This window comes from Myotis nattereri (assembly GCF_964212035.1).
Source record: "Myotis nattereri genome assembly, chromosome: 12".
Lineage (NCBI taxonomy): Eukaryota > Metazoa > Chordata > Mammalia > Chiroptera > Vespertilionidae > Myotis > Myotis nattereri.
The window spans coordinates 20,840,583-20,912,671 of NC_138087.1; positions in this window are offsets into that span (position 1 = coordinate 20,840,583).

The following is a 72,089-nucleotide window of genomic DNA, read 5'->3' on the forward strand; positions in this document are numbered from 1 at the left end:
TTATGGCGGCTCTCAGTCCTGTCCCCAGGGGCTCTGCCTCTCTGAGTCCCAGCACTCGCTGCAAACCTCAGAGAGAAAGCTGCACTCGCTCTGACCGAAGCCAGACAGTCCCGCTTCTCCCGTTTGAGTCTGGGTCCCTAAAGACTCGCCTGTATCTGGAGCTCAGAGTCTGCGACTCCCTCCCGATTGAAAACGCCAACCACGCCCTCCGCCGCCAGGCCGCTCCGCGCACTCCGCACCTCAGAATTTGACTTCAGCACTGCGCCTCCTCTGAGTGTCCATATGCGTTTCTCTTTCCTCCTAGTTGTAGGACTTCCACTCAGCCAGCGTTCCTGTGGTTCTGGGTGATGTCCATTCCGTTTTTTAGTTTCACTTTTGAAGTAGTTGTTCAAGGCAGCAAACTCCTGCGTTAACCTATGCCGCCATCTTGGTTCTCCCCGGAAGTCTCTAAATGTTTTATACAGATTCCCATTACTCTGTGTGATAGCATGTTGCTAATGAAAGCAAAGCAGTGGGCCACGATTTCTCTTAAAGTGACTTGTAGCCTACCTTCTATTGTCATCTCCTCTCCCCAAATTCTTTCTTGGACCTTCATTCCCTTCCACTTCCCTCTACCACTGTCTATGTACCTTACCCACTAAGCACCCTTCCTCTCCTCTCTACCACTATTTTCCCATTTCCTTTGCCTCCTTCAGACAGATCTTTCCCAGGGAGCCTATTCGGACTATGTTTATCCCTATCTTAGCACTACAGCTTCACTCTCACACACTCAAGGATCTGCATTCAGCACTTGGGGGGAGTGTGTGTATGTGTGTGTGTGTGTGTGTGTGTGTGTGTGTAAGAGCTTGGGTTCCAGGGTCATCCACCTATGCTCAAGACCCAGCTCTGCCCTTCCTATACTGTGAGGTAGGGTAAGCCTCAGTGCCCCCATCTGTAAAGTGAGGATTATAACAGGAATATTGTGAGGACAAAATGAGGCAATGCAAAGAGAGCACTCAATACAATGCTGGTAGCGAGTAAACACACAATAAATCCTGGTTATCATTATTGTCATATTTATTATTTCAAACACAGAGGCAATTCTCTTCAGTGCAAAGGCAAACTTTTTGGTATCATTTTGTATCGCCCTGTAAGCTTGGTGACTGCACTGTTTGAACTAAAAGCGGAACAAATGATGCAGGAAATCACATGCTCTTATGTGGCAAAGAAACACAAGCTTTGAAATACAAATAACAGGTGATTCAGGGTGGGAAAATCACTATGCTTGGTTCTTTAATAGATTGAGTCCTCAGATAAAAGCATGCTAGGTCTACACAATGAAGTAAAGGACTGATCGGGGGTGGGGGGTACGTTTATCAGCAAGTAAAGGTAAGTTTTTTCCTTCCTGCATTGGATGCATAAATATAGACAACTAAACAGTGTACTTGATTATCCTCTTTAAAAAAAAACATTTTCACTTCGCACAACTTATTCTGACAATATCAGGGAAAAAAACAACAAAAACAAACAAGCAAACAAAAGCCTCCCTAATACCAGTGTGGGAGGGGCCAGCCGAAGGGAGAGGTGGGGGACTAGACTTACTGCCATGTGAAAACCTGGAGGGAGCTGCTGATAGAGCTGGAACCCCTGATGACAAAGAAAATGGGCCGGGAGGAGTGTGTTGTCTAACAGCTTCAGTAATTGTATCTGAGGACAGACTTGGAATTGCTTTCAAGTCAGTTAACTGAATTGTCTTTGGAAGATTTCAGCTTAACTCTTAGAACCTCATTTGTTTAGTGGTAACTTTGTCAATATTTTAAATGTGTGTTTATAGTGTGGAAGGGCCAGGACCTTTAGAAACCCAATCATTAAGGTAACACCAGAGAGGAAGAGAGAGAGAGAGAAAGGGAGAGGGAGAGAGAGAGAAAGAGAGAGAGAAGAGAGAGAGAGAGAGAGAGAGAGAGAGAGAGAGAGAGAGAGAGAGAGGTGTGGCTAAGAATTGGCAAAACAAAAAATAGCTCCAGCAGGGCCTGGTTGTGACAGAACAGCCTCCTTGCCTACTAAAAGGAAATTGCCAAAATAGACACACCCCCTAGACCAGTGGTTCTCAACCTTCCTAATGCCGTGACCCTTTAATACAGTTCCTCATGTTGTGGTGACCCCCAACCATAAAATTATTTTCGTTGTTACTTCATAACTGTAATTTTGCTACTGTTATGAATCATCATGTAAATATCTGATATTCAGGATGTATTTTCATTGTTACAAATTGAACATAATTAAAGCATAGTGATTAATCACAACAACAATATGTAATTATATATGTGTTTTCCTATGGTTTTAGGCGACCCCTGTGAAAGGGTCATTCAACCCCCAAATGGGGTCGCGACCCACAGGTTGAGAACCGCTGCCCTAGACAAGTGTAAGTACAGCAAGGCATTCCAAAGTCAAATACAAATGAGTGTTTATTATCTTTCATCTTTTGTAATCCAGACCTCTGTTCCCAAGCATTTGTGTGGATAATTGGAAAATGACAGTATAGCACATTTATTTCCTTAAGTCTCCATTTCTCGCAGGGCAGATGAGCTATGACACACCTAAGGCGGACAGTCCATGTAGCAAAGGACATTGTGCTTCTCGGTCATCCAGTGGTCATCCACCCTCTTACCGTCCTTCCCAGCCTTGAATGTGCACACGCTCTCATGCCAACAGAGAGGCTCCAAACGGTCTTTTGTTTTCATGCTCCTGATCTTCCCAGTCTTCACACTCTTCCCCAGATATTGCTTTATTTCTCAGGCAAAATATTTATATCTCTACTGTACCTTATTTTGTAGCTGATTTGTTGTTCTCTCTCCAATTGTGCTTTTTTGAAAATGCCACTGCTGGAAACCCATTACGACTTTGTACTGGAAGAAAAGAAAAATTACTCATCCTGGGCAAGGTAAGAACTAGGGCCTAAAGGGTAAAAGCATATAATCCATTATCTACTTACCACCATATGCACAAACACGATAATTTATGTCACTATTACACAGAGCATAAAATTAGGGCAGAAATCTGTAAAGCCAGTTGAGGTGGCAGTTTTTCATTATTTTCTCTAGTGCAAGCTTGAAAATTTCCATCATAATAAAAGAACTTTAAAAATGTACATGAGAACAGAGAGACCATTTCAGGAGAGCAGATGAAGTGATCTGCATGCTATCTTCTGATTTCAGGTTACAGTCAGCAGCATGCCTATACCTGGCAGAGTACCAGTGTTCCTCTCCCCAGCCTTGGGAAGCTGGTGGGAGGAGAAGGGGTGTTTAGTTTTAGTGCGAGTTACTTCAGTGAGAGAGTGCCCAGTTTTCTTGTTGAGGTGGGCCAGGCATGAAAGGCCAGATAGTCTATTTTTCAAACTAGATGGCAGCAAAGTAATGGAGAGTATGAAGGCTTTTGTGTTGGACAGACTAGATTTGAACTAATTTCTCTGACCTTTTATCCCTTGTAAAATGGAGGTAATATCAGCTGCACAGAGTTATTATATGTGAAGTGCCTACTGATATATCTGGCAAATAATAGATTCTCTATGCATGTTTATTTCCTTCCTTCCTGTCATAGTTTCTGTTGCTAATCATATAAGTTGTTTAAGAAACTCCAAAGACATCTAGATATAACTTTGAAAACATTTTCATTTCTCCAAAACAACAATAAGAGCTTGGCATATTCAGTCACTGGACATTATTAATAGGAGAGCTATTAATAGAGGAGGAACCCATGTCTTTAGATAGATGAGACACCCCATTGTGTGGTGTGTCAGGTAAGACAGTGAAATCTCTGCCAGGGACATGAATTCTCATCTCCACTCTCTCATGAAGTAGCTGTTGCCTTTGAAAAGGACACCTAAGCATTTTTAAGTTCTCCTCTTTCTAAAACTAGAGAATGACGGGCATAGAGACAGCTTAACATATATAAAACTAATAATTTGATATATCACTATATTAAATAGAGAAAAATCAGTCTGGTTTTTCTCAGATATGAAAACTTTCCCTATTGAATTCTGACACAGTAAAATCACTATACAAATATGAGGTTTTGACTCTGAATCAAATGGCTTTGGCCAGAGGCCATAGCAAATAGTCATGGTGTGTGATTATTATTATTCCTACTAGGATGGATGCAGGATTGTGAATTAATTTGCAAGAAGCAGCTGCAAATTAGCTCACGTCCATCCCAGAGAATAAGCAGCATGGGGGACCAGATGTCTGGCGGCAGGCCCCAGCGTGGCCCTGCACCAAACAGTGGCCTCGGCAAGTTACTTCGTATTTCCGAACCTCATCGACTCATCTCTAAGATAAGGCATAGCTACCTTTAAAAGTTGTTAAAAAATTAAATGAGAAAATGCTGGTAAAATGTTCCTAGCAGTGAGTAAGTGCTTATTTTATTCATGAATTTCTACTTTTTGATATAGTATACCAGCTTTTTGTCAATAATGTTGATTCTTCTCAGGGCTGAAATTAAAAAGTTTACTGTTCATGTTTATGATTCATTTCTCATCCTGTGTGTGAGAGGTTGCACATTTGTATGGTTTTATAAAAACAGCAAAATCTTGTTTTTCCTTTTCTTATTGAATTTATTGCGGTGACATTAGTTAATAAAACCATACAGATTTCAAGTGTACAGCTCAATAAAACATCACCTGCTTACTGCACCGTGCACTTACCACCCAAAGTCAAGTCTCTTTCTGTCCCCATTTACCCACAATTTGCCCACTTCCACCTCCCTCCACCTCTCCCGCTTCCCCTCTGGTTATCACCACACTGTTGTCTATGTCTATGTGTCATATTTTTTTCCTTAATTCCTTCAGTTTTTTACCCATGGTCCCAAACCTCCTCCCCTTTGACAGCTGTTAGTCTGTTCTATATTTCTATGCTTCAACCAGCAAAATATTAACAAAACAGCAAGAAGAGAGCATTCACTATGGCTGGGCAGTCATGGAGACAAGAGGGACTCACAAAAGCCTGAAAGGATTTACAGATTGGCTGGCTCTCAGTAGGAAACTGTCTTTCCATCAAAAGCCACAGATGTCTCTAAAGCCCTTTCCACCGCAGCCCTCATCACAGGCAATTTGTGAAGGCACCTGGTCAAGACAATTTGCAATTCATCCTTGAATAACAGAGGAATCACACCTCCAGCATACCCGGAGAACTCAAAGCTAAGACATGAAATGGGCTGCATAATACGTGTAACTACAGCTACAAAGTCTGCATTTGAGACGCTGCATTTTGAACAATTGCCAAAGAAGACAGAATTCTGTTAATTGGAAAAATCAGCGTTGATTCGAGAAAGTGACCCATAAAACCTGGACAGTATAGGATACACTAGTAACCCAGCAGGCTGACACTGACACAGATCAGCAGGTGAGTCAAAGCCCAGACGACGGGAAGAAACAAATGCACGAACACAACAACCCAGACGCAGCATTCCCCGGATCACATCTATCATAACCCTAATGGACTGAATAGACCACAAGCTGCTGTTCCTTTCTAAACCTCTCTGTGGTGTGTGAAAGCTTTGCTATATATAAATTACATATATTTTTACAATTGTTTAGGTTGAGTTTTTCTCAAAGATGACCCATAGTTTTGTAAAGAAAAATCAGGTGAACTGGTTTGTCAGCATACAACATTTACAGAGAAACATGCTCATAACAGTCATAATCCTATTTGAGTGTACTGTTGTATAAATATTACAAAGATTGATTTTCACTATTATAATTTTGAGGCCTCTCACCACAAGATGGGGTTCAGAACACTTACGTAAGTTGGCTATCCTTTTAAAAAATATATATATATACCTTTATTGATTTCAGAAAGGAAGGGAAAGGGAGAAAGAAAGAAACATCAATGATGAGAGAGAATCATTGATTGGCTGCCTCCTGCACACCCCCTCCTGGGGATCGGCCCTGCAACAGGGCATGTGCCCTTGACCAGAATTGAATGCAGGACCCTTCTGTCCACAGGCCAATGCTCTATCCACTGAGCCACACCAGCTAGGGCTAAGTTGGCTATCTTTATTTAGGGGTTCAACATAATCACTGGTGCTCCCAGAGCAGAACAGATTCTAGGGCTTTACTGATTTAAAAAAAGATTATCTTACTGTTTCCGGGGCAAATTGAAAAAGCAAATTATCTCTCTTTACTCATAAGTCTTTCATAATATTTAACTCCTTATTTTCCTCCTTCCCTTATATCCTCACAGTTTCTTTCTCCAACAGTTATTAATCTTTTTATCACCTCCATCAATGAGGAAATAATTTCTTTAACTGATGAGACAGTTGCCCCAATTTACTGTCTTTTCAAAGACAGACTTTCCCCACAAAGGAATCACTGCCAGAAAGTTCCACCACCTCCTCCACCCCCACCTTCTCATCCTTGGAGTAAGAAAACCCAGACACATGCATACAAGTCCTTAGGTTGATCTCTTACCCCCCTCCCTCCTGCCCCCCAACCCTCCCCGGCCTTCCTGCTGCAGTTTGACAATCTGTTTGAGGCAGCTCTGCCTCTGTATCTATTATTGTTCAAAAGTTTATAATGGTCTCTATTATCCATGAATGAGTGAGATCATGTGGTATTTTTCCTTCATTGACTGGCTTAATAACCAATGGACATAAGACACTGGGGGATAGGGGAGGCTAGGGGACTGTCAAGGGCGGGGCGGAAAAAAGGACACATATGTAATACCCTTTGTAATACTTTAAGCAATAAAAAAAAAAAAATGATCTAGCAAACTGAAAAAAAAAAAAAAAAAAAGAAAAGAAAACCCAGACGCGTATCTGGACCTGAAATGGCTCTTGCCTGAGAAAGCACGAACCTTTGAGACAAGAGAGGAAATGCTTTAGACAATAGCAGAAGCTACACAGTCCACAAATGCTCAACTCTCCACCACACCCATTGGTGGAATTTGTTACCAGTAAACACACATTGCTCTAAGCACCGTTTTTTTATTAGAGATGAAAGAGAAAAATCATCTGTTCTTAAAGTCAACTCCAAATATGATACATATGAAAAATGGATATTTTTGCTGAACTAGAAACTAGACAGGGAAACCATTGGCTACCTAAAAGAGTGTTCTTTTCCATGTACCCTGAGCTCAATCTTTCTCTCCTGAAACCCCAAGATGGGCAGTAATTTCAAAATTGTAAAATAATGAGGGCAGGAAACATGATGGAAAAATAATGAAACACTGTTTGAAATCTTATCAAAATTCCCTGGAAATTGTATCTACAAATGAAATCTTAGGGCTTATAGCTAGCCTTACTAAGCAACAAGAAATGTTCAACATCGAACGTAGGTAAAATAATAACAAAAAGAATAATGAAGAATAAGGAAAAATAACAGTGAAAGTACCACTCTGAAGCGGTCCCACTGTTGTTAAAACCATTATGGGGTCAAAGTTGGTTTTTAGGGGCCTCCCACCCCCTTCTTCACTCTTGCCTTCCCTTTCCCCTTCCCATGTGGGCCTATAGAGAACACTAAATTCCTTCAAAGTTCCCCTCTAAACATTTTCTCTTCTTCCCTCCTTAGAGCTCTCGTAGACTCAGTATCTCACTGTTCGACCAGCTGTGAGAAAGGGAAGCCATTTAATGAAACTCACTCATCCTTAAGAATTACTATGTGGCTGAAACCGGTTTGGCTCAGTGGATAGAGCGTCGGCCTGCGGACTGAAAGGTCCCGGGTTTGATTCCGGTCAAGGGCATGTACCTGGGTTGCGGGCAAATCCCCAGTAGGAGATGTGCGGGAGGCAGCTGATCGATGTTTCTCTCTCATCGATGTTTCTAACTCTCTATCTCTCTCCCTTCCTCTCTGTGAAAAATTAGTAAAATATATTTAAAAAAAAAAAAGAATTACTATGTGACAGTATGCCAAGCATACTTACCTTACTTTTAAAGAAAACATTTAGTGCCCTGGCTGGTGTAGCTCAGCTAGTTGCAGCGCCATCCAGTCCACCAGAGGTGGCAGGTTCAATTGCTGGTCAGGGCACATACCCGGGCTGTGAGTAGGATGAATACAGGAGGCAACAGATCGGTATTTCTAGCTCACATCAATGTTTTTCTCTCTCTTTTATCTTCTCTCTCTCTCTCCCCCCCATAAAAAAAATTTTTTAAAGAAAGAAAACCCTCAGCTCCCAAAGGATAGTAATTGATCAAGTGTCCAAAAATAAAGGTTTCTTTATTTCTTTTGTTTTTAGGTAGAAGAGGTCAGATAATGTAAAAAGTTTGGTGCAGAATGTCTTTCAACTAGGCTCAATATTTCACTTTAAAATAAAAAGCTATGACATTCTGACTTCTGTTTACACTAATCCCCAGCAGTCATTCCTTCCATCCCCATCCAAGTATAGCCAAAAAGCAAGAATCAAGAGTTTAGTTCACCACCTTTGAAAGAAGACCAAATATTGTTCTCAACCACACCTGAGTCAATACATTTCTCCATTGTATATTTTATCTTTTAAAACTATTTTTATTATTTTGGTTTTTTTATTATTTTGAAAAGAATACTTGCTCATGATAAAACACACAAGAAAATATTCAATATTTTCTCACCTATAATAGACCTCTTATTTTAGTCTCTTAATGTAACTGCCATCACATTTTCTTATGTACCCTTCCAGATATTTATCATATTTCTTAAATTGAGAAATAGAAATAGTTTTTATTTGGCTTTTTTATTTAACAATGTTTTGCAAAACTGCCTATATAAACCATTCTATATATGTATATTTTTCAAATGTATGTTATTCTTTTCTTTAGATATACCATAATTTATTGATGAACATTTGGTGGTTTTTTTAGTATTTGCTTATTACAAACAATACTGTAATGAACTAATTTTCACATGTTTGTGTATATTTATGAACATACTTATAGATCAAATAGCTCAATTTGTAATAAAATAGTAAGTGCATTTTTATGTCTTCCAATAGTATATAAATATTACTTAGTTTGTATACCTTCACACAATACTTACTGTAGATCTCCCTTACCTCTGGGTATAGCTGAGTTTGAGCTAATTTTCATGGGTGCTCAGTGTGAGGAGTGACAGTAGGGTGTGACGATAATTAGAAATGAAGCGGTAACATGAAAAGTATCCTAAACAAGTTGGGATATGTAGTGGGTTTGGTTATTATTATTTTAGAGATGTTTTAAGAATTAGACATTTACATATATCCTTCAAAATAACATCTTGAAAGGCTGTTCTCTCACGCTAAGGATACTGCCAATATTCCAGCTATCTTTGTAGTTCTGCTTTGGGTATGGTCTTCAGAATCAGCACCCCCTTATTTTTTACCTCTTTGGTGGTAACAACTGTCTCTTAATAATGGGTTTTATTTTTCTGATAGCCAGAGCATTCACAACCAGTCCTCTTGGAAATAAAATTGATTGTCAAGCAAGATAAAACATTTTTGGTTAAAAATAAAGGGTACCTTGGTGATGGGTGGTAACTAGACTTTTGATGGTGATCACTTTATAGTATATGTCGAATTATAATATTGTACACCTAGACCACATGTCATATACCAGTTTTACCACAATGATATAGTGTGCCACCCTAACTGGTTTGGCTCAGTGGATAAAGCGTCGGCCTGTAGACTGAAAGGTCCCAGGTTCGATTCCGGTCAAGGGCATGTACCTTGGTTGTGGGCACATCTCCAGTAGGAGGTGTGCAGGAGGCAGCTGATCGATGTTTCTCTCTCTTTGATGTTTCTAACTCTCTATCCCTCTCCATTCCTCTCTGTAAAAAATCAATAAAATATATTTTTTTAAAAAGAAATAGTGTACCTTAAAATAATGTGTATGTATATATATGTGTGAGAGATAAACTGGACCAGAAGGATGTTTCCAGTGAGGAATTCAAATATGGTTCTCACCAGAACATGTGAACATTTTCCCAAGGTCACAGCTCAGAAGGACAACTTGCATTTGAATGCAGACACTGTGGTATGTTTGTTTTTAAAGACTGATTATTTTATAGCTACCATTCATAAAGCCTGTGGTCATAAAACACCTCCCTCTGTCTTGGAGGCAGACCACACTTGTGTAAATAATGGTGTCAGGTTCTAACTCGGCTAAGACCACTCTGGCCCTAACAGTGGCTGGACTCCACTCTCTACCCAAGTAGCAAGGACCACTTCTATTCCCACATCACAGAGATGACCTCTAGCTTACGTAGCAAAATAGATGAGGAAATTTTGTTTCAAAAGAATAAATATCATTAAAGGATGAGAAGGTCCTAAAAATAAAAACAGCTTAAAAGATAGAAATAAGCATACTATTGGTTTGGGGACATTTTTACTCATTATAAAGGGCTTTACATTTAAAAAGAAAGGCAACAACTCTGTTTTAATTCCACATCCGCCACTTGCCGGGATGACCATGCCTGGCTGCTCTGCCTCCACAGCCTTGCTTTGTCACAATTCAGTTCCAGCTGACTTCACGGTCCTCTTTGTCACCTTCCAGTCACAGCCCCCACGCCAATTCCTATTTTAGAAGCTCCTAATCTCTTACCATTTAGTATTCTCTGCCTACTGCCTCCATGTTTTGTCTTCCCATTCCCTTCTTAATTCCCTGAATTTCAGGATTATGGGTTTCTGCGGGGGGGGGGGGGGGGGGGGGACTACACTTTAAGTCAGACAGGGATGGATTCAAATCTTGGCTTTTAGTTGTGACCTCAGAAAATGTCTTGAACCTTTCCAAGTTAAAAAATATACATATGACAGGTTGTTCTCAAATACATAATGTTCATTTTAAAAAGAAATCATTACATTAAAAGATGTATATAAATTTGGTGTATTTTTGTATGCACATGATACATATATAAGTTTTAGGAAATGAGAATATAAAATGTATTGGTCTGAAAGCGGCTTTACAACATTACCAGTAATCCAGCCTCTGCCTCCACATCTATCTACAGTGACCAAGAGCTGCATGATTGTGAAAGTGGTCCTTTCTGTCACTGTCGCTGATACTGGAAGGGTCTTCTCCATTTTGCTTTTAATCCTTTCTCCCCCCACCCCACCCCCCACTCGCACCATGTGCCCTACCTTGTCCCCTAGAGTAACACAGGCAAATCTAATCCCTTTGTCACATGGCAGCCCTAAAATATTAAAAGTAAGCCTTCATAGCTCTCTGGCTCTTTTCTTCTCCAAACTAAGATGCTTGGGGTTTTGGTTTTGGTTTTTTCCATTTCTTATCCAACATTGTATCTGGGTCCTTGGTCATTCTAAGCATAGCACCTGTCAGCTCTTGAGCCTCTCCCACCCCCGGACACTGCTCTCAGCTCCATATCTCACCTGAAACCCTCAGTGCAAACTCATCTCTCTTCCCCAGCTCCTGCTGGCCTTGACTGTTTTCATTTCTCTCCTCAGCTAGGCTGCAAAAGACATGTCTCCTATTTCTTTTGAACAAACCACCTCTCCACTCTTCACCTCTGCAGCATCACCCCTGTAGGAAAGTGTCTCAAAGCAACTTTAAATTAGTTTGGTTGACTTTAGCAGTTATTGCCTCTTTTCATGTAACCAATACATTTTATGTGCATTGTTTCAATCTTTAAAACAGTCTCATCCTAATATGTAAAAGTCCAGGGTTGTAAAGACCAATCACAACCGAATGCTGACCAACCCGGAAGTCCTTCAGTCCGGGCTGGGTTGCCGGGGCAACCCAGCACTGACTGCCCAGGGGGCTGAGACCCAGAGAGAGGCAGGGTCTGATTTGCAGCCTCAGTGGCAGCCTTTGATCGGTACTTGCCTCTCTCTTTCTCTTCTTATTTCTTTCTGAGCTTAGCCAGCAGCAGGGCTTTTCCTTCTCTCCCAGTCACTGCAGGGGCTGCTGTTCCACCCTGCCTCTCTGATCAGGCCCAGAGATAGGCCTGGAGATGCTGACTGGCATAGGAACCAACCAATCAGAACCAAATGTGGGTAGGTATGTGAAGAACCAATGGCTGCCTAGGAGGCAGAGCTTTTGACATTGATTGGCATAGAAACTGACCAATCAGAACCAAATGTGGTTGCTGTGGGGAACCAATGGCTGCCCAGGAGGCAGAGATTCTGACACTGACTGGCATTGAAACCGACCAATCAGAACCAAATGTGGGTGCTATGGGGAGCCAATGGCTGCCTAGGAGGCAGAGCTTCTGATGCTGACTGGCATAGACACCAACTAATCAGAACCAAATGTGGGTGCTGTGGGGAGCCAATGGCTGCCTAGGAAGCGGAGTTTTATATGTTGATTGGCATAGGAACCGACCAATCAAAACCAAATGTGGGTGCTGTGAAGAACTAATGGCTGCCCAGGAGGCAGAGCTTCTGACGCTGACTGGCATTGAAACCGACCAATCAAAACCAAATGTGGTTGCTGTGGGGAGCCAATGGCTGCCTAGGAGTCGGAACTTTTGACGCTGACATAGAAACCGACCAATCAGAACCAAATTGGCCAGCAGGGGAGGGCAGTTGGGGGTGATCAGGCTGGCAGGCAGGTGAGCAGTTAGGAGCCAGTTGTCCCTGATTACAAGAGAGATGTTCCATAGGGATTGGGCCTAAACTGGCAGTCAGACATTTCCCAAGGGGTCCCCAGTTGGAGAGGGTGTAGGCTGGGCTGAGGGAACCCCTCCTCCATGCACAAATTTCATGCACCCAGCCTCTTAATCTATACTAATAAAAGGGTAATATGCTAATTAGACCAGACATCTTCGGGACATCCATCTGGACGTCCTTCTGGACAAAGCCATGGTGGTGAGGGCAGAGGCAGAGGCAGTTAGAGGCAATCAGGTTGGCAGGGGAGGGCAGTCGGACATCCCCTGAGGGGTCCCGGATTGGAGAGGGTGCAGGCCGGGCTGAGGGGGACCACCACCCCCCCCCAATGCACGCGGGCCTCTAGTAACAAAATAAACTGATGAATAAAATAGATGCAGAGACACAGAAGCATGGAACAGACTGACGAATCTCAGAGGGAAGGGGGGATAGGGCACAGGCAGGAAGGAATTAACCAAAGAACTTAAATGCATATAGACATACCCCATGGACACAGACAATAGTTCTCTGATGGCCTGGGGGGGGGGGGCTGGGGAGGAGGGGGGTGTTAATGGGGGAAGTAAGGGGGACATCTGTAATACTTTCAACAATAAAGATACATTTTTTAAAAACATTCTCATAAGCTAACTAATAAATAAGTCAAAATGTATTATAAAGTGAAAACAGAAAGGGTCAAACATAAAAGAGAACAATATTCATCTTCTGAGCCCAGCTTTATTTCTCAAAGTATGTGTGTGTGTGTGTGTGTGTGTGTGTGTGTGTGTGTGTGGCATCATTGTCAAAAAGATTATGCTGGAGTCGGACTGCTGAGGTCCAAATCCCAGCCACTTGCCACCGAGTCCTCTCTGTGCTTCTGCTTCATCTGTAAGATGGGGATGACAGTGACCACCTCATGGTTGGTCTAAAGATTACATGGGTTTCTCCTAACACATGGAAAGTGCCTAGATCAGTAGTTGGCACTAGGCAAGCACTATATTTGCTGCTACGATGATAATGGAGATGATGATAATGGGTTTGGGAAAATCACTTTTTGTCTTTCTGGGTATCAGTTTCCAAACCTGTAAAGTGAGAAGGAAGGGATAGTGTTGATACTAGTGAGAGTAATACCATACAATCCTAGATCCCTTGACAATTTACAAACCACTTCCATATGCAGTACTTCATTGGGAAACATGCTTCAGTATTCCCATGCCCTCAGCTCACCTGATTTGCTGGAACAGCTGGTCAATGTGCTGCAAGGTGTAAATACTGACTCTGGCCTCTGGCCTCCATTGTAGCAGAAAGCATCAAAGGCCTCGCATCGCTGATGCCTCCTCCAGTGACTGACTTGCTATGTGTCACATACTTTAGAACTGTAAAAGTTGGACTCCCCCAAATGCACTGGGAGACTGGGAAGAAAGAGACAAGGAAATAGTAAAACAAAGGCATTCATATTTATTGAGCATTTACAATATAGATGAGTCTTCATAACAATTTCCATGGAAGGTTTTATTGCCATATTTCTTTGATAATTTCCACATAGAGGTTCAATACTAGGTCACAAAGATAGTAATTTTAAACCAGGATGAAAGTCTGACTGAGCCCAAAGCTTGAGCTGATGCTAAAGTTTCATGCTATCTCACTGAGATTTTCAATCGACTAAGATTAGATGTAGGTTAGCTCTTTAACTCCTCTGCTAAATTTCAAGCCCCGAAGAGCTCTGCTTGATGAATGGTACCAAGAACATAATGAAGGGAATTTATTTTATTATGAACAACTAGCCTATTGATGGCAATATCTTTCAATAATGACTGACTTAGTCTGGCAGTCCTAGCAAAGGCTTTAATGCAAAATGTCACTGTATTTAAAAGGCACTTTGAAACAGTTATCTTTGCAAGTCCACCTGATAAGCGATTGAGATGGCTGCTGAGTAATTATATTCCTTCCATGTTCACAGTACAGCAGAGAACAAATATCTGGGGGGGAAAAAGATCATCATTTCATATAACAAGTATTGTCAACAAATAAGTTCATGACACTTTTTTAATCCTTGTTCTTCCTCATTTATTTCCCACCAGCATACTTGTCAGCTCCCTGATTTGATGGGTGATAGCCCTCAGGGCACATGAGGGTGAAGTCAGCATAATATACATTGCTGCACAGTCTTGAGTCAATCAACTGGAAATACAAGGAAGTTCAAAGGAAGCAGCATGAGCATGAGGAAGCAATGAAACCATGGTTTTGAAATCTTGGAGACTTAAATTCGAAAACATAGGTTAAATAAACAAATCACAATTCCATGTCAATACACATCTACAACATCTTCATTGATATTTTCATAAACAGTGACTAGACACCAGGCAAGGTTCACTATATATTACTTCACTCAGGCCTCACAATAATACTACGCAATAGGCACAGTGATCATACCCATATTTAACAAGGAAACTGAGGCACAGCAAAGGAATATAATTTCCCTACTGTTGTAGAGAAACACATTGGTAACATGAGGGTTCATATCCCAGTAGCCTGACATTCTCACAAGTGTCCACCCTTTCTCAAAGCAAATTTCTGATTGCCTCTGGAAGATGATCATATATGCATCAGATATGATCCCTAAAAGATGCACTTGTTTAGTTTAATAGTTTTCATGAGATTTCCAAATCCATTTGTACAATCCTGCAGTAAGCAGTTGGTTGATAAAAATTAACACAAAGATCTGTACGCACTAAAAAGTCAAAGCCAATGCATTTGCATGAACTTCCTCAGTAGAGTCACTTCATTTACCTATCAGATCACAGACCACACTTGGGTCAGAATGACACTGTGAATCTTGGGTATGATTGGAACTAACTCATGGTGAATATACGTGAAGGGTTGAATTTTTTTTTCTTCTTACTATTATTTTCCCTCTACGTCACTAACAGTGACCTTTGTAGCTGTTAGAAAGGAAGGCTAAGGGGGAAATTGTCAGCCTACAGAACTACTTTTCACAGGTTTGTTTCAGAGTCTAGAGCAGTGGTTCTCAACCTTCCTAATGCTGCAACCCTTCAATTCAGTTCCTCATGTTGTGGTGACTCCCAATTTCATTGTTACAAATTGAACATAATTAAAGCATAGTGATTAATCACAAAAACAATATGTAATTATATATGTGTTTTCCAGTGGTCTTAGGCGACCCCTGTGAAAGGGTCGTTCGACCCCCAAAGGGGTCGCGACCCACAGGTTGAGAACCACTGGTCTAGAGTATACAAACCTTCTCCTTGTTACTCCACAAAGGTCCTTATCCTTCCAGAAAGGTTCTCTTCCCAAGGCCAAGGACTGATAAGGAATGAGGACCAAACAGCAGGAGACTTGTTATCTCAAGTGGCTTGTTGACATCCCTAAGATTTTTCAGACTGGGTAACACCCATTTAGCTCATTATGCCCCTCATAGATAGCTAGAATGTTCTTTAAGAGCTTTCTGTGGATCTGAAGTGGGATAGGGAACACACTATAATATACACAGAGTGGCCAGATTATTATGACCACCCATCAGTACAATGAAGTGAATTAGTTATGCAAATAATAATAATAATAAAACCTTGAGAGTATTTGCTTAGGAAGTTTTCAATATTCAGTATTTTTGGAAGTGTCAATGAAGTACTGATGGGGTGGTCACAATAATCTGGCCACTCAGTGTATGTCTCTCTAACCCTCTTTCAATCTCTCTCTCTCTCTCTCTCTCTCTCTCTCTCTCTCTCTCTCTCTCTCTTCATTCTCAAGTTTAATGAAACTCAACCTATGTCACAAAAGGAATACCCCGTTTCAGAAGCTAATTAGAGGGGGCCCGGAAATACAACTGAAAGGCAAAGGAGGGTAAACAACTAGTGACAGGGAGCTAGAAGATCCCACCCTGGGCAACGCTCCCTTCTGTTCCAAACCTCTGCCTCAGGCGTGATGAATGGAGGATGGCATCGCCCTGGGAGTCAGAAGGTCCCGATCCAAGTACCACTCACCTGCAGTCTTGGGCAAGCCCCTTTTCCTGCTGAGGCCCCAGCTGTCTCACTGTCACAGAGGCTTGGGAGGAACTGATGTGATCTTTTTAAGGCAGACATGATCTAGGTCACTATAGAGGCCCGTTTCAAATGCCAATTGTGAGTTCATTTTTCAGAGGTCTTGCCTCTCATCTGCTTCTCAATCTGACCAGGAGCTGCTCCTTGATCCTTGAACCATTTTCCAAGCCCAGAAGAGATCAAAATCTGATGTTGTTTTAAGTGTGACCCCAGTCATTCTTATTAATAAAATCCCTTCCTGTTTCTCTACAGTGAGAAAGGAGGACGGAAGCAAGGTGCAAGGGGAGTGGAGGGGGCCACACCAAGCAAGGACCTCAGCGGGGACTGGAAGAGCTCTCTCCAGCTGAGTCAGTCCCGTGTTTTTTCCTGTTCAGTGATTCACATGCTGAGGCAAATGGGTCCAAAATGCAAAAACTCTTTCCTGAGCTTCCAGATGAGTTGATGGTTTTTGTTGTTGTTTTCCAATTCCACTTCTCTTTTCTTGGGAACATGAGTGCAGTGTTTTCCATTCCAGGTGGAGGTTTCCTCCACCTCATTTAAATGCCCTGGGGAGGAGGGGTTATCATATCAAGGAAACCCTGGCTATTTTAAGTGTTATTCATATTCCTTAAACTTCCTTGTGTTTTCTACTCAAGTAGGTTGAGTATATTATAAATAAACAAAATTTCATAGTATATTATCCACAATAAAGTCTGAGCTCTTTAGAAATCAAGCTCTAGATAGGTGAATTTCCACATGTCTTAAAAGGCTTATTGCTGTAAACATAAAATACTTTTTTCAATGACTTTAAGTGGGAATCTCTTCTGGAATATATAAGATATATACCATGTTTCTTCATAATAAAATATAACATTTCATTGATTATTAGAAGTCATTATCCTTACATCCTTTTAACAATCCTCTCTTTTGTCCTCCTCTCTTGTTTAAGTGAGGTCAATTTTAGTTGAGGTCCTTCTTCCATGTTCTGCTTAATCTTCATGCATATCCATAGCCACAATATCCTCTTTAGTCAAGTTATTCAGAAAAAAGATGGTTTACTCTTTGGCTTCATCTGACTAGTGGTAAAATTCCCCATCTTAAGGTCTTCTAGTAATTTCTCACTGTAGTTAGAAGATTAGCCAAACTCCTCTCTATTACCTACAGAGCCCTATATGGTCTAGCTAGCCCCTGCCTTTTCTCCAACTACTCAACCTTCATCCACTGTGGTGCGCACACTAGCTTTGTCTGTGTTCCTCCAAAGAGCCAAGTTGTCTCAGGTCCTTTGCACTTACCATTGCTACTTCCTGAAAGATTCTTCCCTCATTTTCACCTGACTGCCTCTTTCTCCCTGGAAGTCAGAAGGTCCTGATCCAAGTACCACTCACCCGCAGTCCTGGGCAAGCCCCTTTTCCTGCTGAGGCCCCTTGTTTTGGTCTAAGGCCAAATGTCAAGTCCACAGAGAGGCCATCAATGTCTTCTACACCAAGCAGGCTATAACACATTTCTTGCTTTATTCCTATCCCAGAAATTAAAGCACTATTGGAATGCTTTAATTTGTATTCTTATTTATTCATTTGTATTGATATTCTGTCTTGCTCACAGCAATATCACATTTTGAGGAATAGCTCCCAGCACATAGAAGGCACTCAATAAATACTCTTAAAGAAATAAACCCTGGCTGGCTCATCTCCACACCTCCTGAAAGCTAATCTCTGTCTATAACGGAGAGTTCTGCTTTCAGTCTTACTACACATTGGGAAACCTAATCTAAATAATCAATTACATCCCAGCCTGTACGGCTCAGAGGTTGAGCATCGGACCATGAACCAGGAGGTCATGGTTCGATTCCCGGTCAGGGCACATGTCCCGGTTGTGAACTCGATCCCCAGTGGTGGGCATGCAGGAGACAGCCCATCGATGTGATTGATGTTTCTCTCTCATCAGTGTTTCCATCTCTCTATCCCTCTTCCTTCCTCTCTCTAAAATCAATAAAATATATTTTAAAATAATAATAATCAATTACATAATATCCTAAGATCACTGTCAAAACATTAAGAAGCTGGCAATGTCCAATGTCATTCGATCCAACTTTGGAAAGAGACAAAAGAGCTAAGAGAATGTTTGGGCACACTCTAATTTCTTGGATAGTTCAACAAGATATAACAAACAGCTTAAAATAGTTAATAATAATACAAGGAGATGTAAACATAAGTATAAAGTGGCCCCAAAAAACAATATATGTTTGAAGTCTCATAATTTATTTTTAAAATCCAGGTGAATTTTATGTTCTAACTCTCTTTCTTATGGAGAGAGAAAGAGAGTTAGAACATAAAATTCACCTGGATTTTAAAAATAAATTGAGACTTCAAACATATATTGTTTTTTAGAGAAAGAACATAAAATTCATCTGGATTTTAAAAATAAATTATGAGACTTCAAACATATATTGTTTTTTGGGGCCACTTTATACATACATATATATATATATATATATATATATATATATATATCCTATATAATAAAAAGCTAATATGCAAATGGTCATCATGCCCTCACACCATAACGGCTCAGACACTCAACACTGGGGATTGAGGAATGAAGACCAGCCAGGCACAAATGAGCTCGAGAGAGAGGAATGGGAACCAGCCAGGCTGCGGCTTCAGGAGAGGGACAAGCTGCTCGCCCCACAGTCCCGGGCACCTGCAGCTGTGACCCGGGCAAAGCCACCTGCCCACGGTCCCCTGTGGCTGTGGCTAGCCCAGGGAAAGCCAGCCCAGGTCCTGGGTGCCTATGGCCAGCCAGAGGAGGGAATCCTGGGTCCCAGGTGCAGGATGAGGCAGAGGAGATTAAGGGCAATCAGGCCAGCAGAGGAGCAGTTAGGGGTGATCAGGCCGGTAGGGGAGCAGTTAGGGGTGATCAGGCAGGCAGGCAGAGGTGGTCAGAGGTGATCAGGCAGGCAGGCAGAGGGGTTGGGGTAATCAGGCAGGCAGGCAGGTGAGCGGTTAGGAGCCAGCGGTCCTGAATTGTGAGAGGCAGTCAGACATCCCTCGAGGGGTCCCAGATTGGAGAGGGTGCAGGCGGGGCTGAGGGACGCCCCCTCCCATGCACAAATTTCATGAAAATATACATATTTGTTTAATATAAAAGAAATTTCCCCTCAAATTTTTGGGGGGAATGTACCCCCCAAGAAGTTGTGTCCTGTTTACCCTAGAAAACCACCAAGAATTCCCCCAAGTACATGTGCTCCAAGCTGATAAACACCTAGAAATGATTCTGGAGGAACCTTGAAGGGAACACAATCCCCACCCACCCCTTGCTGCCTCGTCCACTTGCCCTCATCTTCATCCCAGGGAGGAAGAGCTCTGGAACAAAGACACCTAAGTGAACCAGGAGTCCCAAGGAATGCGGAGTTTTGAGACGGAAAACAAGGTTAAAAGTTCTATTGTTCTGTATCATTCTCTTTTCAGACATCTCTCTCTTCTAAATCATTTCATTGCTTTCCTTCCAGGTGCTTGGTGAGGTAAGAAGTGCATTTGGAGTCCAAACCTTGGTTCATAGTAATGAAGTTTCCTTTGATATATTTCTTCAGTTAAAAATCTCTAATCACTATTGGTGGGCTCATTGAGGATTGGAGGTTCAAGATCCAGGCCATCATGCATAAATTATAATAATAATACTTCTAGAGAGAAGACCGAAGAAGCAGACAAGCTGGTAATGGTGAATTGAGTCGATTAGTAAACGTCTTTTAAAATAAAATGTGATGAATGGAAAATATTCAGTCAGAGATGCCACATGAATTTGAATAATCAGCCTTTTCGTGACCTAACATTCGAAGGCATGAAAGAGAAGGCCATTATCTCATGAATGTACCAAAAAAGCAGATTACTGAGATAGTAATTATGGTGGCTCCTGCGGGAAGCATCCTAGACTGATGGTCCCGGCTGCGGCCCTCTGAAATTCGTCATCACATTTGTTCTGAAGCCATGCTTTCTGTAGCTGCCGCAGCCATGACTAAGCACGGCAGGGCTGCTGAGACAGGCCCACTCCTGGAAGATGCAGGATTACGCTGACTGACGGGCAACTTTGGCTTAAGGACTTCCAATTAACCTTGCTAAAACTTTCTTCCTTGCTTTCCTTCTTCCCCTCCTTGACAGGAAACAGTTTTGCAGAGGGATCGGATGGCCCTCCCAGCCTCCTCCCGCTTTCTCTCCATTTTCTCCCACAAAGTTTTCCTCAACAAATCTCATGCACATCTAACTTCCTCTGCTTCTCGGAGGGCCTGAACTAACACAAGCAAGGAGCTATTTGAGGAATGGACAGGAGGAATTAGGCCGTTTACTGCAGTTAGGGTAGTCTGCAGTGGTTCTCAACCTTGGCTGCACATTAGAATCACCGGGGAATCTTTTTAAAATCCTGATTTCTGGGCCTCGTCCTCCGGAAATTCTGTTTCTTTGTTATAACAAAGAAATCCCAGGTGATTCTAATGTGCAGCCAAGGTTGAGAACCACTGGTTTAGAGTAAGACTAAGAAGATTAATGGGTGATCATAAAAAGACCAGATTTAAGAGGGAGCTTTCTGAGAATAAGTAGCAGGTAACACAAGAGGTTGTGATGGTGGGGATGGAGGTAACAGTAATCAGAGTTTGAAGTTAATTATTTGCAGACTTGATGCTAATTAAGCCTAAAGCTCAATTAGAGAATCTGAAGAGATTTCGTTGTTTTTGGCAACAGCATAGTTTAGTTGATATATGTGGGTGGAGCCCTGTTAAGAGGACTATATATTTTTACTTGAACTCTATACAGTCCTTTTAAGAGAACTCTATAAAATGTTTTATTGGCTTTGAGGTGTTTTGCTTGCAGTTTTTAGGTTTGTGATTTTAAGGTTTTGCATAATTAGAAGTAAATAATAAAGTTAATTATTTGTATCAGATATCAGCATTTTCAGCCTATAGTACTGTATGAAAAAACTTACATTTTTATATTCTTTCAAAGTCTCCATGTGTGAAGCTCTGTATCCCCAATGAAATGCAGTAATGTCTGTAAAACTGAATTGGAACTTGTTTGGCATGTGCTAGTTCACTGAAACCTAACATGGATCCTGTGAGGTAAGGAGGGCAGGTAGCCTTAAAGCTCACTTTTACCAAAGATCAAACTGAGGCTCAGGGGGGCTAAATAGCTAACACATAGTCAAATCCAACCCAGGTGCAAGGTTGCAGTAGGCAGAATTTCTAGGAATGACTCCTAAGAGTTCATAACCTAATCCCAGTGATGTGTGAATGTGATGAAATGTCATTTATTCCCATGATTCTGCTACGTTATATGGTGTAGTTGACCTTATTAAAAGATTATTCAGGTGAATCTAATCCAATTACATGGAGCCCTTAAAAGCTCCTTCTGCCAGTGATCAGAGAGAAGAAAAAAAGTCAGAGAGAAAGATGGCAGAAGGGAAAGTTAGAGAGTCGAAGCATGAGAAGGATTCGAGGTACTAACTCTGGCTTGAAGATGGAAGGGGCCACGTGGAAGGCGTGAGAAGGAAATGAATTCTAACAACCAGTGAGCTTAGAAAGAGACCTAAGCTCTGGGTGGGACCTGCAGCCCCAGCTCTTACCTAGATTTTGACCTTGTGAGATTCTAAGCAGAGAACCAAGCTGACCTACACTGTGCCCAGAAACTGTGGGATAATAAATGGGCATTATTTTAAGCCACTATGTTTGTATTGATTTTAAACAGTGACAAAAACAAACAACAACAACAAAACAAAACAAAAAAACTAATACATGGGTTTTCTAGTTCCATCACTATTTTCACCATATCACCCTACTCTTAACTAATGCCAATAAAAATAATCAACAGTGAACTGAAAAAGCACAGTACTAACCTTATAATTTTGCTCGCTTAATTTTGATTAGAAGTCTAGCTTTCTAAGATTTATTTTAGGCCTGACCTCATTTCCTTTAGTTCTCAGCCTGTGGACTTGAACTCATTTTCAAGACAGACTCTCATTTCCTCATCCTAATTTGAAAATAATTCAGGCAACATATAAATAAGAAGAAAATATAATATCCTAAGAAAATATTATAAGATTAAAACTTTTGTCATAGTTTGGCAAAGTTTTAAAACTCTTACAAAATACTGAAAATATCATGGGGATTGTTTGAACACATATAGTGAAACACTGTTGTTTTATCTATCCATTGTAACTCCTTTAGTAAACTTTACTCACAATCTTTTGGGAATGCTCTTCTCCCAGTCAAACCAAGTGGGTCTGAGGAAATGTCCACACTGTGAGAGAATTAAATAAGATTGTAGATGTTTAGCAACAGTATCTAGCATATAGTAAGCTGTCAGTAAAAAGTATATCTTCATCTCTTGTATTCCAAGATGTCTGAAAATCTATGTTTGAATCACAGTCCTATTAGAGAACGAAACTTCATGGTGTTCAGCCTTCATGCATCCAAGGGTTAGTTCCAGAAGAGATTCTTAGATCCGCAGTCACAGACATGCATTTTACTTGGTTACCTATCAGGGACCCAGTGGATATTCATATGGATGAATAAGAGGTATTTAATTCTCTGTTATCAGAGAATTAAGCCCAACCTTTAAAGAAAAAATTATTCATATCTGCATCTTAGCAGAGAAAATAATAAACAGTAGGTCATATGTTGGCTTCAAACTATTCTAGTGTCTATTCTGGAGAATAATAGAATCATAGGATTAGTAAAGTAAGTAATTATTTGTTTATGTATTTATTAATAAATAAAGCTCAGGAAAGAAGGTATAGCTCAGGGAAGTTAGTTGACTTCTACAAGATCAACAGTAAGTCTGTGACAGAGTCAGGTCTGGAACACAAGCCAGGATGGAAGCTACAGGAAATGCCCTACTATTGGTGGTCACCACACCAAGTAGAAGGGAAGAAGGGAAGTGGCTCAGAGTAGCAGGGAAAGTGAGTGAGATCGAGTATGGGAGATCTATCACTTAGTTCTTTTCAGAGGAGCTTCGGAGCTGGAACCCCCTGAAGTCTAATGCCACTATTGGGGTAACACCTCTGAATGAACTCTTTTGTGGCCAAATTTCTGGAAAGAAGACAGACTAGGCTGATTCTAATAAGATAATATCTCATATGCCGTTTCAGAGAATTCAGACACCCTCAATTTCACCCTCATATCCATCACCTGTGTCTAATCCATTTGATGGGCACACAATACTCTTGCTTAATTACTCTGCTCTTGAATCATGTTTACCATTGGCCAATCACTAAGCTAAGGCTAAGTTTATAAGTATATTATTCTTTAAAAAGCACTCACAGGAAACCTGTCAGGGATAAAGGCTCTATACTAGGCATTAAGAATTTGCTGAAAAGTGTTTAATCAAACTCCATTTTCCTTGTCCAATCAGAGAAGAGAGTGAGTTATTCAAAAGAAAACTAAAGCAACCAGAAGTAACTCTGTATAACCTAATGCCTCCAACCCTTATGTCATAAAGACAAATAAAAGCTCATAAAGAACCTTTGCTTGCTTCAGAACCTTATCAACTTGAGCCAGCTGATAGGGAAAGTAAGTCTTATGGCTGAACTCTTGAACCAGGAAAGGATCAGTCCAAAGTTTCTGTCAGGTGACGTGACCTACAAAAGTACTCCCAATCCTTGGCTTATCTTTATGACTGATAAATGATTGCCAGTTATTTGCTCTATAATATATGCTTGGAAACTGCGGTTAAATGGCTGAAACTGTCCCAAGAAAGAGGTTTCCTTCTGGAAAAAAAGAAAAAAATCATCCCCTACATGCAAGGTTTAATTAATGAAAAAGTTGCTTAGATGATCAAACTATGCCTTTTTTTTTCCTGACCCAATGTTTTGTGGCTTGGGAGTTTTTTTTAACAAGCAAAAAAACCTTTAAACAGAAACCAGACTCTTTTATATTCTAATTTTTTTCCACTCCATTATGTTGTAGTAGTCCCTAACAAGAATATGACCTCATCAGTTATTTACTCCCATTTTGGGTTTCATATGATGGGTTTCATTGGAAATCCCCATTATGAGGGAAGTTTCTAAACCATAGAGCAGCTCATTTGTTGGGGGAGAGGGAGGTTCTTTATAAATGAAAAAAGTTGAATTGTAATGGAGGAACAGTGAGTGATTTCTCTAAAGGAGGAAGTTTCAGCCTCCCCCTGCTTATTAAGGAAAGCTAGGTTTGAGATCCTAAAACAGGACTATGACCAAACTATGTGAGTATCTCGGGACCTTATGGACTAGTAGAGCTTAACAAGTTTATAAGTTTATTTTTTTAATATATTTTATTGATTTTTTACATAGAGGAAGGAAGAGGGACAGAGAGTCAGAAACATTGATGAGAGAGAAACATCGATCAGCTGTCTCCTGCACATCTCCTACTGGGGATGTGCCCGCAACCACAGTACATGCCCTTGACCAGAATCGAACCTGGGACCTTTCAGTTCGCAGGCCGACGCTCTATCCACTGAGCCAAACCAGTTAGGGCACTAGTTTATAACTTTAGACACTGACAGCCAACGGTAGAGTTAATAACGATACTGAATGACCAAGCAATGTGCATAGACAAGTGTTCAAACAATTAGGGTAATACTCTCTTCCCAAGTGATTTATTGTCTGAAATACTGAGTTAAATGGAGTACCTACTATATCTAACAAAAGCTGTTCAGTTAAATGCCAACCTCCCTGGCCCATTAGGAGAGGCAATAATTTATTCAAAATGTAGTTTAAGTATAAAGTTACTTTTCAGAAAGTAATCCTAGTAAGAGAAAAAAAAAGAGAAGGCACAAGCAAGTAAATACTCTATCAGACAAAGTCACAGTAACTTTTTGTAATTGCAGAAATTATTCTAGTTTAAAAAAATAATTTGAAAAAGCAATTATTTTCATAATCAAGAAACCACCACCACCAACAACAAAAGGTTGGGGGTTGTCTGTGGGTTTCTTTGCTTGTTCTAGTTCACTTTCCTAAGAGCCAGTTTAGCTTCTCAGACCTTGACCCAGTGATAGATTAAAGTCCTTAATCAGAGATATGGAATGCCTTATCTAGTGACACATGTTCTTTCTCTGTCCTTTGAAGCACATATTGTCCCTCCAAAGGAAGTTCACCATGAAACTAAATGACACAATCAACAAGTACCTCCTAGGAAGAGCCCCCTGAAGACCACACCACAGCACCAGTAAGTCATCCTTTTTAAGAACCAGCAAATTGTATGTGTAGTTACAGGAGGAAGCAGCCTTAGGTCATTCTCCCAAGGCCCTGATGTGGAAGGAACCACCTAGAACATACAAACAACCATTGTAATCCCTGGGACAGGGGTGTGGGCTGTGGGAAAGGAAGCTCAGCATGGAATTTGAGAGCTAGAATTGCAAGGTAAGAGATCTGAGAGCTTCCAGAGGAGTCTGGTTTGTTTGTTTTCCGTCTAGACTGAGTGTGCAAGGACTTAGGAAATATGCTTTAGGTTAGAAGACACCCTGGAGTTGTTTTCTTTCTCCACTTAGAGCCCCATGTAATAATGCACATGCCAGTGTCTGCACTCAAAGCTGACTTAACGTCTACAGAAATTCCCTCTCCTTCTCTGCGCATCCAATCAGTAACCAAGGATGACTGCCACTACTTTCACTGGGCCTCCTCCACATCTCCCACACTACTCATGTCTTAGTATTTCAGCTATTCTCAATATTTCTCACCTGGATTAGAGCAACTATATTCTAACTGCTCTCCCTGCTGCCAGCTCCTGGTTCAGATTCTATATTGTTTTCTACAGAGCAAGACTGGCCACAGGACTAGCCAGTTTAAAGTTCTTTAGTGGCTTCCAACAGTCTCCTGGTTAAAATTCAAACTATTCTGGTACAGGCTCGGATAGAACAGTTACCTTGGTTCATATCCTACCTTTGCTCTTTACCAATTTGATCTTCAATTCCCCGTCTATAAAATGGAATAAGAATAGTTCTTCTTCATAGGTGTGTTGTTAAACTTCAATGAGATACTTCTTTTAAAGAGCTTAGTACTGTGCCTAGTAAGCAGTCAAGCCCATAGTTGAAATCAAAGCTCATCATACCCTAGGTCTGTTTTTAATGGCTACATTGCACTACCTACCGTTATTCCACTTTATTTCCCAAAACACATGTCATAACAGTATTTCTGGTTCCACATACAGCGCCTTGCCACTTTCCTACTCAGAGAAAGAATCTACGTCCCATCCCCTTGAACTTGGACATGACCTGTTGACCGCCTCAATTAATTAAGTCTGGCACAAGTTAGGCAATGTCATTTCCTAGGCTGGGTCAGAAGAGGCAATATACCTTCTGTCTGGCAATCTCGTGTGCAGCATGCACCTTAGGAGACCTAAGCTTCTGTATGAGAAATTCAGCTACATGAAGCTACCACGCTTGAGAGGCCATGAGAACAGATCACTGAAAGCTAGAAATGCATGAGGAGCCCCAAGTGCCCAGCCATCCTTCACACAGGCCCCCAATCACTGTGTGGAGGGGAAAGGAGCTGACCCCACCCACCCTGCCCACATTGCAGATGGGTGAGCAAAATAAGTGATCGTGGTTATTGCAGCCACTAAGTTTTGTTATTGCCTAATGAGAACCCAGAACACCCACATAAACCTCCAAATCTATTTACTCACTTTCATTTCCCCTTGACAACACACCTTCCATGGCCTTCACATGTTTTTATGCTTAAAAATCGCCACCAGCACAAACATGCCCTCATGTAAAGCATTACTTTGCTTTCAAGAGCCATTGCAGGTAGTTCTTGTTGTGGCTTTTAGTCATTGTTACTCATTGTTGTAGTTTTAATTAATCTTTCCCCAAATCTGGAAATGCGTGGCTAAGGACCCAAACTTCAAGTCAAAATGTTTGGGCTTAAGGTTTTTGTTGTTGTTGTTCCCTACTTCCAAGCTGTGTAGGACTTTATCTCCCCAGACTTCTGTTCCTCCAAAGACAGAGTAATAGCCAAACCCTTATCTGAGTATTGTAGATATTCATTTATAACTCCTAGCAAAGTTCCTGGTATCTAATGAGTTCAATGCATGTTGCTGTTATTAGAGTGCTAATTTTATTGCATCACAATTATCAGCTTCCTTTTCTGAACAAGAACTGTGTATCCTCAATGCCTGGGACCTAGGATATGCAAAAACAGTTTTGTTAAATGAATAAATAAAGAACAAGCAAACAAATGGATGGGTGAATGGGTGGGCAGGTATAATCTAGCTTCTCTTCCACTCCTATATCAAACATGTAGGAGAGGTAGGACAACAGAGATCTCCAGTCTTAATGGAAGCAGCTCTGGTGCTGGCTGCATACTTTTCTTCATGGCAGGTCCAGTTCTCTCTTTCCCCAGTAGTTCAACAATACCACAGCCATTGTTTCTGACACCCCCTCATTCCCAAAGCCACGCAGGGAGCATCCTCGCTTGGCTGAGTACGCCCTTTTGCTCCTGACAATCCAAACCATGTGGTGGGACTGTGAGGCGAGCTAGTGCCAAAACCCGATGGCTTCCTCTACAGATTCCTCTTCTCTTCTAACCACGCCATAGCATGCTATCTAGATGCCTGACCTTGCCAAGTAAAACCCAGTTAATCTTTTACAATGTCAGCCTTCTTTATGGACTCTAAGATATGGCAATGTCATATGGTGGCAGAGCTGTAGAAGGGACTCTGCTCTTACTGGCAAGCAACTTTATGCTGCACTAAGCAAATAATTTACCCTTCTTGCCTCACGCATGACATTTCCCCACTGATTTCTGCTCAATACAAGAAACATTATTAAACAGCAATACAACCTTGCTTAATAAGGTGAGAATAGACATTCTACACCTACTTTTTATTTTCATCATAGAATTTACATAAAATTCTATGTCACAGCATGGTGCATATTTACACATAAAATTCTCATTATAACAGCTAACAACCTATGGATATGATTGCTAAGTGCCAACAGTTGCCATTGCAACACAATGTGCTACCACGATATCAATGTTCTTCTAGCACATATTAATTTCAGTGTTAAAATAAAACAACATTGGGTTCCAGCCACAAAGGGGTTCTGTCTGTGCCCTTTTATGCCCGCTTGCCTCAGCACAAAAATAGTTTAAATATTTCTAAATGAGTAAAATCCAGAGTGTTGGCTGTACATACTCATAAATCACTTCACAAGAAAATACGAAGTTAATGTCACTATTGCTGTTACTCTTGTAGATCCCATGCTTCTCATAAGTGTAATCATGTCTGCATTCTTTCTCTGCTTGGAGGTCAGAGAATGCTGAGGGTTAGCAAGATTTCTGAGGCGTGGCACCACCTTCTCTGATTGGGCAGCAGCTCTCGAACGATGTGGGCCTTCTGCAGTTGACTCACCAGAGGGCAGCAGCTTTGCAGCTTGATGTCAGCCTGCAAGAATGTCAGACACTTCTCTCTGCCAGCTGCTGCACCGCCCTCCCCCCCACACCAACCCCAGCAGTAGCCCAGAATTAAGCAAAGCTGTTTGGGTTAGCCTCTGACCAGCCTCCTGGCTGGGCTTCTTGCTGTCCTGGTTACCAGCTCCAGTAAAAAATCCCCACCAGATCTCAGCAGGACCACTAAGCTCTTCCAACTATGTGTCTCTGGGGATACCCAATATAACTGACCAATAAAGGTTTGGATATTTGGGGGCGTGTGTATGGTTTTCTGGGTGCCCCTCTGCAACATATACACCACACACACACATTCTCTCTCTCTCTCTCTCTCTCTCTCTCTCTCTCTCTCTCTCTCTCTCTCTCTCCTTCTCTAAAACAACAGAATGCATTAAGAAATATTTAAATAAGCACTAGCAAAATTTCTAAGTTCTAAATGGATTGTGTGCTATTTGTTCTCCTGGTATTGGATCTGCCTCGGTTTCCCCCACATTTCTGACTGTTCCAACTGAAGTCTCAGATGGGAGCTAAGACTATTCCTGGGGTCCTTTCTACTGTAACAGTCTATGATCCCATGAATTTAGACAACTGGGGGCTTTCTGAGAGGAATGGCTTCCTGATGCTCATTAGGCGTGGCAGAGAGGCCTGCCCCATAGTAGCTAGTCCTAGCTCTGTGAGGACCGATTTTTATATATTACTTAGTTCCCCCTCGCTTCTAGTCTCTTCAGCATCTGTTCCTTTAGCAGTTTTGGTTTAGTTTTAAATTTTAGTCTTAGTTGAGTCTCAGTTTTCACCTTTTAGATGGTTCGTTTGGCTTTAGGCAACTGCAAGCAGTAAGCAGATGGTAGATTGTAGACCCAGTTAAGGTAATCATGGTCAAGGTCAAGCAAGCAATTAAACCAATGTAGTTAAGCCAAGGTGAAGTTGATGAATCACAGAAACTAAGTCTGCCCTAATTCAACTTGCTAAAGTGTGACGATGCCAGGGTTTAAGGCTGTTGGATTCTCTCGGTACACTAAGACTTAAGGCACAATTGCTCTTTCTGATCTTGCCCCTATTCTGTTTCTTTATCCTGATGATTGGTAGCAGCCTCACCTCATTCTGTTTGAGTCCCCTTCAGGATTCCCCAGTTGGGTTACTCCAGTTTGTAGTAGCCTAAATGGTGGCCTTAAAAAGATATGCCCATGTCTTCATCCCCAGAACCTGGGAATGTGGCCTTATTTGGAAAAAATTAAGGATCTGGAAATGAGATCATCGTGGATGACCCAGGTGAGCCCTAAGTCCAGTAAGTTTCCTTATAAGAAACGCAGAGAGGAGGGACGCAGGGAGAAGAGGACAAGGCCATATAGAGACGGAGACAGAAGTGGAGTGAGGTCACCACAAGCCAAGAAACCCCGGGAGCCATCAGAAGCTGGGAAGGGTGAGGAATGGCTTCTCCTCTAGATTCTCCGCTGACAGCGCATCTCCTGCCAACATTTTCATGTTAGACTTCCTGCTCAGAACTATGAATACGTTTCTGTTGTTTTAAAGGAACCAGTGTTAGTAATTTATTAAGGTAGCCATTGGAAACAAACCAGAAACTACGTACACTTTTAAATAGGTAACAAGAAAGTTACTCATCTTCTGCAGCGGTTCTCAACCTGTGGGTCGCGACCCCTTTGGCAGTCGAACGACCCTTTCACAGGAGTCACCTAAGACCATCCTGCATATCAGATATTTACATTATGATTCATAACAGTAGCCACATTACAGTTATGAAGTAGCAACGAAAATAATTTTATGGTTGGGGGTCACAACATGAGGAACTGTATTTAAAGGGCCAGAAGGTTGAGAACCACTGCCTTATAGGCATCATACTGTAATGAACTGAGCAAACAATTTAGATAGGGAAATGCTGGATTTAGCATCTCATATTATTTTTCATCCCTAAAACCGGTCATTTCCATGGCTGGCAAACAACAGAAAGTGCAAGTGGTCTGAAGCAAATGAGAGAACAAATGTCCTAACCAAAGAAGTATCCATCAACCAGCCCAATAATTGTTACCATGTGAAAGCAAGCCCAGCATGGCCACATCTTCCCACTTTTATTGGATCTTAAAGTCTCCTGCATTTTAAGTGTTGGCTCAGAGAACAACCAGGCAAACTGCACGCTGTGAGCCCAATCAAACGTGTTTGAGAGCTGAATTGTAACCACAAGTGGCCAGTTGCAGTGTCTGGAGCCAACTGACCCTTCTAACAGTATCTAAGGTATGTGCCACGGAGAGTTCATGAAACAACCGAGAGCAGAACCTTGTTTCCTTGTTTTCCACCTACTTAACCTGCTCTGCCAGCCCAGGATGCTTTCACTCAAAATTCCTCCCTCCCTGGTGTAGGCAGCGAGAAACGGTTTGTTAGGACCTGAGTTAGTGTGCCTGCCTCTTCCTTTTCAGCCTCTCCTCTTAGTTTCTCTATGGCAGCTTAATTTAGACCCTGACCATTTAGTATCTAAAGGGGTGTGTGTGCATGTGTGTGCATGTGTGTGTGTGTGTGTGTGTGTGTGTGTGTGTTGAAGAGGTCTAATGGAGGAGACTTTGCAATGCAATGTGTGATGACTTCAGAAGGAAAGGTGAAAGAAGACAAAATATTCACTAGGGAGAATTAAAACCCACAGGCCTTTCTGCTGTGTTTATTTTACAGCAGAGCACTAAAATATATTCTACCGAAAGGATTGGTATTTAAGTCAGATAAAACCTAAGATATAAAACTGAGACATAATTTGATATTGACATAGCTTCCGTATTTAGTTTGTTAAAGGTTGCTACTTCTGTGCTCTTTTACCTCATCTCCAGAGCCACCTGCTTCCCAGCTTCAGACAGTGTGTCTGTGGCAGACCACGAGGTAAGACACCGTTCAACTAGACTGAATCTTTCGGTCTGTCTGTGAAGGCAACTAGGAAGACAGTGATGAGATCTGTAACTTTTGGTTGAGTCTGCAGTGAGGAAAGAAAGTTGCAATCAGCTTTCATAAATGATCTCATGGAAGAACTCTGACAATAGCTAGGGTAGGAATGGGGATTGACTAAACAGGGAATGAGGGATCTTATTGAGGAAAATGTCCTAAAACTATTGTGATAATGGTAACACCACTCAGTAAATTTATTAGAAATCAGTGGGTCATGCACTTAAAATGGGTGAGTTTATGGTATGGAAAGTGTGCCTCAAAGTTGTTTTAAAAATTAAAGTTAATCATTAAAAGAATAAAACTAGACCCATAACACATTCTCTCTCTCTTTTCCCATAAACAGCAGTCAACAAATTTGTCAACTGTTCATATAAAATACCATTTTTTAATCTTTTTACATATTTCAAGTGTATAATACCTAATTCAAACATAACATGTACAAAATAGAACACAATGAAAAATTTTCCTCCCTCTGCACTCCCTTAGGCACCCAATGCCCTTCCCTGAAAACAATGTTGTCAGTTTCTTGTGTATCACTCTAGAGACATTTTATGCATCTCCAGAATGGTACCTGTGTGTGTGTATTCTATCCCCCCAACCACACACACCTTTTTCTCTTTAGCTTGTAACATATTATACACAGTGTTCTGCAATCTTTTTTTACTTAGTAAGCTATATCATATCAGAATTCAAATAGTGCTCAGATCTTTTTATCTTTACTGTCCCACTGCCAGAGAACTCATTGGATCCTAAGTACCTCTTGCCTGGACCATTTTGTGTAATTTGAGATGCCATCTGTTATAAGATTCACTGGTCTTTGGGGGCCTTTAAGAGAGAAAACTGTTGCCTATTAAATTATTATAACATGCCATTGATTGTAAGATGCAGCCTAATTTCATTTAAAAAAAAAACAGCAACACTAATGCTAAACAGTGCATTTATGTGTACAAAGACATAAACATGACCTTGTCCCGGCCAGTTCTCCAACCTCAAACCTCGCTTCCTTTTAATTCAGTTTCCTGCCAGTCATTTTTCTAAGCTCTAGGTTTAACCTTTTCATTCCTCTACTTTAAATCCTTTATGGTCTCCCATTGCTACCAGATGAAGTCCAAATAACTTAGTGTGATCACGGGATCCTGCCCTTTTCTGGCCTCCTTCCTCTCCACTAACCTATGCTCTAGACATGCCCAACTATTGACTCTTTCTCAAAATTGTAGTGCTCTTTCAAAACCTCCTGCTTTTGTACATGTTGTTCCCTCTGCCTAGAATACACTCGACCTCTTTCTTCCGAGCTAAATACCATTTGTTCTCCAAGACTCATCTCTGGGAAAACTGCCATGAACTTCCCAAGTTCAGTGAAATATCCTCTCTCTACTGCCACATTAAGAAGTGCTTAATTCCATCAAAAGCACTTCTTGTCTCATATTCGGCTCGCATTTCCTCGCCTGTCCTCACTACTCTTATTTGCATCACAAGGGTTTGCCAGGGTGCCTCGTTTATGGTAAGCATTCAGTAAGTGTTTATTGAAGAAATGTGTACTTTGGACCTGGATGTAATCTGCAGTTATGGAGGTGTGGTCAGCTCGGTGTAGGGGGAAGTACACTAGGTCTGAAGTCAGGATGCCAGCTATGGGCTCTGACACCTCTGCCCCTCTGGTCGCAGTTTGGTCAGTTAATGTTTCCAAGACTAGGTTCCCTCACTTGAAAACATGGGCAGTGGTACCTGCCTGCCTACAGGGCTGCAGGGATTCAACGAGGGGAGCGTCCGAAGTAACCGGCATGGAGACGGTGCTCTGAACAAGGCGGCTTCCATCAGAGTGGCTGGGACACCCTACGCTGGTGAGCAGGGTTCATGTGCCCTGGAAAAACAGACACCACTGGCACATGCTGTAATACCAACTAGACTTTGGTTTCCTGTTTTCATTTCAGTTTTCACATTTGAGAAATCAAGTTGATGGGGGGGGGGGGGGCGGGGGAGAGGGAGGACCGACCACACATATACACTCAATTCTTGCTCATACCATTATCCCCAAATTCTGTAGGCAATCAATCACCTTTAATGGTTTCTTTTAGACCCTTCCCATGTTATATATTTTTTTAAATATATTTTATTGATTTTTCACAGAGAGGAAGGGAGAGGGATAGAGAGTTAGAAACATCAGTGAGAGAGAAACATCAATCAGCTGCCTCCTACACACCTCCCACTGGGGATGTGCCTGCAACCAAGGCACATGCCCTTGGCCAGAATCGAACCTGGGACCCTTCAGTCCGCACACCGGTTAGGGCCCCATGTTATATTTTTAACACAAACACAAGTACATAAATACATATCTCATTCCCTTTTTTACACAACACGTACAATATTTTTTTCATGGTATATCAATATTCGTATTTCTGAATATCACTTTTTTCAGGGGCTTTGTGACCTGAGTTTGCCCATAAGAATTCCAATCAAGTAGACAAGGATGTGGAAGGAGGTTTTAGTTCCTGCTTCTCATCACAGCTCTGAGCTCTCAGGAAAGGTAAAAACTTTGACCCATAGCCCCAGCTCCTTCTTCAGAGAACCACAGAGACACAGCATCACTGAAACAATGAAAGGCCTGAAAGTCACAGCAAGCCACAGGGGAAGAAATCTGCACTGGGGCAGAGGGCAGTGCAGATCTCAGCAGCACGAAGTCAGAAGAAGGCTGCAAACAGCTCCAGCGCACAGACTCGGAAGTCTTCAGCCCCACTGTCTCCTGCATGTGTTCACCATATGAGTGAGACGCTTCCTAGTGAGCCCTCCCATTTAAAAGAAAAGATTATTTTCAAAGTTGCACACAGGTTCTATTTAGGGGCTGCTCAGGTATAGAACAAGATCTGCTTTTTGAAAAATACTAATTTATTGGGCTAGTATTTAAAAAGATTAACCATCGTATGTGCTGGCAGAGTTGCAGGAAAACTGAAATTTTCATTATTGTAGGTGGGTGGGAAGGCAAAGGAAATGACCATTTTAGATCACAGTTCCACATGTCTTACAATGTAAATCATTCGCCTAAACAACAGCAGTTTGATTAGTAAAACATACACCTGGATAATGAACTGAATGCAATATGCCCAGCAGATTTATTTATAATATCCCAAACCTGGAAATAACCAAGATCATAGACAGATAAATAAAGTAGTAATTCACAGTACACAATCCTACTCGGCAATGAAACAATGATCTATGCACATAAGCATTTGTGTTGAATCTCAAAATAACTATGTAGTGTGAAGGAAACCAGTATTTGTTAAAGACTGCACACCTTCTAGTGCATATCAAATCATGAAAAGCTGGAGATCCCTCGGCGTGGCCTGTGGGGATTGGGCGGAAACTGGCAGTCCAAAGCCGCCTGCCGCTCCCACGCATCCGGGCCCCGTTGCGCATGCCGCGGGCTTGCACCCGGTCAGTCCTGAAGATCTGCTTTTTTTAAGGCTTGTCTTTAGACATGAACATTTCCTTATGTGTTCAGAAATCAAGAGTTGGTAGTATAAGGAGGTAGGTGGGGCTTTATAAATAGCTATTATTCTTTCTCTTTGTTGATCACATAAATGATAAAGTAACAAATACAAGGCTATGAAAAGCTTGTTGAAATGCCTGGTCGACGTGGCTCAGTGGTTTAGCATAGACCTCTGAAACAGGAGGTCACAAGTTCAATTCCTGATCAGGGCACATGCCCCAGTTGTGGGTTCAGTCCCCAGTAGGGGACATGCAGGAGGCAGTCATCAGTGATTCTTTCTCATCATTGTTGTTTGTATCTCTCTCTCCCGCTCCCTTCCTCTCTCTGAAATCAATAAAAAATATTTTTTTTAAATCTGGTAAAATGTGGATATTCAAATAATATACCTTTGTTTTATTGGCAAGTTTAATCATGACCCAGGTTGCCCATGTCCTCTCCCCACTCCTCTGATTTTTTCCTCAGGCACCCATTACTGGAGTTGGTGGTCTGAAGTTCTTAAAACTCTCTCATATGACAAGTGCTGGAGAGGATGTGGAGAAAAAGGATCACTTGTGCACTGCTGGTGGGAATGCAGACTGGTGCAGCCACTATGGAAGACAGTATGGAGTTTCCTTAAAAAACTGAAAATGGAACTCCCATTTGACCCTGTGATCCCACTTCTAGGAATATATCCCAAGAAACCAGAAACACCAATCAGAAAGGATATATGCACCCCTATGTTCATAGCAGCACAATTCACCATAGCTAAGATCTGGAAACAGCCTAAGTGCCCATCAGTAGATGAATGGATTAGAAAACTGTGGTACATCTACACGATGGAATACTATGCTGCTGTAAAAAGGAAGGAACTCTTACCATTTGCAACGTCATGGATGGAACTGGAGAGCATTATGCTAAGTGAAATAAGCCAGTCAATGAAGGAAAAATACCACATGATCTCACTCATTCATGGATAATAGAGACCATTATAAACTTTTGAACAATAATAGATACAGAGGCAGAGCAGCCTCAAACAGATTGTCAAACTGCAGCAGGAAGGCCGGGGAGGGTTGGGGGGCAGGAGGTAGGGGGGTAAGAGATCAACTAAAGGACTTGTATGCATGCGTATAAGCATAACCAATGGACATAAGACACTGGGGCATAGGGGAGGCTAGGGGACTGTCTAGGGCGGGGTGATAAAATGGACACATATGTAATACCCGTTGTAATACTTTAAGCAATAAAAAATAAAAATAAAAAATAAAAATAAATAATAATAATAAAAATAAAATAAAATAAAATAAAACTCTCTCATATGAATGGCCCCAGTGTAATCACTATGCTCCCCACTCCCAAATTCCTGACTGCCCATTGCCGTTACCGAAGATCTCCACATGGACAGGAAAACAGACTAATTAGGAGAAGCCTAATGAGTCAGTTGGCACAAATAGCAGATTCACCATCTTATGCCCAGGAAATGACTGTCACTCTGTCTCCATTAGTCACGGGTACTTGCTGCAGAAACGTTAGCAGGAAGATTAGGATGGCCTGGGAAGGAGGACAGAAACTCCTAATGGTCTTCATGGAGTGTTTCTAATCACAAAAGCCCAGAGACACGAAGGCCTCCGTCCGCTTTCTAGACCATACCAGCCCCAAACACTGCAAACCCAGCAACAAAGGAAAATACGTGCAGGTAGCTATGGGAACGAGTAAACAAAGGCACGGAATCCAGCACAGCAGGGGGGACAAGGACCATTAATAAGGCAATCAAGTGGAACCCATTAAGAGCTTATTTCTCAACTCACTATAAAGATATTGGCACAATATATTTATTTGGTATCTGAGCCAGACTAATAGTATAGTCTGATGAATGAGCTGGAGATGACGAGGTGGAGAAGAGCAGTGGGATTAAGACATGCAAACGCACTAAATCTCTACATCATGAAGTAACAGGGCAATTTTATAACCCCAGATAGTTCTATGTGAGTAGATACAGAGACAGGGCCAGCGTCATGGTAAGACCAGGTGAGGCTGGAGAAATGGCCAGAGCCAAATGATGAAGGACTTTGTGAGGTCATGCTATGAATTTTAGATTTTATGTGAAAGGCCCTCGTGGGAGCCACTGCAGGATTTTAAACAGGGAATAACAGGAGCATATTTAAGTTGTAGAAGGGCACTCATATATGTAGATAATGGATTTGAGTGCTGTTCCCATAGCGCCTACCATACTATACTGTAATAGGCATCCGTCTGTCCGCACACTAAACTGTAACCTAATGAGGACAGCATCGCTGCTTTCTCATTATATCTAGTATATGCATAGCACATATTTAGTCATTAATGAATGAATAGATGGATGGTGGATATTCAATCTCATTCATCTTTTTGCCTCTAATGCTAATATAATACTTAGTACAAAAGTAATTGATAAGGGTCTGTTGAATAAATTAATGAATGCAGACTTCTGCCTCACTCTCCACACTTATCTCCCAGCATTCTCCAAGAATCATCTATATACATAAAAGGCTAAGTGACCGACCATACATCCGTCTGACCGTCCAACCAACCAGCCAGTACATATGACGTGCACTGGCAATTTAAAAATAAATGTTGACTCGCACATGTGCGATACATATAAAGCTCTTGCTGGTGCCAAATGCATGTGACCAACCAGCCGGTACATATGACACGCACTGGCAATTTAATTTTGTATTTTAGTTTTATAATACTATATTATATATACAATTTGGACATGTAATTTTTTGCAGTAATATACTTACTGCACAAATCTTTCTCCTAATTAATTTCCTTTCAATGTGCATGAATTTGTGCATGGAGCAACTAGTGGTCCTATAACAATAAATCTGTGTAGTTTATCTAAATTTCCTTCATTGTTTGCCTCTCATAGGCTATTCCCTCTGATTGGAATTCCCTACATTTATCTCCTTCCTATCATGTGAATTCCAATTATCTCAACTCGCAGTTCAGATTTTGGTATTATAAAATCTCCCACTTGGGGAGAGCCTATTGTAATATCAACACCTCCCACCACCCTGCTAATTCCTCTTGACCCACTAACTTCTTGCCTCTCATTTATATAGTTTTAGTTACATGCCTAACATTTTGTATTATAATTTATTCATTATGTACGGCTCTAGATTTTGAGCTTCTAGTGGACAGGATAGATGCTTCCTTATCACCCATCCTAGGCCTCGGCCTTGATCATAAAGGACACTCAAATAATGTGTTTTTGAATGTTACTTGTCTATTTTTTAAAACTATTTATGTTTTATAACTTCTGGAGTTGGTTAGTGTCATGGTTTACTCTCCAATGTGTTACGCTGTATTCTGTGTCCTAAAGACACAACATGTGCCCCGGAGTTGGTGAATAATTCTGTGTCCATAGCAAGCATTGCCTTTGTGATTTCTTCTCTGGCCTCTCAGCTTTCCTGCAGACTGAAGAGTCCTAAGTCTGAAGAGGTAGCCCCTTAATAATCATTTTTCCCCTCAGATCCTATCTTTATTCAAATTATCCTGCAGTGTGCTTACAGAGGCCAGAACCACACAGTATTCTAGGCACAAATGCAAGCCTCCTATCATTGTACAGATGGAAGGTTATGCATTTGTATTTCATTTTCAGAATGTTTCCAGTAGTGGTTGTGATTTTATTGGCTTTCAGAGAAAAAGCAGTAGATTGAATCAGAATCTTTGCAATGACCTCTGAGTCTCCTTTTCATCTACAATAACTCAAAAGCCCAGTGCAGTGCTCCTCCCCTGCTGCCCCCCACACTCCCTCCCCAATGTCTTTGTCTCTGATTGAGATAATAGCCACCTACCACTCTTTGCAAGGGTTCTTCCAACCCTGGTTACCAGTGCCCTGTTCAACAAGAGATTGTGTACAGCTCACTCCTTTCAATTAGAATATGAGAGAAGAACTAGAAATAACTGGTTCTCTTTCAGTTTTCCATAAAAGCAATCTTTTTCCATTTTGCTAATTTGGAAATTAGCAAATTAATCTTTCAAGGTTTAAAAATAACAATCATTATTATTGCTGTTAATACTAATAAAGTACTATATTTAAGTCAGGCACTCTTCTAAGTTATTTATATTATATACAGATAGTCATTTAACCCTCACAAAATTCCTATGCCATCTATACTGTTATTATTCCTATTTTACAAATGAAAAAACAAAGGCACAGAGAAATTGAGTAATTTCCAAGACTAAAATGTGACAGGGTAGAGATTTCAACCTGTGCAGCCTAGACCTGGGGTTTGGTGGACAAGGAGGGAAGGAGACAAGACAGAGAGTTTTTACTGAGTCTTTCCATTATCAGCAGCAAATTTGGGAATTTAACTTGCTGAGCCTCAGTTTGGACATCTGTAATGTGAAAATAGAAATGCCCCCAGGAGGTTGGTTGACAGTAGTAAATATCAGCATGCATGTAAAATACCTAGCTGACTGAAAGTGCTTAACGAGTATTTCTCTCTCCCCTCCCCCAAATAGTTCTCTATTTTCAGATTATAACCATCATTTCGAGCTACCATTAGAAACCAGTCGCTTTACCTCTCAGCCCTGTCCTGCACCAGCTGCATGAACTGAAGCCCCCGTTTCCTTTAAGTGTAAGCTGGCAATCATAAAACCATCATAGGTTTAAATGAGATCATGTTTGAAAGGCAATTAACCCAGTGCCTAGCATATGGTAAATACTCAATAAATGACAGCAGCTATAATGATGGTAGTGATAAGAAAGAGGAAGGGTTTATGAAGGATTACAATGATGATGTTTTCAGCTTAATTTTCTCTTCTTACCTAAAAACAAAACAAACAAACAAAAAAAAACAAAAAACCTGCCATCTGTCTTCCTGGGCTATATGAAGTGGAAAAGCTCACTGCAGAAAACTTAGCGGGTAGAATGAGCTGGGAAAGAGAACAGAAACTCCTAATGGTCTTCCATGATGATAGAAGCACAGGATTGTGTCTGACCATGGAAGCCCAGAGGCATGAAAGCATGCATCTGCTCTCTATACTGTACAAGCCACAGATACTGCAAACCCAGCAGGCAAAGAAAAACAAGTGCAGGGAGCTATGGGAATGAGCAAGCAAAGGCACTGAATCCAACACAGTAGGGGAGCAAAAAACTATCTGAATCCCCAGAGACTATCTTCAAGCACTACAGTCTCAACCTTCTAGTGCGTAAAATTATCTGGAACACTTATTAAAATTTCAGATAGCAGGGAACCACTCAGAGACCCAGAGTTGGTAGCCCCGATCACACTAAAAAGCACTGCCCTGTGATTAAATCAGCATACAGAGTGTGGCCAAAGGTAGATTTACAGTTATGAGTACATGAAACAGTTTAGTTTTATATTATTGTTTATTAATTTTTTTATTTTATTGATTTTTTTACAGAGAGGAAGGGAGAGAGATAGCCAGAAACATCGATGAGAGAAACATCAATCAGCTACCTCCTGCACATCCCCCACTGGGGATATGCCTGCAACCAAGGCACATGCCCTTGACCGGAATCGAACCCGGGACCTTTCAGTCCTCAGGCCGACGCTCTATCCACTGAGCCAAACTGGTTTCGGCATTTATTAATTCTTATATTATTTTTCCATATGAACAACTGTAAACCTACTTTTGCTCCACCCTGTATTTATTGCCTTGAACCAAGATTATTCCTAAGAATCTAAATGAGATTTTTAGTGGGATTTAAGATCAAGTATTGCTTTAAGGAGATTATTTATTGAAATAATATTTATCACTGTATGCCAACTCAAAGTGTTTGTTCAAATATCACACAGTTTAGTTCTTGAAAATACAATAAAAAATGAGACAGACACTCCTTTGACAAATATATTTGTGTACATATATATAAACATAGATATGTACACTAGTATATACACATGTGAGCATTGATCTCAGCAGTCTAAAGTATCCTTACAAGAATTTTCAATCTATTTTTATTATCCCCTACAGCCTCATCTTAAATTTCCATTCTTGCTAGACTATAGATGGTACCATCAATATTTACCTATTGTTACATGAAGGATAATGAATATGTGTTTTCTCTAAGGGCTAACCTCATTTTATTTATACTGTATACCTCATACACTCATCAAGAATGTTTTCATACACATCTTAAAATTCACCCAATGGACATTCCAATATTAGTAAAGAAAATGTATGTGTGGAGAGTGCCGCTTTACAGGTTAAGAAGGTAAAGGGGAAGAGTTGATATTTCCACTGACAACAAAGAAAGGCAACATTATTATTTAATGGTCATCAAACTGATTCTGTGCCCAAATTACTATACAATGATCTGCTATCAACTAAATTTGGTCCATTGCAGTTTGCCTTGGAGAAAAATAATTTTCAAAGATAAACAGTGAAATTTTCATAATATTTCACTTGTAGCCATTATTATGGTTTCAACAGTATTATTAAGAAGTAAATCTAAAATCCTTCCAAAGGAAAATTTGAGCTCAAAACCCAGATAGCAGATAAATGCACCTTTACTGATCTTAAAAATTTTTTGAGATATTTCATAATTTTTAGACATCTCTCACCAAACCTTTAGACAACTTGAAACTAAAGGAAAATTGCAGGTGGTTCTTAAATATAAACCAGTAACTACACTTGGAGACAATAAACATCTCACCTTTTATGAGGTATTTTCAGTATTTTTCTAACATTTGTTACATAAAGAATTGGATCAGATGAATATCACCAATTCTAGATCTCCTCTTCAGCATTATTTTGATCAAGTTTTTTTTAAACCAAACATTATTTCCAATGTTTAGCAGTAATATATTTTAATTTAGCCATTTATGAACATTTGAAATCAACCATTGGCTCAGACTGATGCCAAATTTAAAGAAAATAAATTTCAGAAGCTTAGTTATTTATGTTTCCTAATTTCATAGCTCATTAAAATTTGTTCCAAAAATTATTCTGGGTCTTATTACATATTTCATGTCTTAGTCATACAGTTGAATGTTTTTAATATTATCTTTTGAAATTAGAGATTTAAATGGTCTATTTCATCTTGCTACTACTCATCCTGTCCCTTTTAAAGGAAGAGTTACTTGTCTGAAAGAAAGTGTGAGGATGTTTGTGAGCTGTCATAAATTAAAATCATGTGATATCTCTGCTCAGGTGACAATCTAAGAAACAGGTGTCTATTGGGTTTCTGGGGGTGGGCGGGGGGAGGGTTGGTTTGACATGCAGATGTGTGGTATGCCCCTGTTGCTGATACATCCAGACACTTGACTTCAGACAAAGGCAATCCAAAGTTCCTAGTCATTTTGTTTAGTTTAGCTAAGGAACCTTTGGAAACTCCACCCAGGCCTGGAGTCTGCTTGCCCAAGGAGAATTTTACTAGGTACATTTAGTGGTATTTCAAAGTCCACAAGGATAACTTTATAGGGTCAGCTGATTTTCTTTTTATAGAGTTTGACCTCATTTCTTGAAACCTCCTGGAAGACAATGTAAGTGTAACTTATGACTACTCAAAGTAGATGCTGAGGGGAAAGTAATTCTCTAGTTTAGTGCATTTAAATCAACACACTACTCTTACTCATTTGTAGACATATTCAAAAAACAAGTTTTGCACTCAACCGCAGTTCGCACTGAACTGAATCACACAGTGAACTATAGGAAGTTGACTGTAAAATATAGAGAATGCTGAGGGTCCATGCACTTTCTAATGGTGTGTGAAAAATGTGTTTGTGTGCACAACTGTTCACTTTGCTGATGGAAGAATCATAGTTTTCCAAAAATTCTCAATGGGGTATATGATTCCAAAAAGTTAAAAACAACTAACATGGAGAGAATAATAAATGAATATTTGGCTGCCCTAATATCACAGATATTAAAACATTGCTTCAAAGATTGGCTTCAGTGACCTTTCATAATCACATCAATCAAAGGCTGATTCTTAAGCCTTTCTCCTCAAGGCTACCTGAGTCTCACTCCAGGAGGCTTTGCTCAAGAGGCCAGGCCCTTGAAAAGGCTCTCTGACTAGGTCAGTTCTAGGAGCAATCAGAATACTGGTAGAACACCAGATGGTTTTCGATGGCACAGCTCTGATATCCACCTTGAGATTCTCTTTTAGTTCTTAATATGACAAGCCAATAGTCCCCATTGGTGTTGGGTTTATTTTACCACTTCCGTCACACTTCCTTGTCTCCCCTTTCAACAGAGAGCAAAGCTCAAGCTCAGTCTTCATAGGCAACTCTATATGGTAAGAATTCTATAACATTACTTTTTTCATGGTATTTCTTTTTATGATCATCTTCTATTTAAGGCAAATTCTATTCATTTTCAATTTATAGTTAATAAGAAAAATTATTTTTAATAAATGTATTTCATTTTTAAAAAGAGAGACAACTTAAAGAAAAATATTTGTATTGGTACAGATGATACAAGGATATGACAAAATCATAAAAGTGCTATGTAAATTATAGAAAATTGGAAAGCACCAGACTAAATAATTGCTAATCAAGTCATGCTTTTATTTTTTAAAAGATTGGCAGTCTTTTGGAAAATATCATTTATTTAGGACAAATCTTACAACCAACAATAGAAATCTCTACCAAGCATTTCTGAAAAAATAAGTACAAATTGTGAGAATGGCTTTAACATTGATTTATTACTTAGGATGCTTTCAGATGCTATAATAGAAAACACAACTAAAAGTATCTTAAACAATAAAGATTCTCTCCTGATGGTACCAGTAGATTCAGTCAGTGGCTCAATCACATCAAGAGGCCAGGTTCTTGCCATATTGTCCTCTGCTATTCTGAGCATGTCAGTTTTGTCTTCCAATTTGTATCCTGCTGATCTCAGGATAACTTCCATGACACCAACTCCTCTGCCAACAATGACTAGACTCAGGAAAGTATGAACCACTATATTTTGTCCCTTTTAAGAGCAAGGGAAACTTACCCCCAAATGTTTTCATATTTGCCTTCACATGTCATAATCAAGGTTGCACCTCATGCCTACATTAAATCAGACATTGGCAAAAAAAAAAAAAAAAAAAAAAAAAAGGAATTGCCATAGCTTAATTCTTATTCCCCCACAGAGGCCAGGGAGGGACCAATGAAGACCATGGGTCTAAATAACTGGACAATAATTGGGGTTCTCTTGGCAAAGAAGTAAGGAAGAATGACCATTGAGTAGGAACCACACTGTTTACCATGAGCTTTCATTAACACAAGATTTTAGCAAGTCTGAGAGTTGCAGAAAGGCTAAGGCTAATGTTGGAGAAAAATTTAATTTCAGTGTCAACAATAAGTAATAAAAACCTGGGCTATATTGACAAGATATGTACAGAAGGTGGTAGCTTAAAAACACAGCTTTTTTACAAGTCTAAAAAAAAATAACTCCCAAAAGAATTATCTCAGGGCTTTAAAAAGCATTGGTTAGCCAGTAATCATTCTCACCTATCCTACCCCCCTCAGATCTTGTGGAAAAAATAGATAAGGACAATCCTAGGGCAATAAAAAAAAGTGGTGGTGGTAGTGATGGTGGTGGTAGTGGTGGCAGTTTTTAAGAATTTGATACTTTTTAAAAGATGTAGAATAGTCATCATGGGGGGAAGAACATTATTAAACTTTGTTAGACTTTTTTTGTTGTTAATTTTGACTTACATGTGGACTAGTTCAAGGGCATCTTTATCTTACCTGTGCCTAGGGCTGTAATGGGTGGGGGTTTATTTGCATTATTTTAAGAGAGAGGAAGGGAAAGAGAGAGAAACATTGCTGTGAGAGAGGAACATTGATCAGTTGCCTCTGCTATGCACCCCAACCAGGGAGAAAACCTACATTCCAGTTATGTGCCCTGACCAGGAATTGAACCCATGACCTTTCAGTGTACTGGACAGTGCTCCCACCAACTGAGCCACACTGGCTGAGGAGGGCTTGTAATGTTTTAATCTGGCCCTGAAAGGTAACTTTAGCGCCAGTAAATGAGATGAGATATAAACCTTCAATTCACCTTTCTCAAGTTACTTGTGTTGTAACTGCTTTCTAAGCATAATTCTTGGCTTTATTCTCCACTCCAGAAGGAATGGAAACAACTGCCTGAGTCATGATCTGGACTGAGACATGAGGAGACAGGAAAGGCCACTCAACAAATACTAAAATATTGATTGAGCACCTAAGGGGAGCCAAGTTCTTTGTATTTATTCTGATTTTCATCACAACAATAACTCTACCATACAGGCATTTTCATTCTGATTTTAAAGATGCAAAATTGAGAGTTGAAGAAAGGGAGTGGATCACTAGAGTTTACGAAGCTAGTAAACAGTGGAACAAAGGTTTGAACTTAGGTCTTTCTGCCCCCAAATCCCATGTTCTTTGTATTGAACTATCCTGTCTTCTGAGGGTCTGTGTAGCCAAATACCAAAGAACAATATGAAGAGATTATGAAATGGGATGGATTCAAGGAACAGGAGAAGAGATGTGAAGGAATAGAAAAAAGTCAAAACCAAATCTAGGCAACAAATAGATAGTACCACCTAAGTGCCACACGTGGAATAGAAAAGAGACTGGGATACCTGTCTAGACATGGTAGGGGAGGGAGGGAGGTCAAGAATCAATACTGACTCAAAGATCATTTGAAATCTAAGGGGAGAGGCTTTTTAAATGTTCCTTGGTGTAGAGCCAGAACAGGGAATAGGTGTGGCTTAGACTTGGAGATAAATTGGCACACCCGTGGAATGAGGCATTCACTTGGCAGGGTCGGGGTGGGGAAAACTTGCTTTATGGTAAGGTTGTCTTTTCACATCTAGGTGGAATGTCACCTTACACTTATACAGATCTGGGTGCAAACTCTAGCTACCTGACCCTTAATTAACTGACACTTTTTTCTTCTTGATCATAGTCGAAATATTTTCATGTTTTACACATGGGTAGAAGTTATCTTTTATCACGAATCTTAGTAAACAGAGTTTATTGAGAATTAGTAAAGCTAGGATAGCGTTACCATACTTGAGATCTCTCTGGAAAAAATGATTGCTCAAGTAGCATTTCTTCTATTCTCATACAAAAAGCTGGGCTATTGTAAAACTTTAGACAATAAATAAATTTAAAAAAAAATAACAAAAAGCTGGGCTATTGTTGCCTAAGTTGTCATCTGGGTGTCATTGTTATCTTAGTTATCTGTCACTTATGGAGATTAAATATCAGTATTACAGTTGTTCCACATAATACATCATTTCAGCTATATGACTCATCTAGTGGGAAAGAATGCCGTTTACTTCAAGTGTGTCCATTGTAACCTGCCTGTCTTCATAATGGCCTGCATATTTTTCACCAGCCCTTCTCATACTTACCAGTGCTGCCAGAAAACATGGCAGATGTCTGCATTTATCCAAGCCTAAAGAAAAATAATGTTAGTGTGGAGACATATATTCAACCTGGGCTTACCAAGAGCCCATTTTAGTTTCAACCCAAAGTTGGCTCTACTCCACAAACAACTTGGGGAAATCTCAGGAGACCAAACCATTGCAACAGAATTTCCAGAAACAGAAACCCAATGCCATGCCTTTCCCCACCCCCTTCCTCTGAAAGGACAGAAAATGTAGACTACTCCACATGCTGTTGGACAAAGGTCAAGAGGTACTTTGATCAGTCCAACCCTACTGGTTTCCAGGGAGTGAACATAAACTCATTTTACTAAATATAATCACTAAGGACCCATTTCTCAAAAAGCATTGAACTAATTTTTCTAAATAAGTTTTTCTGTATTTAAACATGCTTTGGAATTAGCCTGCAAAACTTAGTAATGATAGATTATACTGCTTCTTTTACGAAGGTAAAATGAAGATTGTCTGCGTGATCTAGGAGTAGCTCTTTTGTGAAATAGCCCAAAAGCTTTGAGGCATGGGTCAGAAACAGTCTTAAGTTCAAATTCAGACTCAACAATTTGATTCTGCATTACCTTGGGCATGTTTCATAAACTCCCTAAATCTCCTCATCTAAAATATAGGGATAGCCCTAACCAGTTTGGCTCAGTGGATAGAGAGTCAGCCTGCTGACTGAAGGGTCCCAGGTTCGATTCCGGTCAAGGGCATGTACCTTGGTTACGGGCAACATCGCCAGTAGGGGGTGTGCAGGAGGCAGCTGATCGATGTTTCTCTCTCATCGATGTTTCTAACTCTCTATCCCTCTCCCTTCCTCTCTGTAAAAAAATCAATAAAATATATATATTTTTAAAAAATATAGGGATAATAAATTTTACTTTAACAAGTTGTTAGTTTGAATCCAATGAGTGGTACAAATAAGTACTTACAGCAATGTATAACTTAAGGAATTATAAAGAAGTGGTAATAGATTTAAAAAGCAATAGACTTGCCCAGCCAGCATGGCTCAGAGGTTGAGTGCTGACCTCTGAAGGTCACAGTTTGAATTCCCAGTCAATGCCCAGGCTGTGGACTCAGCCCCCAGTGTTGGGCCTGCAGGAGAGAGCCAATCAATGATCCTCATCATTGATGTTTCTCTCTCTCCCTTTCCCTTTCTCTCTGAAATCAATAAAAAAATATTTTTTTAAAAAAACAATAGACTCAATCAAGGTTCAGAAAGGGAATATATGTAAGTACATTGTATTTATGTAGAGTGATTATTTGATTATTGAAAGAAAATAGAATGTTGGATATTTTGAAAATTTATGTAAAATATAGAGCAACCACCTTCCAAATACCAATGACCTCCATATCTAAATCTGTAGCCTTGATTGCTACTCCAAGCTTTAGACTTTGAGATCCAGCTCCCCACAGGACTCATCTATCTCAAAATGTCCAAAACTGAACTCAGCATCTTACCCTTCAAAACTATTGTTATTTTCTAATTTAGGGAGGGAGGGTAGACATGATTCACTCAGTCACAAATTTCTCAAACCTGCATGTCATCCTAAAATCCTCCCTCTCTCATGTTCTACCCCAAACACCTAAATCAAGGGTGATGGAACTGTGGTTCTTGAGCCTGGCAGAGCTTCAGAACTAGGTGCGTGGAAAAAATGCCAAACCCTACCCCAGAGATTCTGATCCAGAAGGCGGGGAGTATGCTGAGGAAATCTACATTCAGAAATCCTATATAATAAAGAGGTTATATGCAAATTAACCATCATGCCTCACACAAGATGGCCGCCCCATGTGGTCATTAGATGGCTGCCACAAGATGGCCAGCAGGGGAGGGCAGTTAGGGGCAACCAGGCCAGCAGGAGAAGGCAGTTGGGGACAATTGGGCCAGCAGGGGAGGGCAGTTGGGGGCGATCGGGCCAGCAGGGGAGCAGTTAGGCATCTATCAGGCTGGCAGGGGAGTGGTTAGGGGGTGATTAGGCTGGCAGGCAGAAGCTGTTAGAGGCAATCAGGCAGGCAGGCAGGCGAGCGGTTGGGAGCCAGCTGTCCCAGATTGTGAGAGGGATGTCTGACTGACCAGCAGTTGGACATCCCCCGAGGGGTCCCAGATTGGAGAGGGTGCAGGCTAGGCTGAGGGACACCCTCCCCAGCCACACCCCCCACCCCAGTGCACAAATTTTGTGCACTGGGCCTCTAGTAAATAAATGAAACTTCTGCGGAGACTCTGATATTCATCAAGATTTGAGAGTCACTGTTGTCATGTAACTTCTTACCAGACCTCATATTGGTACCTTCTTCGCCATTCCTACTGCACCTTCCTTGCTTCAGACCCTCATGCCTCTCTTGAATACTGAAATCACTCCATAAGTAGGCATTCTTTATCCAGTCCCTCTGGCCCCCACACCATTTATCTATCCTCCTAGTGCTGCCAGATTTATTTATCTGAACCTAAGCTTTAGAGAAAAACGGATCTAAATCCAAATTCCTGCTTTGGTAATTACTAGTTCTATACCTTGAGCAGTTATTTTATCTCTCTAAGATTTGATTTTCTCATCAGGAACATAAGGATGATACTAGTACCTATTATATGTAAAGCTCTTAGTACAGGGACTGGCTTATAGCCAGCTATTGAAATCATCATTATTGTCTTTGTTATCATGACACAAATCGAATCATGTAATTCCTGTTTCAAATCCTCCTGCTCCCAGCCTCCTTGTCAATGAGCAAATCCCACTGTTAGGCCTTCTTAATTCCAATTACTTTCTCCAGCATGGAACTCTAATTATCACCAGACATGAAGCATCTTCTGATATTGCATGTCCTTCCAGATTTCTTCCCATAGCTCACACCTCAGGCCTGCCCAAATGCTGTGGCTCAGCCAAATGGAAATATCAAGTCTGTGTTCATTTGGTTCATTCTCTATCCAGGTCTGACTTATCTAACTACCAACTAACTAGAGTTGGTTGTCCTGATTCTACTGAAGTTAATAAGCACAATCATCTGTATGCTTTGTATAGTGCCCAATTTACCACAGATATATGGTATACATAATTATATGCTCCTCCCTAAATAAAGTTCTGAGTGATTCTTGCCTTAGCTAATACCTAAAGTTTAAGCTCAGGTAAAAGGAAAGATAGAAGGAAAGCAGGAAGAAGCTCAGGTAATCTCAGTCTGGAGAAATGTCTTTTACTGCGGATGGGTGAGTCTGTGGTCAGACCATCAAGAATGTCAATATTCTTTTTTTTTTAATATATTTTATTGATTTTTTACAGAGAGGAAGGGAGAGAGATAGTCAAAAACATCGATGAGAGAGAAACATCCATCAGCTGCCTCCTGCACATCTACTGGGGATATGCCTGCAACCAAGGTACATGCCCTTGACCGGAATCGAACCTGGGACCTTTCAGTCCGCAGGCCGACGCTCTATCCACTGAGCCAAACCGGTTTCGGCAAGAATGTCAATATTCTTTATAAGGAAGTGAAACATCTTGAATCCAGAAAATTACATTGCGGTTGAAGCACAACCCATCTCTGACTGGGGTTATTTGAAGGGCAGGGGGTGGCAGAGTGAAGCCCTTGGGAAAAGAGATTAGTAGGAACACACAAAATGATGATGGTGATGAGAATGATAGCTAACTTTTATTGAGTATCCATTATGGATTGGGTTCTATGTTAATTCTTTTCCAAACATATTCCCTAATTGTCACAACAACCCTACAAGAGGTTGAGTGCCAGATAGAAAAACTGAGTCTCGGGATTAAGGGACTTGCCCAAGAGAACATAGCTAGTAAACAAGCCTGCCCCACACACATTCCCACCACCACCCCACTACCACCCCCATAGAGGATCAATCATAAGAGCACTTGAAGGAGAAATTTCAGCTCACTGAACATGGGCATGCCCAGGAGCTCTCTTGAATCAATTTGCACACTGTGCTCAGAAGAGCAATTAGTTATTGCTTCTTTAATCCCTAGGACCCCATTTCCTTGGTTCAGGACTGGTTTCCCCTGAGGTTAGAACAGAGAGTGACTTAGATGACTCTAGTGCCAACTGAAGGTTGGCAACAGAGTTTCACATACTGGCCTAGACAACACTAGCCTCTTAAATCACACAAGAATTCACTCATAAATCAACTAGATTCCGCCTATCGCATAAAAGTAAATAAACTTCTTGAGACTCAATTCAGGAGAATTATTCCAAAATACTCAAGACATATAGCCTCATTAGTTATAATATAAAAAAATAAAAATCTAGCAACATGAGAACAAATAAGAAATTTTTGGCATAAATCTATAAAACTTGCACGACAAAATGTGCATGCCAACTTTGAGACAACATGAAATAGACTTATGATATAAGCCCAATCTAAAAAATAATCAAAATTACATCTACCATATGGACATAATTATGTTTTTGTTCAAAGCACAGAAACCAAAATGACAAAAAGAATGCACCACAGAGAATGTGGGTTCACTCTAGGTGGTAGGAGCAGAATTTATACTGTTTATTTTTCTGCTTATTGACATTTCCTACTATTTTTTATTTTATTTTTATATCACCATTTATCCTCTCTATGCCCTCCTCTTCCATCTCCACCCATCCCGTTCTCCCACACACACACAATCACCACACTCTTGTCCATGTCAACATTTTATATTTTTAATAAGAATAGGTTAATTCTCAATGAAAACATAAAGTTTATTCTTTTAAATAAAAAGAATTAACCTCCTGGAAAGTCGTAATGTAACTTGGAATTGTTTTGGATTCTGACTCAGACCGCCCTCCTATTTTCTTCATAATGTAGCCATGATCCCGTGACCCAACAACCTGGTGGCCTGTAGTAATCAGAGCTATGAAGTGACTGCCCTGAAGTTTCAAGGGCTTTGCCTTTTCATTACTAACTTATAAAGAGCCTTCAACAGGTTTTTGGCTTCATAACCTCTCTGAAATGCAATCTTCTCCCAGCAGTCCATTTCCATAGAGTGTTGTGGCGAAACACAGGACCACACAAGCATGGGCTGGGTTTCACTGTTAAGCATTTCCCGTTGTGTTTGGTTTCTTTCTTTTCCCTGATGGGCTCCACTAGAACTTATCTGTTCCTTATGGACTCCGGACCCAAATAGGGCTCCTCCTGCCCCACACAGTGTATCCTGAACAGAAGTAGCCGAGTCACAAGATTGCATCAAGCAGATATCTCAGAATTCTCACCTAAGAAGAAATAGATGAACACAGAAAAAAATCAAAGGACCCTTGTTACTGTCTTCCAGTGGTCAGTACATTTTCCAGTTTCTGTTCCAAAATATCTTGGCAGCTATTTTACTCCAGGAGCCAGAAAGGGGAAAGTCTGTTCTTTCGTCATTACCAGCAGCTTGGGGAAAACCCAGTCCTTTTGCACACAAACAGGGCTGGCTGCATTTGATGGCACAGAGCTAGTCAGACTGAAACGCCTTAGCATCCCATGCCTTCTGAGGTTCTTCACTCGGCACCACCTCCGAGATTTAGCAGAGAGCACCAAACACTGCATAGAGCCCCTGTCAGACCTGTAAGTGGGAAGCACACCTGGCTTCTTCCACCTCTTGTCAGCCCTGGGCAGATTCTGTCAATTCATTTCCATAAGCCAATGCTGCTCTATATGACTCTGCCCAAAACACATTAAAAGTATCAGGTGAGGATTATCTGAATTACTAGAAAGACACTGTGTCAAAGAAATGTGACAAATCCTATATAATAAAAGGCTAATATGCAAATTATCCCCTTGACTGGGAGTCTGACCAGGGGGCAGGACCAACTGGCCTGTTTGAGGTCCCTCCCCCCGGCTGGCCCTGCCCCCGGTTGCCCCCCCCCCACCCTGATTGTGGGCGGGGCCAGCCCACCAACTGCCCAAGTCTCCTCTCCCCAGCCGGCCCTCCCCAATAGGGCCAATCGGGGCAGGTCAGCTGGACCCCACCCATGCACGAATTCATGCACCAGGCCTCTAATATAAGTATAAAGCTAGAAGAATCTAAGAAGATAAAGAAGAAAGAAAAAGGCTAAAACAGTGGAGGAGAGAAGGAGCATCTAGGGGAAATGAAGATCTAGAGATAATAAAGAAATCAAGAGAAGAGAGAATAAAAAAAAGAAACCAACTTATGGCTAATTCCCATTCTGAAAAGAAAACAACAATACTTTTTGCCTCACTTTGGGTGGGTCTGCATCTGAGGGTATAAATGGTGGGGGAACCCCAAACTTTTCAACAACATTAAATTCATGGTTTTCCCACCTAGGACAGGACCACCACATCTTCTCTTAGCCTTCCTCTCTCTTTTACTCTCCAGTAAAATTAAATAATCTTTGATATTTATGTTTTGCATTGATTTCTTTTTAATTTTGACAGAATAAATTAGAACTAAAGGAAATAAAAATAAAATCTCATACAAGGCCAATTGGAAAAATATTTTTCAGAGATTGGCAACTTCTTTGGTGTTAGTTCCATGATTCTGGCCTTTTCCAGCTCTTGTGGTGGACCCAAACAAACTCAGTAAAAATCAGCACCATTTAATAACACTCTTCATTTTACCAGATTATGTGGAAATCCCAAAAAAAAGAGTATACTTTTCCCTTAAAGAGCTGAGGAGCTCAAAACTGCATATACGTATAAGTCCCAGCTAAGATTTTAAAGGATCTTAGGGAGGACTTACATAGAAAATGCATATTTATATGAAGTAAGAAAATGTGGAAAAAGAATTGGTTGTAAAAATTAAAAATAAAAACACACATTCAGGTATCTTAAGAATTTGTTACTCAAAATGTAGTTCATGGGAGCTTATTAAAAATATAAAATCTTGGACCCTAACCCAAACCTACTGAATCAGAAGGTGAAAGGATTAGCAAAAAAAAAAAAATCTATACATAACACATAGACACAGACAACAGTGTGTTACAGCCAGAGGGAAAGGGGTGGGGGGGCTAGGTGGAGGTGGGCAAAGTCGGGGGAAAAGGAGACAAAAAGAGACTTTGCTTGGGGTGATGGGCGCACGATGCAGTGTACAGATATTTTATTCAATTGTACACATAAAACCAGTGTGGTTTTGTGAACCAATGTCACCCCAATAAATTCAATTAAAAAGAGAGAAAAAACGAATTTGCATTTTAACCAAGATGTGTGTGTGTTAAAATTCAAGAGGCACTTCCCTAAGGCTCCTCATAGACCTTTTCCACCCAGTGTTCAAATTGAATGCAATTTGGCTTAAAATGTTGGATGGGGAAAGAAAAATATAACAGCCTCAAATAGTACATTAACTTTTTTAATTAAAGAAAAGAGGCAGTTCAGAAAGTGCAACCAAATTAATCAAACACGTACAGGAAGAAAGAAAATGGGGGTTTCAGTTACTGATAAGCTTAACATGAGTCAAGTGACTGCGGCTACCAAAAACAGAAAAACATTAAAAAGCAGGCAAAGACAGAGCTAGAGACTGCATTAGTAGATGTGTGGTTTCTAGATTAGGAAGATCCCACACACAGAGAGTGTACCTTACACTGGTCAAATCTTATCTAAGTACATTCGGTTCAAGATATCACAATTAGGAAGGATAGAGACAAACAAGAACAGTGTTTAGTAGATCGGGACCAGGATAGTGAAATTGAATTCATGGCTTAGGGGGAAATAGCTGTGGAGGAATTGGAATTGTTAAACCCATTTAAGAAAAGATGTGATGGAATATGCTTAAAAATATGGAGGATTATCATTTGGGCGAGGGGGGAGCACTTGGTCTAGGGACAGAGAATCATTGGTTAAGAGATTTGAAAACCACTCACACCCAAGAAATTCTTTAATTACGGATTTCATTGGATCCTTAAAGCATCTGTGCAAAACCAACAAGGTAGAGAAGCAGGTGGCATTCTCCTCTAAGAGAAAATCATGATCAGTGATGGAGCCTGGTCTAGGCTTTCTGTACCTGTATTCAATGTGCTTTCATCACCCAACTTCCTATGAAATTCCTACCTTGGTAATCATTACAGAAAAAAAAGTGACCAAGAAAACTTATTTTGACTTTTCTTTCTTCTATTCTACGACCCAATGCAATTACCACAAGACTCATGTGACATTGTGCACCTAAAATATAGCTATTAGAGCTGAAGAACTGGAATTTTATCTTCATTTAACTTAATTGAAATAATAAATATAATTATTTATGATCTTCAATTCAGTTACTGGAAAACTTTAAGTATGTTTGAAGCAATTTGGATATAGGAATGTACTTTTTCAACTTCAAGAATTGTAAGATTTAAATATGCCCTAGCCAAGTTGGTTGAGCATCATCTCATGCACGAAAGGGTCTCCAGTTCTATTCTGGTCAGGGCACGTGCCCAGGGGGTGTGCAGGAGGCAGCCAATGGATGTTTATCTCTCACATTGATGTTTCTCTCTCTTCCTCTCCCCTCCTCTTTCTCTAAAGTCAATAAAAATGTATTTTAAAATAAATAAATAAAATCTAAATGTTGTTTCTAATAATAACTTAATGTCCCAATTGACATGTGCTATAAATGGGAAATAAGCAACAGATATCAAATATTTACACACAAAAAAAGAAATGCAAAATATTTGTGGCATTTTGTATATTTGTCACAAGTTAAAATGATATTTTAGGTATATTGAGTTAAATAAAAGATATTATTAAAATTAATTTCACCTGGTTATTTACTTATGTAATGTGTCTATTAAATCCTTTCATGATATATGACTCACGTTATATTTTTACTAGACATTCCTGCTCTATGTTATTCTGAGAGAGCATATTATTTTTATTTCTTTGTTTATGTTCAAAAAAGGCTGATGCTGCCTTTTGACTTCTCTATCAAACATGTCTGACTGAAGGAAAGACTCGAACTCCGCTGAGGAGAGCAAGAACTCCAGCACTGCTCCCTGCCCTCGCCCCTCCCAGTATTGAGTTTAAGCAGAGCCTCCTTCTTGGACACAGTTTCCCTGCTCTAAGACATTCCTAGACAATGAAGTGGGATAGTTCTTGAACGAATTAAATATGGCCCTGAAGAAGCCCCTTCTCATTCCTGCGCCTTTATTCCATGCGAGTGGTGGTTCCTTAGGTGGTCCACCTCTTTTGCTCTTACCCTGTTTGCCTGTGGTTGGGACTGATCATAGAGAAGACCATCACCCTATTCCACCTGTTCTTTGAAAGGGAAGCAGTAAATACCAAGCTACATACACTTGAATGCCTGTGTCAGGAATGAAATTTCAGAGAGCCTGGTCCCTCCCACCTGCCCCAAATTACGACTACAAAGCTCACAAACTGGGGTTGTGGTGTAAGAAATGAGCTTGGACTGTGTCATTCTTTTTCTCTTCTCCACCTGGCTAGTTCCTGCTCATCCCAATTAAGTCTTCTTTCTTTCAGGAAACCTTCACAATTCCCAACTGCTGAGTCTCAAAGTCCTTTTCTCTACTTCAGTCATGCCCTGTGCCCCCTTCTTTCGTATTCATCACCACTTTCTTGTGAGAGATCTTTTAGAATCTTCTGAGGTGTATTTCCTCATCATTGCCTGACACTCTTAAGGCAAAGGCCAATGTGCAAAGGACATCCCAAATCTTATAGAGTCTAACTATTTTGAGTGCCTGGGGATAAGCAAGGAGCTGGTCTAGTCTTTAACAATGCTTCCCAAACTTCAGCTATTCACAGGCTACATTCATGTTTTTTGCCATACATGAGTTCCTCCAGAACTCTTATTAATATTTGTCTCTAAATCAGTGGTTCTCAAACTTCTGGCCCTTTAAATACAGTTCCTCATGTTGTGACCCAACCATAAAATTATTTTCGTTGCTACTTCATGACTGTAATGTTGCTACTGTTATGAATCGTAATGTAAATATCTGATATGCAGGATGGTCTTAGGCGACCCCTGTGAAAGGGTCGTTTGACCACCAAAGGGGTCACGACCCACAGGTTGAGAACCGCTGCTCTAAATCAAATGACAGTTTTTAAGTAAATGTATTTAAATAAGAAAAGAATATATTTTATATGCTTTCAAATACATAACAATAAAACACTTATCCATGTACCACCTAAAATCCTCTCTTTTACCACCAGTGGTATACCCATGACATAGAGGAGCAATGGTCTAGATATATCGGTGGTAGACCAGATGGAAGTCTGAAGTGTGACATTGACCCTATGAAAATCTTATGGCAAACTGATGTATCTGGCCCAGAAAACCAGATGGGGCTTCTTTAGAACAGGACATTCTCTAAACCATGGTCCACAGACATGCAGACCCCTCTCTACAGAGTGGAGAATGTACAAGTACAGGAACTCAGTAACGTCCAAGAAAAGCACAATGGTCCCTAGAAACTCATTCCAAACCCATTCCACTCCCAGCTCCCAGCTCCCAGCTCCCAGCAGTGGCATCCGAGAGCAACACACTGCGAGTGTAGGCCTGGACAAAGATTTTCACTGGGAGGCAAAAGGAAAGTCTTAGGTTTTGAGAGACTTCATCAAAAACTGTTTAGTGATAGTTTCATAATTCCCCTTTAGACAAGTTCTGTAAATAAAATAAATTCAGTTTGGCTTTTTCTTCTAAGTCCTCTCTCTTATTTGGAAACCACTATTTTCACCAGTGTAATATAGTTGTTCTTTGTCCGTGCGTACGTAATAAAACAAAACTCTTCTCTTGGTAATATTGATGTTAAAGTTTTAGGACCCCAAATTATATCCTCTAAGTGTGTATAATGATTTTAGATCTAGAACACACTGTAGTTTTACATACATGATCTGACTTCAACAACTCTCAAATAGAAATAGTAAGGACAGTCAAAAGAACACTGGTTTTATTACAACTAAATTAAATAAACATAGATTTTTACATATTATATCCATAAGGACTTAGGCAATTAGGATGATAAAGAAAAAGAGTTTCCATTCTCATCCCCTGTTGTCTGTGTCCATTGGTTGGACTTATTTGCATGCATACAAGTCCTTTGGTGTTAATGGGGGGGATGAGGACACATATGTAATACCTTAACCAATAAAGAAATTAAAGGTAAAAATAATAATAATAAATTTTAAAAAAAGAGTTGCCAGTAGCTAAATGGGACAGGCAGCTTCCTTCAGGTCAAGTAAAATGAAGGGTGTTGTAAACTGGTTATTTCGTAGGCAGATTTCCACGAACTGTCAATCACTCTCAGTTAACAGAAAATTACACCCATATATTCTTAGAAATCTCTCTAAGTGCTAGAGTGGTAATGTTCCTCTTTGAGGTGGTGTATATGAAGCACACAGGCTTGATGAAAAAATGTTAGGGGATTTTTGCATACTTTCCAGACTAAAGGCACAGATGCTCTTTAAAATATTTTGCAGAGGTAGTGATAGTTTGACACATGTTCTGGGTAATTTTTTTGAATAATGAAAATATTGCTCTAAAATTAATAGTTCTTAAGGAGAGAAAGAATTATGTTCTTGGTAGAAAAAGAATAATGACAATAGCTATTTGTTTTCAACGGTATAGCTGTTCTTACTCTTTTTTCTGAAACATCTGACAAATATTGCTTTCCCTTTATCAATAAAAAGACAATAATAGTCTCACAGAAATTAATAAGCAGAAAAAATAATATTTTAATTAGTGGCAGGGGCCAATATGGGTGTAAAACAATTTGTACTGTTCAAAAAAAGGAATGGTCTACAACAATATTAACATTTATTGTTAACTGGACTATATTTTTTAATTAAATCTTTATTGTTCAGATTATTACATTTGTTCCTCTTTTTTCCCCCCATAACTCCCCTCCTCCTAGTTCCCACCTCACCCTCCGCCCTCACTCCCCACCCACTGTCCTCATCCATAGGTGCACGATTTTTGTCCAGTCTCTTCCCGCATCTCCCACACTCCTTTCCCCCCCAAGAATAGTCAGTCCATTCCCTTTCTATGTGTTAACTGGACTATATTAACATGAATTTTCACATTCATGTTTTCTACTCTTATAATGACTTTCATATTTATTATCACCTTCCAGTTTCTATGAAATAAAGATAGCAATATTTTGACAAACAACTAACACTGATGAGGAAAAGGAAAATCTAGTACACTGCTGGTGGGAATGCAGACTGGTGCAGCCACTGTGGAAAAAAATATGAAGCTTCCTCAAAAAATTAGAAGAGGAATTGCCATTTGACCCAGTGATCCTACTTCTGGAAATATATCCTAAGAACCCCAAACCACCAATCAGAATAGATATATGTACCCCTATGCTCATTTCAGTGCTATTTACAATAGCTAAGATCAGGAAACAGCCCAAGTGCCCATCAGTAGATAAGTGGATAAAAAAGCTGCGGGACATTTACATAATGGAATACTATGCAGCTGTAAAAAAGAAGGATCTCTTACCCTTACAGACAGCATGTTGACCTAGCAATTGTTAAGCTAAACGAAACAAGTCAGTCAGAGAAAGGCTAACATCACATGATCTCACTTATATATGGAATCTAATGAACAAAATAAATAGGTCCAGAGACATGGAAGCATGGAACAGACTGACAGATCTCAGAAGGAAGCGGGGAGAGAGGGCAGGAAGAAATAAATCAAATAACTTGTATGCATATATTAATAGCCTATGGACACAGATATTAGTGTGGTGAAGGCCTCAGCTGGGGGGCAGGGGAGATTGCGGTGGAGAGAGTTACTGAGAAAAAAGGAGGGCATCTGTAATACTTTCAAATAATAAAGATGAATTTAAAAAAAAAAACAGCAACAAAGTATTTCCCCAGAGTATGTAGAAATATGTAAAATCCATAATGGATCATTGAAAAATGAGTGAACTTATGCTTAGAATCACAGAAATGGAAGGGGACTTAGAAATAATCACACGCCATGAAAAACTGATGCCCAGAGAGGTGTGCCCAAGGCCACAAAGATAATCAGTGGCAAAGTAGGCCATGAGAGAACCAGTAATGCCAGGCTCTTGATTGAATGCTTTTTCTACAACATTGCTACTTAGAAATGCCATTTTAAACCTGAACGTAATCACACTTTCAAATATGTGGCACTGCAAACAGATTTCTAGGTGCATGTATATCTAGGCCTCACATGCGGAAGGTTTTTAAAATGCTGCATCTTCCTAAACCTGGCCTGACTCAAGAGAGCTGGGTCTGGTATCAATCTTTAGCCACTTGGTAGTGAGTCACTTTGTCATACTGGATATTAGTGTCCTGAACTATAAAATGAAGATGCCAGATGTATCTGTTAGGTTGCAATTGACACATGCACACACACACACACACACACACACACACACACAAAACTGACTTAAGCAAAAAGTTCAACCTGACTTATCTCTTGAATCTAAAGAACCCAGACAGGGCCATGTTTTAGGTGTGGCTTAATCCCAGCGCTGACTCACGTCACCAAGATCTAATCTTCTTCCATTCCTCTGCTACCTACCTCTACCTGGGCTCTGCTTTAGGCAACACATGGCCAAGATGGCTGCCTGTATCCTCCCAAATTCAAGTCCTTTGGGTCAGACAAAATCAACAACTACGCTGGGCAAAATGCCTTGCTAGATCACTTCTACACTGAGTGGCCAGATTATTATGACCACCCCATCAGTACAATGAAGTGAATTAGTTATGCCAATAATAATAATAATAAGTTGAGAGTATTTGCTTAGGAAGTTTTCAATATTCAGTATTTTTGGAAGTGTCAATGAAGTACTGATGGGGTGGTCATAATAATCTGGCCGGTCATAATAATCTGGCCACTCAGTGTATATGCACTGATTTCAGATTCTGTGAGCTCCCTCCTGTTAATGACTATCTTAGGTTAAAAGCATATACTGTAAACTGTTTTTGCAGAAAGTTAGTACCTCTCTGTGCCCCAGAGGCAGACATTTGTTACACTTCCACTACCTCAGCCCTGATTCATGAGTAGCACCTCACCGTGTGCCCCACATTTCAGTTCTGCCTGACTGTAGTTTCTTCCATGTTCCGTATTGCCACATGTCACTTTGTATACACTCTTCCCTGTATCTGAGATACCCTTATTCTTCCTTGTCTCTCTGGAAAATGCTGACTCATTGAAGCAAATGTCATTTTCCCTGGGAAATCGTCCCTGATTATACCCCGCCTCACAAGTGAAATTGACCACTCAATTGACTTAGACCTTCCTACCTACCTCGACTGAAATACACATTTTGTATGGTATTCATTTGTTCACACGTCTTCTCCAAGGACCATTAGACCATGCTTATTCATCTTTGGGTCCCCAGGGCCAAATACAGTGCCTAAAAAATTGAAGTCATTCAATGAATTTTGATGAATCTATCAATGACTCAAAGAACTCTAACTCCTCCAAACTAGAACATTACTGACTCCAATTCTATTACCTAAAACACAATTTAAAATCTTGCATGTTTGTCCCACACTCCACTTCAACCCCTGACAATAACACATGATTTCATAGTCTTATGTTTATAAAGCAGGGTTGATCCTGCTTTCTAACCTTAGTCAGGACAGACATTTATTTGGTTTTCAAAAATGAACGGGATTTCAACACCATTAAATGTGAGGCCTCTGGGCATTAAGGGATGTGCTCCTCAATACTTATACAATCATGTATCTCTCAACATTCCACTCTCTTTGATGAGAATACTGAAGTACTTTTAATGAAGTTTGCTGAGCATACAATTTGTGTTGCCTATCCATATTCCTCAGCTATAGTGGTTAGTTTGAGAAAAAGGTCTGTGTATTTTGGGAATCTGTCAGTGGATAATATTCCTGCTTGCCCTCCATTACCCATGAGCCAGCCAGAAGTTATTATGCCAAAGGAGTGCATAATAACTTAGAGAGCTGCAAGGCAAGGGCTTGGTGTGGGTTATCACTCGGTGTATCCCACCTTTATCCCACTTCATTCATTTTTATACAGGGAGAATCAAATTTAAAAGAAGCATCTGAAAGAGCCTAGAAAAGGAAGGTAGCAGGCAATGAGGAGGGGCAGGCCATTGCGTTTGTCTTGGTTATAGGAGGTTACAGTAAATTAACTTCTGATGACATCTACAGCTACCAGAAAGGAAGATCAAAGCATGGTTCCCTGGGATAATTTCCATGATTCACTGTAGCTCAGGAAAAGCTCAGCCTAATAGGCTGTATTAATCACTTGGGTGTAGCTACTACTCGTTAGAACTCAATTAATTGGTTGACCACCAGTTTACTGCCACTTGTAGAACTTAAGGAATCAAAGAATTTACACCAAGGAACTTAGTGGGAGATACTAGCTAAGCTTGATGGTGTTTCATTTGCTTGACTCATTGTCCATGTCTTGGAAAATAAATAAATAAATTCAGAAAGCATGTGTGTATGTTTGCCAAAAGAGCTCATTCAATAGGGTAATATTGATGTTATTCTCATGGCAGAGCCACTCAAAGACCACACACACCACTGGAAAGGAGTCCAATACAGGCCTCTTAAGCGTTACACCCTCACACTCTTCCTGGGGAAACTCCACCTTTCAGCTTCTTTGAATGAACCATGCTGTCCATCTGCCTGGAATACTCTTTCCCCAGTGCCTGCCTGATCCCCAATGTCATCAAATCTTTTTCTTTATGTTTTTATTGATTTTAGAGAGGAAAAGGGAGAGGGATGGAGACATAGAAACATCAAAGAGAGAGAAATATTAATCGACTGCTCCTGCATCTCCCCCCACTGGGGATCAAGCCCAAAACTCAGGCATGTGCCCTGACTAGGAATCAGACAAGCGTCCTCTCAGTTCATTGGTCGATGCTCAACCACTGAACTACCCTGGTCAGGCCATCTAGTCAAATATTATTTTCCTTCAGTTCACAGTTCCCAAGAATACCTCCTGTGATCTCCTAGATTTGATTATATGTCCTTGCATCCTGAACTTTCCTTTCCCTAACATTTATCAAACCAAAGTTATTTGTTCAATGTCTTCCTCCCCTGGTTGATTATATAGTCCATAACAACCAAGACCTTTATTTTTTAATTTTATATTATTTTTTTCTATCACCATCTATCCCCTCTATGCCCTCTTCCAACTCCACCACCACCCGCACAATCACCACACTGTTGTCCATGTCCATGAGTTCTCTTTTTTATTCTCTTTTGCTCAATCCCTCCACACCTCCCAACACATACATCCCCAACAGAGCTGTCTTGCCTTCTCTCTATCTATGAGTATTTTGATACAAAATATCTATTTTGATATTTCAGTTTGTTCATTAAATTTCACATATGAGTGAAATCATATCATACTTATGACCAGGACCTTTAGAACTTGTTCACAGCTCTGAATAAGAACATAGCAGTGTTGAGCAGCCTGATTAAATTGAGGGACAATAAAGAGAAAGTTTTGCTTATGCTTACACAAATAGTGAAGAGGGGGGATATCTGGAAAAGAAAGATGAAGTAAAGATAAAACTAACATTCAAATATATAGTAAACCTCCCTTATGTATGAGGCACTGGACTATGATATTCTCGGGGTGGGGGGGTGGGGAGGTGCTGCAAAGACCAACAAGTCATGGTTCCTGCTCAACAAATTATAGTTGTTATCTTGTTTGAGTCAGAAAATCAGAGAGTGATAAAACAGAAGGATATTCATACTCCTGAAATAGGAAGAGGGAAGTGAGAGAAAGAAAATCTGGGGAGAAACGACAGACTTTGAACACTTGCCTCCTTTTATCTTTTTCACTCACTCCTCAGTCTGCTTATGGACTTGTGTGTTTTACCTGAATATGGAACATAAAGGCCTGCTTCTTAAGATTTATAAAGATATTTTGAGCTCTTTGCTTTGTACATCATAATATTCTTTCAAAAAACAGTTCAATCCACAAACATTATTAACCCCTACCATGTGGCCAGCAGAGTGCTAACCATTGTGGGGTGTGTACCTTAAAGGAGATGCCTTATTCTGCCTTCATAGCTCTGCTGTCCATATCCTTTCTAGACAGCTATTTGTGTATATGTTTTTCATTTTCCTTTTAAATCAGCACTTTGTGATCATAATAACACATTTTGGTGCTGTGTTAGGTAAGGAAGTTGAGACAGTTCCTTACATGACTCAACCCAGCTCATGATCCCAAAAGCTTCATTTATTTGCCACCCCACCCTCATTCTGACCACACTGCCTTGGCAGAACCACTAAGTACTGAAGATGACAATGATTAAGTCCAGTCTCCTAAATAAAAGAAACCTTATAGACCTGTTTTCTTACAGTAAGAAGAATCATGCTATTCTCTATCTAAAGATGCCTGTGCAATTCTACAAAGTACACTCATGTATTAAATGTTCACTGGCCTAGGAAAAGAAAAGGAGGATCAAAAGTTTTGTTTATCTTTCTCTGGCTGGCTTATGAAAGATAAATATCACACGATCTCACTCATTTGTGAAATATAATGAACATTATAAACTGATGAACAAAAATAGATACAGAGACAAAGAAGCATTGACCAGACTGTCAAACTTCAGTGGGAAGGCAGGGGAAGGGGAGGGGAGGGGGTTAGAGATCAACCACAGGACTTGTATGCATGCATATAAGCCTAACCAATGGACACAGACACTATTGGGGTGAGGGTATGTGCTGGGGGAAGGGGGGGCTGGGGTGAGGTCAATGGGGTCAAAAGGAGACATATGTAATACTATACTAGTATGTAATACTTTAAACAATAAAATAAAACTTAAATAAAATTAAAGAAAAAATGTGATTATCCTTGACAATTGGGTTTGTATGGTGTGTGTGTTTTTTTTCCCCCCAGAAGCTGGTTCTGGAGACGGGGGGCTGTAACAAAAATCTTCTCTGTCCACAGTCCTGTGCTTTGGTGCGGACACCCCATGGAGTTTGGAGTGACAAAGAATAAGCATAGGGTTTTGGAAATTCTCAAGAAGCCAGTAAAGTAGCATTTCCAAGGCAGAAAATTAAATTGAATAAGACGTTTAAACAAGCTATAATTTATCTAGTAGATGTCAACTCCTCATCACCCAGATGGTGCTTATTCTGGAGATGTAAAGGAAGCTGGAGTGATGCAAATGGATAAAATCAGAGAGTTGGAGAGAATTCAATATGCGCTACCGGAGGAAAAAGGCACTGGGGGTACTCAGCCTCCAGGGAAGCAGTTAAAAGCCTCAAGTGAAAACAATGGTAGTTCCAAGAACTTCTGTGTCCGGGGTGTTCCTAAGGCAGTTTCTATATGAAGCCAAAAAAAAAAAAAAATGACCCTAATGCCCAGAATGAAGAGATAAGGATACAAAGAGATGCTAAATAAAAGGGGAATACATCGCAGAATGTTATAAACTAAGTGAGCAAAGGGAACATATAGCACAGGGGTTTTTTCTCTTGAGACTGCATCCCATTTTACTAAAAATAATGTGTGCACTTCTTACTAGCTGATCCAGTGTGTTGTGCTTCACCCAATAATTACTCTAAGGTTATGTGGTTTCTCCAGAACAATCTCCATATCCCAGGACAGGAAAGGGACATAAACCACTGTCAGTAGAAATGTGATGATAGAATGAAACTAATGAACCTGCTTGAGAATTACCCTAAAAAAATCTATTCCATCTAGGGGCTTCCTTTCCCTTCAAAACACATCTAACATCCAAAACCTCGAGCCCAATCTCCGTTACATTTCAAAGGGAGGTAGGGGCATTAATAAAGGAATGCCTTTTTCTTGGTTGGAGTTGTATCTCTGTCGGTGAAAGTCTAAGACTTTAGACACTGGGAAACTGCAGTTCTCAGAGACAACTAGTGCTTTGTGCTGGATACCTTCCTGCGGAATCGTCAAGGTGTACCTGGGAAACTAGACGAGATTGGCAACCTTTGCTTGGCGCATGCCAGTCAGCTCAGTTCTGCAAAGGTGCCAGGAGCTGGAGGCATTCCTAAGACTGGAGAGAGGAACTTGGTGGGTGGCCTAGCCTGGAGTCTGGGCTTTGTAATAGAAAGACACAGAGATGGAGCTTCTGGACATGAGAAGCTGCTGAGGGAGATACTCAAGCTCCAGGGAAAGATGCCAGTCCACATCAAGACTACATAATCACGGCAGCGAGTCAGCCCAGGTGCCAGCCTAACACTATAAATAAAGAATCATGGCTTGTCAGAGGGAAACCCTTATTCTCCCAGGGAGTGTGTTACAGATACACGGATGAGCACAAAGTGAAATACATCAAAGGTGTGGGTAACCATAAAATTCAGCGTACATACAGTGATTAGAATTGCTCAAGTGCTTTCCCATAAATGATTGCTTTTCCCATAAATGAATCTTCACAACTCCAGGGATGGAAGACAGGTAGATGTTTTTTTGTTGTTGCATGTTTTTTTAAATATATTTCTTTATTGATTTCAGAGAGGAAGGGAGAGGGAGAGAGAGATAGAAACATCAATGATGAGAGAGAATCATTGATCAGCCGCCTCTTGCACCCCCACTGGGGATCAAACCTGCAATATGGGCATGCGCCCTTGGTCAGAATCGAACCTGGGACCCTTCAGTCCACAGGCCGATGCTCTATCCACTGAGCCAAACCAGCTAGGGCCAGACAGATGTTTTATTAATATTATTTGTGGGCCCACCTTTCACACTTGATGGGAGACTAGAAAAGAGATGTTAAATGAAAACTATCATGCATGTGGGCCACTCAGCACATCTTGAGACCACCCCAGGGAGAGGAGGCCTGATCCCTTCACCTTTCACACAGGAGGCAGCCCACGTTCATATCCTTCATGACCCCAGTCTCCACACAGTGACCCAGCCCTCACATGATTTGGCCAGTTCCCATCTCAGACTCCCAGATATCTTTGTCACCATATGACTCACTTTGTGGTCAATTAATTCCAACAAAAGCTTCTGCCGGAAGCCGGTCCACCCTTGCTGCTTGACAAGTCGCTGTAGTGAAGAAACATCTGCACAGCTTATGTTTCAAGGGACCTGGCGTATATGGCATATGTTTGCTCCCCCTCTTAGCGCTATGTGTTTTAACCAAGACCACCTCCCCAAGAAAGGTTGTTTCCTCAGGTAAGGATTTTCCCCTGGAGTTAACCCCCTAGTGTTACAGAAATACCATGTACTACTTATGAAGAACTTGGACTAAGACTGTTGGCAATAAATTTGGGACTTGTTGGGACCACATCCCCAGGGGTCTGCCCACCAGGGAAAGCACTAAAGCCTATACCCCTGGAGACCCACCAGCACAGGGCAGTCCCAGGGAAGGCAAGCAGCGAGGCTGGGAGGACATAACCTTTACTGGGTAGGATAATCTCCTTCAGTCACTTCCTTGTAGCTTATCAGTAGAGCAGTGACCTTGGAATAGCCCTTATAATGGAACACAGAGATTAACCTAGACAGGATTAAACTCAACAGAACTTGATTAAAAAATGCCCTAACCTTTGGAATAGAATTGATAGGATTAAACTCAACAGAACTAGATTAACAAACGCACTAACTATTGGAATAGAATGAATAGGATTAAAATCAACTGGTATAAATACAGATGTAACAGGAGAATAAAGACAGAACCTGGCAGGAGATCCTGGCTAGAGAACCTGGCTAGGCTGCTGATCAACTGAACTCTGTCTCCGTCCACACCTTTGGGAACCCCTGGACCTGCTGGGGCAGGACCCCAACAGGCTTCCATTCCTAAAATCTTCATATGCCAAAAGAAAGTCAATTTACGCCCCCCCCCCATTGTTAACCCCTTAATGCCCTACATTTTCTCTCTTTGAATTCTCTCCTCAAACCACTATGCCCTCTAGAATCTTCTTCCTTTAGTAAAAGAAAAACCATATAAGCACAACATCTCCACACATTATGTTGTGTATTTCATCTACCATAGAATGAAGGGTAAGGGGTGATAACTTACTGGTTCCTTAAGGCCACTTTAGAATTACCACCCTTCTTCCCTGGTATCCATGCCATCTGACTGTACCACCATGTACACTTCTATGTTTCTATCATCTACTGCTCTCCTGGACACATTCTTCAAGACATAACACTCTTCTCCTCAACTCCAACTTATGACATCATTCTGGAAAAACTCAGTGTCTCTGTGGGATATCCACCCAACACCTTAAAACCACTGTTCTTGACCTCAAATACACAATAACAAACCTCACCTCCTTTCAACATAGACTCCCCTGCCAGACATGCATCCTGAACCTTGTCATCACTATAGTGGTTCCACACCCAAATTTTTAACTGCAAACATCCTATTTTAGGAATTGGCTGCCTCTCCTCCAGTGCTCTCAGGACCCTCACTTATACATACCTGCTCTCCAAACTCATGGAGCCCTTCAGTTCCTGAGGTCTTCATTTCCTCACATCTATCAGCCGTCCCCTAAAAAGATTACAAGTCGTTGGCTATTTGAACTACTCACCAGCAGCACCTTCAAATGCATACATGTATCTTCCTATGTTGCACTCCCCTGGCAATCTCCCAACACAGGATCAATTTAGAAAGCTGAGCACTCCTAAGTAACATATTATAACCATCCAGATTACTGTCATAAACCATATGGTCTCTGATCTTAGGACTTCAATACATCTCCTCAGTCCTCTCACTGGGGCAGCATTCCTTCCTATGTGCCTTAGTAATCATTTTAAACTTATACGTCTCTACTGAGGAACCCTACCAAAGCCTGCCCACCCCCCTCACTCTAAGTAGACAACATAATCTTTTTCCTCACGGAAAAAAAGAAAATAGTGCCCAGAAAGGTAAGAAGGAAAGAAGAGAGTGTGGTGTCATAAAAGCAGACCTTTTTTGGAAGAATCCTCTACCTTCTCTATGAGACCATTACATAGAAGAGTTCTCAGGGCTTACCTAGGCCCTCTTCTCCCCTTGTTTTCAGTATATCTCATTCACTCCAATAGCTTCCATTACCTTCTTTATGTAAATAACTTTGAAATCTCTATTATCAGTTTAGACTATTCTCTATGCACCATTAAAACTTCAACTCAGTGTTCTCAACATTTCCACTTATAATATCTAGAAAGCACCTCAAATTCTCATGTTCAAAATTGATCTCTCTCTCTCTCTCTCACACACACACACACACACACACACACACACTGATTCTCTTATCTCCTCTTCATTAAAAGCTGCCACCACCCAGTTGCTTGAGATAGAAACTTGGTAGTCATCCTTGCCTCCTCCCTCTGCCTCACCCAATTCATCAACACTTTCTACTAATATTATCTCCTGACTTCTCTCAGATCCAATCAATTTTCCCTGCTCAAATAATGAACAAAAACCCTGTTCAAATAAGGAAGCTAAAGCTGAGAGAGCTTAAGACATTGCACAATGTCACACAATTAGTAGGTCACACAGTAGAGCTGACTCAGACTCATGTCTTCTCCCACAGCCCATGCTTGAAATTAGAGGATCCTGTCTCACTTGGAGGAGCTCTAAGAGCCAGATATCTCCAGGAAACACTAATAAAATATGTCAACTGCAGTATGGCCCATAACTCAAGGAAAAAGGGAACTGGGCATAATTAGCCTTCCAGAGAATCTTACAAAATCAGTGGTAGTTCCAAGAACTACTGTGTCTAGGGCAGCCGTGGGCAAACTACGGCCCGCGGGCCACATCCGGCCCGTTTGAAATGAATAAAACTAAAAAAAAAAAAGAAAAAAAAAAAAAAGACCGTACCCTTTTATGTAATGATGTTTACTTTGAATTTATAAAAGTTCACACAAACACTCCATCCATGCTTTTGTTCTGGCCCTCCGGTCCAGTTTAAGAACCCATTGTGGCCCTGAGTCAAAAAGTTTGCCCACCCCTGGTCTAGGGCATGCTCCTAAGGTAGTTTCCACACGAAATCAGAAAATGGCCCTAATGCCCAGAACGAAAAGATGGGGTACAAACAGATGGTGAATACAGGGAGAATACATCGTGGAATGTGACTACTGGGGGGCATGTGTTGTGAGTAAGAATAATTCTCTGCTTTTTAAGCCACTGAGATTTTGAGGTTGTTTGTTACCATAGCAAAATCTGGTTTATCCTGGCTGATTTAATCTCTCTACTGTCATTAAAGTTTATGAAGGCCTCTCACCATTAGATCCAGAAAGAAATAAAGACTGAAATAGCTGAAAAATAGTGTTCTTCCCCTGGAAATTGTTTCTAATAATTTCATTTTTCCTCTTGCTAGGTTCAGGCTCCTCCCTAGTTTCTATTTTACACTTCCGATGTCAGGGAGGGTGCCCACTGGAGGGAATGAGAAGACATGAATGTCGAAGAGAGGGGACTGAATAAATGAATGGCAAGTTTTCAGCATCCCCCATAATGAAATTACCTTGAAAATTACGGAAGAATAGACAACGAGGCCTAAGAAAAGGGGATATAAATAGGATCCATTTTTCATACAGTATCATCTTTCTAGAGATACATCTTTATGTCTTCTTCACTGTAGCCAACCAATATGTTCCTTGCACTAGAAGCTGCATCTACCTCTATTCAGTGACTCAGAATTTTAAATTACTCTCGGTTAAAAGTGTGGGCTTTGGGGTCTAACAGAAATAGAGTTGTGTCCTGGTTTCTGTCACTTTCCAACTGTGTGACCCAAAATGAGGACAATAATCATATCCATCTCATAGTGTCTGTGAGGTTTGAACCATCAGTAAATGTACAGTGCTTATTGCAGTGGGAGGCAGGGCTTCATAGCGGCTCGCTAGTATTTGTAGCAGTAATACTAGCATTTTCATCATTATTGATGTTTTCACTATATAACAGATAATCAGGGACAGGTTTTTGTGTATCTGATCCATAGCAGCTGGATCTGGAAGGCAAGAAAATGTGAAGGCTCTTTTGGAAGATGGGAAAAATCATTTCCAACTTACATGCAAACTGAAGATCGCATGGCTCTTCTGGGTGACTTATGAGTTAATTTCTGGAAAGGAATCAAGAGACGATCTCTGCAAAATTCATGTTTTTTTAAATTTAGTACTTATTGTTATCAAAGCAGTTCATGTACATTTGGAGGCAAATCTTACTGCCATAAGGCTTATAAGAAAAAACAATAGTCACCTGTTTGGGGTGGTGTAGAGGTGAACTCAAAACATTTGTTGCTTTATGGTAAGGATGAGGGAAAAGGCCATACCTAGAATAACTCCCAGTTTTGAGGAGAGGGCTAAGCACCTAGGTGGATGGTAGGCCCATTCGCTAAGAAAGAGAAGACTAGTGCAAGAGCAGGATTTCCAGCAGAAGGGGAGCAAAGAATCAAGAGTTCTGATTTGGGCCTAGTGCAGTGGTCAGCAAACCACAGCTCGCGAGCCACATGCGGCTCTTTAGCCCCTTGAGTGTGGCTCTTCCACAAAATACCACGTGCGGGTGTGCACATACAGTGCGATTGAAACTTCGTGGCCCATGCGCAGAAGTCAGTTTTCGGCCTGGGTGAGTCTATTTTGAAGAAGTGGCGTTAGAAGAAGTGGGGGTACATTCGCTGAGGTCGACTCCTCAGATTGAGGATGTGTTTGGCAAAGGCCAGCTTAGGAGTACCCTAATGAAGTTAATAACAATGTACCTACCTATATAGTTTACGTTTAAAAAATTTGGCTCTCGAAAGAAGTTTCAATCGTTGTACTGTTGATATGTGGCTGTTGACTAATGAGTTTGCTGACCACTGGCCCAGTGGACAGCAAATGTCAAGTAAAAATGTTGGGTAGACAATTTGATATGCAGCCTAGAGGTCAGGGCACGGGTCATGGGGAAAGTTACTGATTTGGAAGTCACTGGCATGTAGATGTTAGATATTTTCTATTTAAATGATAGCAACTTGGGAGAAGGAGCTAAAAGACCGATGATGAAGCCTTTCAACGTGTAGAAGTGAGACTGAGGAAGAGTAAGCAGGAAAAGTGCCTGAGAAGCAGTGGCCGGTCAGACTGGCAAAGAGCCAGGAGGGTGTGGTGACTCTGGGGTAAACAGTGGTTCAAGGAAGAAGACGCAGTCAACCGTACATATAGCTCAGTGTTCACAAGATAAGCACAGCCATCCTTTATTTCCCTGCCTCTACCCTTAACGACTGCTGTGCTTTCGCTCTTATTATTCTCTTGCCCTGCAGTGCCTCCTCACCTGTCTACCCTTCATGACCCCACAAGAATGCCATCACCTTAGTAATGCATTTCCTGGCCCCACTAATGAAACATGCTCCCTTCCTCCATAATGCCCTATCACCCATTGTATACTATATCCTAGTCTACTTCGTGCTCTAATTACATCTATTCTCCCTTCATCATTCATGTTTCTCAGTTGGGCTCCCAACCCTTCCTAATGTAGCAGACTTTCTGGCATGCACTAGGTGCTCAGTAAAGATTTCACTGAGTCAAACGCAAAGATATAGAACTCAAGTCTAGAAAAGTACCTACAAAAGACAACCTCTTTCATCACTTTAGGTT